This window comes from Pseudophryne corroboree, chromosome 2 (assembly GCF_028390025.1).
Source record: "Pseudophryne corroboree isolate aPseCor3 chromosome 2, aPseCor3.hap2, whole genome shotgun sequence".
Classification (NCBI taxonomy): Eukaryota; Metazoa; Chordata; class Amphibia; order Anura; family Myobatrachidae; genus Pseudophryne; species Pseudophryne corroboree.
The window spans coordinates 257,484,335-257,556,423 of record NC_086445.1 but is presented as its reverse complement, the minus strand read 5'-3'; the positions used below and the strand labels follow the sequence as shown (position 1 = coordinate 257,556,423).

General features: G+C 47.9%; 1 protein-coding gene across 2 annotated transcripts; it reads right to left on the bottom strand.

The window, feature by feature from the left end:
• Positions 1 to 36,438: 36,438 nt before the first annotated feature.
• Positions 36,439 to 65,402, bottom strand: RHEBL1 (RHEB like 1). 2 transcript variants are annotated; one of them, XM_063952695.1, is made up of 8 exons: positions 65,225 to 65,402; positions 52,675 to 52,746; positions 52,460 to 52,527; positions 52,267 to 52,349; positions 51,910 to 51,966; positions 39,053 to 39,100; positions 38,893 to 38,977; positions 36,439 to 37,686 (listed from the first exon to the last, which is right to left on the bottom strand). In XM_063952695.1, exons 1-8 carry the CDS (start codon positions 65,274 to 65,276, stop codon positions 37,597 to 37,599), a joined length of 555 nt encoding a protein of 184 aa, XP_063808765.1. In that variant the 5' UTR covers positions 65,277 to 65,402; the 3' UTR covers positions 36,439 to 37,596. The 2 variants fall into 2 exon arrangements, with proteins under 2 accessions (XP_063808765.1, XP_063808764.1); XM_063952694.1 differs by lacking the exon at positions 65,225 to 65,402 and adding an exon at positions 63,938 to 64,058.
• Positions 65,403 to 72,089: the final 6,687 nt, after the last annotated feature.

The window sequence follows — 72,089 nt, the reverse complement described above, 5'->3', positions numbered from 1 at the left end:
TAGAGCAAATAAAGGATGCATTTCTTTATATGCGTGATGCACAGAGGGATATCTGCACACTGGCATCACGGGTAAGTGCTATGTCCATTTCGGCCAGAAGAAGTTTATGGACGCGACAGTGGTCAGGCGATGCGGACTCAAAACGGCATATGGAAGTTTTGCCGTATAAAGGGGAGGAGTTATTTGGAGTCGGTCTATCAGATTTGGTGGCCACGGCTACAGCCGGGAAATCCACCTTTTTACCTCAAGTTACTCCCCAACAGAAAAAGACACCGACTTTTCAACCGCAGCCCTTTCGTTCCTTTAAAAACAAGAGAGCAAAGGGATATTCATATCTGCCACGAGGCAGAGGAAGGGGGAAGAGACAGCAACAGGCAGCTCCTTCCCAGGAACAGAAGCCCTCCCCCGCTTCTACAAAAGCCTCAGCATGACGCTGGGGCTTCTCAAGCGGACTCGGGGGCGGTGGGCGGTCGTCTCAAGAATTTCAGCGCGCAGTGGGCTCACTCGCAGGTAGATCCCTGGATCCTGCAGATAATATCTCAGGGATACAGGTTGGAACTAGAGACAGATCCACCTCGCCGTTTCCTGAAGTCTGCTTTACCAACGTCCCCCTCCGAAAGGGAGACGGTCTTGGAAGCCATTCACAAGCTGTACTCTCAGCAGGTGATAGTCAAGGTACCTCTTCTACAACAAGGAAAGGGGTATTATTCCACTCTATTTGTGGTACCGAAGCCGGATGGCTCGGTAAGACCTATTCTAAATCTGAAGTCCTTGAACCTGTACATAAAGAAGTTCAAGTTCAAGATGGAGTCACTCAGAGCAGTGATAGCGAACCTGGAAGAAGGGGACTTTATGGTATCCTTGGACATCAAGGATGCGTACCTCCACGTTCCAATTTACCCCTCACACCAGGGGTACCTCAGGTTCGTCGTACAAAACTGTCACTATCAGTTTCAGACGCTGCCGTTCGGATTGTCCACGGCACCTCGGGTCTTTACAAAGGTAATGGCCGAGATGATGATTCTTCTTCGAAGAAAAGGCGTATTAATTATCCCATACTTGGACGATCTCCTGATAAGGGCAAGGTCCAGAGAACAGCTAGAGATGGGATTAGCACTGTCTCAAGAAGTGCTAAAACAGCACGGGTGGATTCTGAATATTCCAAAATCCCAGTTAATGCCAACAACTCGTCTGCTGTTCCTAGGGATGATTCTGGACACGGTTCAGAAAAAGGTTTTTCTCCCGGAGGAAAAAGCCAAGGAGTTATCCGAGCTTGTCAGGAACCTCCTAAAACCAGGAAAGGTGTCTGTACATCAATGCACAAGAGTCCTGGGAAAAATGGTGGCTTCTTACGAAGCAATTCCATTCGGCAGATTACACGCAAGAATTTTCCAGAGGGATCTGTTGGACAAATGGTCAGGGTCGCATCTTCAGATGCACCAGCGGATAACCCTGTCTCCAAGGACAAGGGTATCTCTTCTGTGGTGGTTGCAGAGTGCTCATCTATTGGAGGGCCGCAGATTCGGCATACAGGATTGGATCCTGGTGACCACGGACGCCAGCCTGAGAGGCTGGGGAGCAGTCACACAAGGAAGAAACTTCCAGGGAGTGTGGACGAGCCTGGAAACGTCTCTTCACATAAACATTCTGGAACTAAGAGCAATCTACAATGCTCTAAGCCAGGCAGAACCTCTGCTTCAGGGAAAACCGGTGTTGATCCAGTCGGACAACATCACGGCAGTCGCCCATGTGAACAGACAGGGCGGCACAAGAAGCAGGAGTGCAATGGCAGAAGCTGCAAGGATTCTTCGCTGGGCAGAGAATCATGTGATAGCACTGTCAGCAGTGTTCATCCCGGGAGTGGACAACTGGGAAGCAGACTTCCTCAGCAGACACGACCTTCACCCGGGAGAGTGGGGACTTCATCCAGAAGTCTTCCACATGCTGGTAACCCGTTGGGAAAGACCAATGGTGGACATGATGGCGTCTCGCCTCAACAAAAAACTGGACAGGTATTGCGCCAGGTCAAGAGATCCGCAGGCAATAGCTGTGGACGCGCTGGTAACGCCTTGGGTGTACCAGTCGGTGTATGTGTTTCCTCCTCTGCCTCTCATACCAAAAGTATTGAGAATTATACGGCAAAGAGGCGTAAGAACGATACTAGTGGTTCCGGATTGGCCAAGAAGGACTTGGTACCCGGAACTTCAAGAGATGATCACGGAAGATCCGTGGCCTCTACCTCTAAGGAGGGACTTGCTTCAGCGGGGTCCCTGTCTGTTTCAAGACTTACCGCGGCTGCGTTTGACGGCATGGCGGTTGAACGCCGGATCCTAAAGGAAAAAGGCATGCCGGAAGAAGTCATTCCTACTTTGATTAAAGCAAGGAAGGAAGTAACCGTGCAACATTATCACCGCATTTGGCGAAAATATGTTGCGTGGTGCGAGGATCGGAGTGCTCCGACGGAGGAATTTCAACTGGGTCGATTCCTACATTTCCTGCAATCAGGATTGTCTATGGGTCTCAAATTGGGATCTATTAAGGTTCAAATTTCGGCCCTGTCGATTTTCTTCCAGAAAGAATTGGCTTCAGTCCCTGAAGTCCAGACTTTTGTTAAGGGAGTGCTGCATATACAGCCTCCTGTGGTGCCTCCAGTGGCACCGTGGGATCTCAATGTGGTTTTGGACTTTCTAAAATCTCATTGGTTTGAACCACTAAAAAATGTGGATTTGAAATATCTCACATGGAAAGTGACCATGCTACTAGCCCTGGCTTCGGCCAGGAGAGTGTCAGAACTGGCAGCTTTATCTTACAAAAGCCCATATCTGATTTTCCATTCGGACAGGGCGGAACTGCAGACTCGTCCGCATTTTCTCCCTAAGGTGGTGTCAGCATTTCATCTGAACCAGCCTATTGTAGTGCCTGCGGCTACAAGTGACTTGGAGGACTCCAAGTTACTGGACGTTGTCAGAGCATTGAAAATATATATTGCAAGGACAGCTGGAGTCAGAAAATCTGACTCGTTGTTTATATTGTATGCACCCAACAAGATGGGTGCTCCTGCGTCTAAGCAGACGATTGCTCGTTGGATCTGTAGCACAATCCAACTTGCACATTCTGTGGCAGGCCTGCCACAGCCTAAATCTGTAAGGGCCCACTCCACAAGGAAGGTGGGCTCATCTTGGGCGGCTGCCCGAGGGGTCTCGGCATTACAACTTTGCCGAGCAGCTACGTGGTCAGGGGAGAACACGTTTGTAAAATTTTACAAATTTGATACTCTGGCTAAGGAGGACCTGGAGTTCTCTCATTCGGTGCTGCAGAGTCATCCGCACTCTCCCGCCCGTTTGGGAGCTTTGGTATAATCCCCATGGTCCTTTCAGGAACCCCAGCATCCACTAGGACGATAGAGAAAATAAGAATTTACTTACCGATAATTCTATTTCTCGGAGTCCGTAGTGGATGCTGGGCGCCCATCCCAAGTGCGGATTATCTGCAATAATTGTACATAGTTATTGTTAACTAATTCGGGTTATTGTTGTAGGGAGCCATCTTTCAGAGGCTCCTCTGTTATCATACTGTTAACTGGGTTTAGATCACAAGTTGTACGGTGTGATTGGTGTGGCTGGTATGAGTCTTACCCGGGATTCAAAATTCCTCCCTTATTGTGTACGCTCGTCCGGGCACAGTACCTAACTGAGGCTTGGAGGAGGGTCATAGGGGGAGGAGCCAGTGCACACCACCTGATCGGAAAGCTTTACTTTTTGTGCCCTGTCTCCTGCGGAGCCGCTATTCCCCATGGTCCTTTCAGGAACCCCAGCATCCACTACGGACTCAGAGAAATAGAATTATCGGTAAGTAAATTCTTATTATTTCACTGCACTCAACGCGGATTTCTGTTTGCATCCTCCGCAATAAGTAGAGCTTTGGGGATGGCCATGGCTGCTCGCGGTTAACTTTCAGTATAAAACCAGTGCAGCTAAGCAGATATATATAGTGCAACGGAATATGCTGCGCTATATAAAAAATAAGGTTTTAAACCTACCGGTAAATCTTTTTCTCCTAGTCCGTAGAGGATGCTGGGGACTCCGTAAGGACCATGGGGTATAGACGGGCTCCGCAGGAGACATGGGCACTATAAAGAACTTTAGAATGGGTGTGCACTGGCTCCTCCCTCTATGCCTCTCCTCCAGACCTCAGTTATAGAACTGTGCCCAGAGGAGACGGACAGTACGAGGAAAGGATTTTTGTTAATCTAAGGGCGAGATACACACCAGCCCACACCACACACACCGTACAACATGGTATATACTAAACCAGTTAACAGCATGAACAAAACAGTATGTAAGCAACAACTATATACAAGCCTTGCAAAAATAAGCTGCACTGGGACGGGCGCCCAGCATCCTCTACGGCAGGGCTGGCCACACCGTCCTCGAGATCTACCAACAGTTCACATTTTCCACACCACCTAGCTGGTGCACAGGTGTAGTCATTACTAATTAAGATGTGCTGCATTCATTCCTAACTGACAATTCTACAGATCTCCAGGAGGTCTGGAAAACATGAACTGTTGGTAGATCTCGAGGACCGGTTTGGCCAGCCCTGCTCTACGGACTAGGAGAAAAAGATTTACCGGCAGGTTTAAAATCTTATTTTCTCTTACGTCCTAGAGGATGCTGGGGACTCCGTAAGGACCATGGGGATTATACCAAAGCTCCCAAACGGGCGGGAGAGTGCGGATGACTCTGCAGCACCGATTGAGCAAACATGAGGTCCTCATCAGCCAGGGTATCAAACTTGTAGAATTTTGCAAAAGTGTTTGAACCCGACCAAGTAGCTGCTCGGCAAAGCTGTAATGCCGAGACGCCTCGGGCAGCCGCCCAAGAAGAGCCCACCTTCCTAGTGGAATGGGCCTTAACTGATTTTGGCAGCGGCAATCCAGCCGCAGAATGAGTCTGCTGAATCGTGTTACAGATCCAGCGAGCAATAGTTTGCTTTGAAGCAGGAGCACCAAGCTTGTTGGAAGCATACAGGATAACCAAAGATTCTGTTTTCCTGACCCTAGCCATTCTGGCTACATAAACCTTCAAAGCCCTGACCACATCAAGTAACTCGGAATCCTCCAAGTCAGTAGTAGCCACAGGCACCACAATAGGTTGGTTTATATGAAAGGATGAAACCACTTTTGGCAGAAATTGTGGACGGGTCCACAACTCTGCTCTATCCATATGGAAAACCAGATAGGGGCTTTTATGTGACAAAGCCGCTAATTCTGACACGCCTAGCCAAAGCCAATGCTAGTAGCATGACCACCTTCCTGTTATGAGCCACGGCTGTGGCTCATTCCTGTTTTGCATTTTGGTTATGTATTTTATGTTGTACTACTGCTCGGCAAAGCTGTAATGCCGAGACGCCTCGGGCAGCCGCCCAAGAAGAGCCCACCTTCCTAGTGGAATAGGCCTTTACCGAATTTGGTAACGGCAATCCAGCCATAGAATGAGCCTGCTGAATCGTGTTACAGATCCAGCGAGCAATAGTCTGCTTAGAAGCAGGAGCGCCAACCTTGTTGGCTGCATACAGGACAAACAGTGCCTCTGTTTTCCTAACCCGAACCGTCCTGGCTACATAAATTTTTAAGGCCCTGACTACATCCAGGGACTTGCAATCCTCCCAGTCACCCATAGCCACAGGCACCACAATAGGTTGGTTCATATGAAACCACTTTAGGCAGAAACTGAGGACGAGTCCTCAACTCTGCTCGATCCACATGGAAAATCAGATAGGGGCTCTTGTGAGACAAAGCCGCCAATTCGGACACCCGCCTCGCAGATGCCATGGCCAACAACATGACCACCTTCCAAGTGAGAAATTTTAATTCAACTGTTTGAGGAGGTTTAAACCAGTGTGATTTAAGGAACTGTAACACCACGTTAAGGTCCCACGGTGCCACTGGGGGCACAAAAGGAGGTTGGATGTGCAGCACTCCCTTTACAAAAGTCTGGACTTCTGGGAGAGAAGCCAATTCCTTTTGAAAGAATATAGATAAGGCCGAAATCTGCACCTTAATGGAGCCTTACTTTAGGCCCATATCCACTCCTGTCTGTAGAAATTGGAGCAAACGACCCAGTTGAAAATCTTCCGTAGGAGCATTCTTGGCTTCACACCAAGACACATATTTCCTCCAGATACGGTGATAATGCTTCGCCGTTACCTCCTTCCTAGCTTTGATTAGAGTAGGGATGACTTCCCCCGGAATACCCTTCCTAGCTAGGATTTGGTGTTCAACCGCCATGCCGTCAAACGTAACCGCGGTAAGTCTTGGAACACACAGGGCCTCTGTTGTAACAGGTCCTCCCTGAGAGGGAGAGGTCACGGATCTTCTGTGATCATTTCCTGAAGATCTGAATACCAGGCCCTTCGAGGCCAATCTGGAACAATGAGTATTGTCAGCCCTCTTTTTCGTCTTATGATTTTCAGTATTTTTGAGATAAGCGGAAGTGGAGGGAACACATAGACCGACTGAAACACCCACGGTGTCACCAGGGCGTCCATCGCCACTGCCTGAGGGTCCCTCGACCTGGAACAATACGTCCGAAGCTTTCTGTTGAGGCGTGACGCCATCATGTCTATTTGAGAAAGTCCCCAACAACTTGTTACTTCTGCAAAGACCTCTTGATGAAGTCCCCACTCTCCTGGATGGAGATCGTGTCTGCTGAGGAAGTCTGCTTCCCAGTTGTCTACTCCTAGAATGAAGACCGCTGACAGAGCGCTTACGTGATTTTCCGCCCAGCGAAGAATCCTGGTGGCTTCTGCCATTGCTGCTCTGCTCCTTGACCCGCCCTGGTGGTTTACATGCGCCACGGCTGTGACGTTGTCTGATTGGATCAGAATGGGTAGGTTGCGAAGAAGACTCTCCGCCTGTTGCAGGCCGTTGTATATGGCCCTTAATTCCAGCACATTGATGTGTAGACAAGCCTCCTGGCTTGACCGTATTCCCTGAAAATTTCTCCCTTGTGTGACTGCTCCCCATCCTCGGAGGCTCGCGTCCGTGGTCACAAGAACCCAATCTTGAATGCCAAACCTGCGACCCTCTAGAAGGTGAGAACTCTGGAGCCACCACAGGAGAGAGACTCTGGCCCTGGGGGACAGGCTTATCCTCCGATGCATCTGTAGATGGGACCCTGACCACTTGTCCAGAAGGTCCCACTGAAAAGTTCTCGCATGGAACCTGCCGAACGGAATGGCCTCGTAGGCTGCCTCCATCTTTCCCAATACTCGAGTGCATTGATGAACTGACACTCTTTTTGGTTTCAGCAGGTCCTTGACCATGCTCTGGAGTTCCTGGGCTTTTTCCATTGGGAGAAAAACCCTCTTCTTTTCCGTGTCCAGAACCATGCCCAAAAATGACAGCCGAGTTGTCGGAACCAACTGCGACTTTGGTAGATTTAGAATCCAGCCGTGTTGTTGGAGTACTCTCAGGGAGAGAGACACGCTTTATAGTAACTGATCTCTCGAACTTGCCTTTATCAGGAGATCGTCCAAGTATGGGATAATTGTGACCCCCTGCTTGCGCAGGAGCACCATCATTTCCGCCATTACCTTGGTAAAATTGTCGGGGCCGTGGAAAGCCCAAACGGCAACGTCTGAAACTGGTAATGACAATCCTGTACAGCGAATCTCAGGTACGCCTGATGAGGAGGATATATGGGGACATGAAGGTATGCATCCTTTATGTCTAGTGACACCATAAAATCCCCCCCTTCCAGGCTGGAGATCACTGCCCGGAGAGATTCCATCTTGAACTTGAACCTTTTCAAATATAAGCAAGAAAAAGAAAAGTACTGGCACCGGCTGTGATTCAAAACACAATATAAAAATATAAAATATATCTTTTAATACACATTCATCTACAAGAGAATAATCTATCCCTCACGGGTAAAACAACACTGATAGAATATATTAAATGAATTCTGTAGGATACCACAAAGGTTAACCCTTTTGTACAAAATGTCCACAGTTCCTGGCTAGGACACTAATCCACATTTGCCCACAAGTTTAGTTGGTGTAAGAGCATTTTACCAGACTTGCTTCCGGATATAAGTCCCCTAGGAGTCCCATGCAAATAGGGTCCAGATGGCAGATGGGGATGAGTCCGGGTCTGTGAAGAACTTGTGCTGGAATTTGATCCAGTGGATGCCAGTAGGTCCAAATGAGGCCAGGAGGTGGATATGGGTGCTGGTGCTTGTGGTCCTACAGAGAAGAGTCCAACGCGTTTCGCTGGTCTAATGGGTGCCAGCTTCCTCAGGAGCATAAGTCCAATGTCCAACTTATGGACTATATATATATCCTTAGTAATTAGGGATTAGTTGGAAACATCTGCTAGACCTACTAACACTTAATAAAATCTATTTCACAAATTTAATATTTCGTTACAACAGAAGGCAATCAGTAGTATAGAATATATTATACGTCTATAGTCATAGAAACGAGTGTTGTAAATATCATAAAAACATAAGAATGAGATATAAAGTTTGTATCATGTGATCGCAGCCGGTCACATGGCCTGTACTAGCCAGTAGAACCAGTGCTGCTGATTTCGTATGATCCCGCCCGGAACCACATGACCAGCGCCGATCACGTGATCACGCCGGCGCGTCATGCGGTTCACAAACCCGGAAGTGATCAGGCCGCTCCGTGGAGCGCAAGCATAGGAGCCAGGAAGTGAGAGCTGCGTTCCAAGATCTATGGGACGCAGCGCTCGTTACTATTTGAAAATGATAGATAGTTATTCAGTGCAATGGAAATGGAAACATATATTTTCATATATGGAATGGGAAAATAAGCCCCAGAGTCATTAGTTTGGATATATTCAATATTAAAACGACACACATATATGGACAGAGAATCTAACTATATTAATATAGAGGTACTGGGGAAACCACAATCAATGAATAAAACATCTATGACTTCTAGTCAGTCAGACCACATATAGCATATATTATTATCAACCATGCTGATAAGAGGATGGTACATACATTAAGTTTGAAGCGCATTTTATGTTTCATGGCATATCCAGCTATTCATTACATATGCTCTAAAAGGCCACACATGTGCAGCATAATTGTCTAGAGCAGGCTTTTTCAACCAGTGTGCCGTGGCACACTAGTGTGCCGCGACCAGTTGCAAGGTGTGCCGCGGAGTCAGAGCAGCTTCCTGCACCTTCAGAGTGAACTGTTGGCCCGGGCTCTTCTTAGAGGCACAGTCGTGCTCCGATCGAGACCTATGCCTTGAAAACGGTGTGATATCATAGGTCACAGCCACCGCTTCTCACCACCCAGCCAGCCCACCCGCCTGCATACACATCTTACACTTCCCGCCTGCATCCACAGCTTTCCTTGCCCACCCACATCCACACCTGCCCGACCGCCCACTGCTCAGTATTCGCAGCACTCCACTATGAACAACCCCCGCCACTGAGGGACACGGAGGAGGACAGCTGATAATACAATTTGTTATGTTATTTCTCCTGTGGGGAACAATAGGATTTCAATAGGATTTATGTGGGTAGAATAAGAATTTATGGGGAGAACAATGTGAATAATTCATGTGGGAAGCAATAGGATTTTATGTGGGGAGAAATGTGATTGATTTATGTGTGGAGCAATATGATTTATGTAGGGAGCAATGTGATTGTTTTTTCTGTATAGGCCAATGTATGTGTGGATTATTTAATTTTTTTACTCTGAGGGCCAATGTGTGTGTTTTGTTTTTTTCTGTGGGGAACTGATGGTGTGCCTTGGCAATTTTAAAATATTGTTCGGTGTGCCGCGAGTAAAAAAAGGTTGAAAATCACTGGTCTAGAGGTTATAGATAATTGGGATAAGGATAAGTAAATTATTATTATATATTGTATTGTATCAGAAATATTATATTATTCTCCAGAGATCTACTATTTTATTTCTATCCTACTTAGATTTATACGTCAGAGGGGGGGAAAAAGGGGGGGGGGGGGGGGAGAAGTGGAAGAATAAAAGTAAGGATGAGAGCTAGATATCGCACATAGCCCCCAATCCATATTAACGTGTTGTGTTTAATTCAATTGTCTTGTTTAGCCCATCTGGGTGCAAGGAACCGAATTTTAATATCCAATAAACTTCTCTACAACAAAGCTTATTAAACCTGTCGTCCCCCCCCCCCGTCCCCCCTAGCTGTGGGGGCGACATGTTCCAGGCAGATTAGAGACAAACTTTTCGGATCTCCCATATGCACCTGCGAAAAGTGTCTTGATACACAATGTTTTTCATATCTCCTAATAATATTCCTGCGGTGCTCCATAAATCTTACATGTATGGGTCTTGTGGTTCTCCCCACATAATTAAGACCGCACCCGCAGGTTAGGAGATAGATTACATAGTTGGTATCACAATTCATAAATGTTTTCAATTGGTATTGTTCATTATTCCCAGGTATGGATAGGGAGCTAGTTTTTTTTCGGCATATATGTGCACGTGGTGCATCTGGTTTTCCCACAATTGAAACACCCATTAGGTTTCGTTGACAGCCACTTACAGCCTTTAGATATCTCCTTTTTTTGCCCTATAGGATCCAGATACGTAGGGGCTAGTATGGTTTTTAAGGACCGATTCTTCTTAAAGACCACTGAGGGTTTAGACGGAAGAATTTGGTTAAGAGTACGGTCCTGTCGTAAGACTCTATAGTTTTTAGAGATAATAGACCAAATCTCTTGAGCTGAATTGTTATATTTACAGACAAAGGCTAGTTGTCTTTCGTCCTTCATAGTATTTTTATTTTCATCCCCAATAGTTTTATCTTTAGTTTTGGAGGTGAGGAGTTTGTTCCTATCCATGGAATATACTTCACTAAAAGCCTGTTGAAGGAGCTTTTCCGGGTATTTCCTCTGTCTTAAGGAGTCCATGAGTTCTTTAGCCTGCCTCGAAAAAATATCAATATTGGAACAGTTACGTCTAAGTCGCATCATCTGCCCCTTAGGAATGTTACGTTTCCATGGAGCAAACTGAGCACTCTCATAGTGTAGATATGAAAATGTGCTAACTGATTTAGCATAGTTTGAGGTGACAATTTGATTGTCTACAATCTCAAGGGTCACATCCAGGAAGTTCATGCTCTCCCTACTGTGTGCAGAAGTGAAAGATAAATTATAGGTGTTATTATTAAGATGTGAAACAAAAGAAATGCTAGATAGATCCCCCTCCCAAATAATGAAAAGATTGTCAATATAACGGCCATAGAAGACCAGGTTCTCCTCCCAGCCGCTCCCCCACACAATTGAATCCTCAAGGTCACCCATGTAGAGGTTGGCGTAACTGGGGGCGAACCTGGTCCCCATGGCCGTGCCCATCACCTGTAGATAATAAGTGGACAAGAATAGAAAATAATTGTGAGATAGTATAAAAGAAATGGACTGAAGTAGAAAGATTTGATGTTCAGCACTGAGGTCCCCATCCGAGGACAATTTCCTGCAGATGACATCAAGTCCTGCTGAGTGGGGAATATGTGTATACAGTGCTTGCACATCAAGTGTTAGAAAATAATACGTTTCTTTCCATTGTATATTATTAATTTTGTTGAGAAAATCAGTGGTGTCCCTAAGATAGGACCTCAGTGCTGAAACTCGTGACTGAAGAAAAGAATCCACATAAAAAGAGAGATTAGAAGTGATAGAATCTATACCCGAAATGATAGGTCTCCCAGGTGGTGAGGTGAGGGACTTGTGAATCTTGGGTAAAAAATAAAAAGTGGGAGAAACAGGAAAACGAGGTAGTAGGAAGCCATATTCCTCCCTGGATATGACCCTCGACAGAAGGGCTGAATCTGTTAGGTTCCTGGTGCTCAGAACAAGGGAGATGTTCATGAAGTGAGTCCAGAGCACCAGGACGTAACGCTGGGAAAGGGGAATGGAAAGGGAATAGCCCCTGGCGCCCTAACTCTGTTGTCTCACCCGTGCTGTCAGAAATCCCTTGCGAGACTATGGTTTCTTGAGCCCTTGGCAGCCGCGTTTGAAGGGCGGATTATGTCTGCCCAACTCCGATGCCCCCCGGTCTTAGTGAGAGACAAAGGGAAATCCGAGACAGGATGATAACAAGAGGCCCTCTAACTAAGCAAACAGGCCAGGGGCTACAAGCTAACTAAAAACCTAAAGTATGTGCGGAGAAACCGCCAAAGGAAAATAACAACAAAGGAAATGCTGATCACACGCCGACACAATACCTTTGTGTACCGGCGGTGACAGCATAAGCAGAACCCTCTGCAAAACACCAGGGACAGAAACAATAATGAAATACAGCGGCCTAGGCCAACGGACGCGGCAGAGCCGCTACTCACGGAACCGGTACGAATACTGGCAAACGGACAGGAACCCTCAATGATGCCGACACACACTCTCAGAACTGGAGGACAGGCAAAATCCCAAACGACAGACCGGTGGACACCAGGAACTTGACCAGGGATAGGCAAAGCCACTGGACCTCAGGGCAGGAACGCCTCACAGCAGGACACGGGATCAGACACAGGAATCGACACAGGGACTGACACAGGAATCAACACAGGAAGCAGCTAGTCAGACACTGCTATACAGGAGCTCAGGGACTGGCAGGAACCAGGTCAGACTTCAAGCAGACTGAAAACCAAGAAATATCACCAGCATCTGTGAATTGCAAACAGCCAGCATATAACAGAGAGGCCTAATTAATAATCCCATGCAGCTGCCCTGTTGCATGACTCTAAACTGACAAGATGCAATTAGCAGCCAGGTGAGGCTGAACACATGGGAACAAGCTGCAATTACACAGACTCACCAGCGGCAGCAGACAAGAGTATTCTAAAACAGAGCAACGGGAAATCCTGGCATGCAAGACAACTTTATAAACATAAAATAGGAATGAACCACTACCTGTGGTTCATAACAGTATCCCCTCCTTAAGGGTGAGCTCCGAGCACCCCATGACACCCACGGGGAACATAAACAGAAGTATAACATAAAATACAGAACAAAAATGCAAAACAGGAATGAGCCACAGCCGTGGCTCATAACATTACCCCCCCCCCCTTGAGGAGGGGTCAAAAGACCCCAAAATTCAGACTATCCAGAACAAGGGATACAAAAAAAAAAAAAAACTGACACACTGGTCTAACAGACAAGAAAACAAAAAACAAGCTGTAGCAACAACTTGTAACAGTGCCCTCCCCTTGATGGTGGCCACTGGACACAAGACAAGGGAAAAAAAAATCTTTCTTTTTTTTTTTTATCAAGGCAAGAGTCAAAAATTATTTCTTTTTCTTCTTCTTCTTTTTACAAAGCTCTTTAGGTCTGACCAAGGTAATTCCCCAAACATTGTCTGAACTGATGGTACCACCCAGCAAGGCTGCGTTCAAATCAGAGACAGGTCTCTTACCCTTGGGAGCTGAACTTTCTGGTAAAGTACTATTATTAGAAGAAGTCAGAAAAGCACATCCTGCAGTCAAAACAACGGGCTGGGACTCTTGTGCCGAGTTTACAGTATTTGGTGGACTCTCAGCAGACAAGACGGATGACTTAGAGGAATCTGAACCAATTTCTTTGGAACCATATCTTTTAATAATTTCATCACAGAATGCTAGGGGATCCTGAAGAATGGGATCTTCAGCTTTCATTAGGCTGGTCGCCCACTCAAAAGGCTCTCCTCTAAAAGAATAAATCAGATAGAGCCCAAGGTTTTCTGAAGTGATGCCCAGAAATGGTCTAGACAACATAATAGTGTAATAGTGTTTGAAAAGCGCCAGAAATTGGGCTAAGTCCCCATCAAAGGTTATGGATGTTGAGATATCAGAGTCAGGATCTGTTTCCTTCTCATCTGACTGACTGGAGTGCTTTGCTAGGACCTGGTCACTATTGACCTTACTCGAGGCTGAGACTCTCTGAACCCCACCCGGGGCAGTGACTTTCTGAACCCCACCCGGGGCAGTGACTTTCTGAACCCCACCCGGGGCAGTGACTTTCTGAACCCCAACCGGGGCAGTGACTTTCTGAACCCCAACCGGGGCAGTGACTTTCTGAACCCCAACCGGGGCAGTGACTTCCGGGAACCCCGCTGGGGCAGTGGCCTCCGGGAACCCCGCTGGGGCAGTAACCTCCGGGAACCCCGCTGGGGTCAGCACCTCGGATTCTTTTACTGGGACCGGGCCGTTGGCCTCCCTGACTGGGATCGGGCCATCGGCCTCCCTCTCTGAGTCGATAATTATCGAAAGTTCTCCCGGGACTATGACTTCCGGGACTTTTGCTGAAGCAATAACGTTCAGATCCTCCACTAATGCTATGCTTCTTAAGTTCTTTCCTGGGGAAGCGACTTCTAGACCCTTCTTTGGGGCTGCGTCTCTCGAGACCCCACTTGGGGATATTACTTCAAAGATCCCTTCTGAGGTTTTGCTTCTCGAGTTCCCTTCAAGAACTATGGTTTTAGAGACCCTTTCTAGGGTTGCGCTCTTCAAGTCCCTACCTGGGGTAACAGCTTCTGAGACCCCTTCTGGTATGGACACCTGAACTACAATATTTGATGTCCCTCCATAAGCTTGGGCATCGGGTACCGCACCAGCACTCTGGGCATCGGGTACCGCACCAGCACTCTGGGCATCGGGTACCGCACCAGCACTCTGGGCATCGGGTACCGCACTAGCACTCTGGGCATCGGGTACCGCACCAAGATCCTGAGCTACGGGCACCACTCCAGGACCCTGGGCTACGGGCACCACTCCAGGACCCTGGGCTACGGGCACCACTCCAGGACCCTGGGCTACGGGCACCACTCCAGGACCCTGGGCTACGGGCACCACTCCAGGAACCTGGGCATCGGGCACCACTCCAGGAACCTGGGCATCGGGCACCACTCCAGGAACCTGGGCATCGGGCACCACTCCAGGAACCTGGGCATCGGGCACCACTCCAGGGGCTTGCAACTCCGCTTCCACAGGAACCTCAAGAGAGGAGAGAAACATTCTCTTTTGATTCCTGAATCTATAATGGGGTTCCCTTGCCCAAGGACCCCAATTATAGGACAGAGAGCTTTTTAGTGTGGGTTGTGTGACAAGTACCTCTGCCACAGTAGAGACAGGAGTAGGTCTTGTATCCTGACTCAACTTGGCCATAGGGCAAGACTCGTCACCACACTTTGGCTTGCGCAACTCACAGGTCTGCAGATAGTGGCCTAAACCCCCACAATATAGGCACAAGTTTAAGTTTCTGCGACGCAGACGCTCCTCTTCTGAGAGCCTGGGCCGCAGAAAACTTTTAAACCTTTTCTCTTCAATTAAACCAGAGGATTCTCTTGTCACCATACTGTGAACAAGAGTCTCTTTAGAGATAGATGTACTCTCAACGACTTCTGGCAAGATGAGCAAGATTTAAGTCAGAAGGTTTTGCAGTTGCTTTAGGGATTGCTGCAAAACTTCTAGTCGCTCTGGTCTCAAAGCACTGAAAACAGAGTTCAGGGCTGCGAGAGATGCCTGCAGGGCTTGCATAGTAGACATAGGAGGATTTAAAACTAGACAAGGCAAGGCAAGACTAAATTTTTGCTAAACAAAACAAGACTTTTTTTTTTTTTATTAAAAACCGGACTGGATTCTAAACACCGGACTGGATTCTAAACACCGGACTGGATTCTAAACACTGGACTGGATTCTGCACACTGAATTCTAGACAGGACTGGATTCTCAACACCGGATTGGATTCTGCACACTGAATTCTAGACAAGACTGGATTCTAAACACCGGATTGGATTCTGCACACTGAATTCTAGACAGGACTGGATTCTATTGAAAATGGGTGGGTGAGGTAGGTTCCTGCGCACTCTCTATGCTGCCTAGCGTAAGGTCCTATCCTGATGTGTCACCACACACCTATACCAGATTAAATACACAAAAAGAAGAATTGGATAGAACCTGCTGTGGGCGCAACGTGTGGATGATGATGGTGTTACACCGTGGGGTCAAAGTACAAAGTTTTTTGGGGGAGAGAATCCTTCGCTGTTCTTGAAAAAAGTCCCTCGTCCGGTAAGTTCTTCTCTCTCAAACGATGTTATATGCGGAGAAAACACAAATTGTGCACAAGAGTTCAAAAAGGGAATTTCTCCCAATGCAGATAGTTCAGAGTGATGGTGACTTCTCCCCGGACTCTATGGACTATGGTGTGGTGGAAAGATGTGAAGATATCCGTATGGGTTCACCCTGGTGTTTCAAAATAGACGTGGCCTCTCACATGTGTGCTTACTTTCATGCAAATGGAAAAAGCCTATAAAGGTTTCTTTATAGCCCCCTAAGGGTATTCTTGGTACCGAAAGTGGGTACGCTCTAAACATTCACATGCAAACACTTCTGAAAGGATGCTCACATCCAGGCTTACTTCAGAAGGCGCCGTACTTTCATGTAAAGGTATCTTTATCCCAGCAGGCTGGATGGTCGTCCTCATTCACCCCCTTTGTTTCGTATTTAGGCTCGATGTAAAGCACAGAAACGGAGGGATGTATGAGGTTTCAATACATTTATTGTATAAAAATCAACGTGGATCAATAAAAACAAACTCTAAATGGTATACCACAACAAGCAATCCCATAGATGTTTTATCAGCAAGGTCAAAAGGTGGGGAAAAAAGATGTTAACCCGGGGTGTCTCACCGTATTCCTGCTGATGGGGATGATTGGAGTGGTACCTCAAATCCTCACATGCTCCAACGCGTTTCGACTAATAAGTCTTTTTCAAGGTGGATTCTAGACTAGACACTGGACTGGGCCAAAAAAGAAAAAAAGTTGTATTTCTTTTTTGTGGTATGGCTGGTGATAATGTTAGGTTCCTGGTGTTCCTGGTGCTCAGAACAAGGGAGATGTTCATGAAGTGAGTCCAGAGCACCAGGACGTAACGCTGGGAAAGGGGAATGGAAAGGGAATAGCCCCTGGCGCCCTAACTCTGTTGTCTCACCCGTGCTGTCAGAAATCCCTTGTGAGACTATGGTTTCTTGAGCCCTTGGCAGCCGCGTTTGAAGGGCGGATTATGTCTGCCCAACTCCGATGCCCCCCGGTCTTAGTGAGAGACAAAGGGAAATCCGAGACAGGATGATAACAAGAGGCCCTCTAACTAAGCAAACAGGCCAGGGGCTACAAGCTAACTAAAAACCTAAAGTATGTGCGGAGAAACCGCCAAAGGAAAATAACAACAAAGGAAATGCTGATCACACGCCGACACAATACCTTTGTGTACCGGCGGTGACAGCATAAGCAGAACCCTCTGCAAAACACCAGGGACAGAAACAATAATGAAATACAGCGGCCTAGGCCAACGGACGCGGCAGAGCCGCTACTCACGGAACCGGTACGAATACTGGCAAACGGACAGGAACCCTCAATGATGCCGACACACACTCTCAGAACTGGAGGACAGGCAGAATCCCAAACGACAGACCGGTGGACACCAGGAAACCAGGAACTTGACCAGGGATAGGCAAAGCCACTGGACCTCAGGGCAGGAACGCCTCACAGCAGGACACGGGATCAGACACAGGAATCGACACAGGGACTGACACAGGAATCAACACAGGAAGCAGCTAGTCAGACACTGCTATACAGGAGCTCAGGGACTGGCAGGAACCAGGTCAGACTTCAAGCAGACTGAAAACCAAGAAATATCACCAGCATCTGTGAATTGCAAACAGCCAGCACATAACAGAGAGGCCTAATTAATAATCCCATGCAGCTGCCCTGTTGCATGACTCTAAACTGACAAGATGCAATTAGCAGCCAGGTGAGGCTGAACACATGGGAACAAGCTGCAATTACACAGACTCACCAGCGGCAGCAGACAAGAGTATTCTAAAACAGAGCAACGGGAAATCCTGGCATGCAAGACAACTTTATAAACATAAAATAGGAATGAACCACTACCTGTGGTTCATAACAGAATCCAGCAGGATTTTGAGTTCTTTAAGGAAGGCCTCGGTGGGGGTTTTCTCCAGAATGCGATAGAAATTTTTATCGCTCAGTTGTCGATTGGCCTCACTTATATAATTAGTTTTGTTCATGACCACAAGGCCCCCACCTTTATCAGCTTCCTTTATAACAAGAGTGCTATCCTGTGTAAGGTTCTTAAGTGCCCTTCTTTCCTCTCTGGATAGATTCGATGATGCTTTTGTATTTCCCTGTTTACGTCCTACCAATTCTTTAAAATCCTCAAGTGTTATCTTATAAAATGATTCTATCGAGCTGCTTTTGGCATGAATTGGAAAGAACTCAGATCTTTTCTTAAAGATAGTGGGTTCTTTACCAGTATCATATATCTTTAATTGTTGATGATCTCCCTCTACATGATTTTGTTACCATAACTCTTCTAGTGAGGACAATATGATGTCATCATTACTACCTAATACTATTGGAACAGAGGTATCAATATCCTTCAATAATTTTTTATTAGCAAAATATTTTTTCCTACACATGGTCCGGACATACCGGTTGAGCTCTACAAAGAGATCAAACATGTTGGGTTCATTTATCGGTGCGAATTTGAGACCTCTTTCCAACAGCAAAATTTCTGAGCTATCTAAGTCTCTAGAAGAAAGATTGAATACACATTGTCTCTTATTGGGGATTTCTTGAACTAATTCTACATCCTCCTGGGATTTTTCCTTTCTTTTCCTACCTCTGCCTGCTCTTCTTCCTCTTGGTTTGAATCTCGTCTCCTTTTTGGGGTCCCCCATGTGTTGTTCTCTGTTGCATCCCAAAACTTGGTCTTGGGGCGAGCTCCTAAAAAACGTTCCCCTGACGAGTTCCTCTCTCTGTTTCTTGAACTGTCCCTATCTCCATTAGTATGGTGATACAGTTTTTTGGCCTGATAATCAACCTTCTTTCCTCTAGCCCACCTAGTTTCCCCCCATTCCTGTTGTTTAGGTTGTTGTCTATTGGGGTGATGGTCAGAATTACCCCAATTGCCCCATCTATTGTCTTTTCCCAATTTCTCCTCCCTACATCATCTTGTGCCTCTCGATTGTCCTCAATTTCTCTATTAGTAGGTCTCCCTTTCTCTCTAAATGTTCTCACTCTATTATTCTCATAGTCTTCAAATATAGGTTTAGGGATTTAAGATTCAGAATTGGTCTGACCGAGCCATCCGGCTTCGGGACCACTAATAGGGTTGAATAAAACCCTTTCCCCTGTTGCTCTAGGGCAGGGGAGGCCAGACTTTTGGAGTCGGTGATCTACTGTGAAAGCTAAAAAGCTTTTGTGATCTACCTAGGAGGAATAATAGCGTGTGCGCGCGCGCGCGCAAAAAAAGGGGTGTGGCATAACAAAAAGTGGGCGTGGTATAACTAAAAAAAGGGACGTAGCCTTGCTGCACAGAGTGTAATGACTGCCTCACACGAAATAACACATTGGCCCACACAGGTAAAAACCTCAAACACATATGCCCCCACAGTGCCAGATACACATGCCCCCACAGTGCCATGTGCCCACAGTGCCAGATATGCCCCCACAGTGCCAGATACAGATATGCCCCCACAGTGCCAGATACACATGCCCCCACAGTGCCAGATATGCCCCCACAGTGCCAGATATGCCCCCACAGTGCCATGTGCCCACAGTGCCAGATATGCCCCCACAGCGCCAGATTACAGATATGTCCCCACAGTGCCAGATATGCCCCCACAGTGCCATGTGCCCGCAGAGCGATATGCCCCCAGTGCCACATATGACCCCACAGTGCCAGATATGCCCCACATTGCCAGATATGCCCCCACTGAGCCATGTGCCCACAATGCCAGATATGCCCCCACTGAGCCATGTGCCCACAATGCCAGATATGCCCCCATAGAAGAGCTCACCGTTGCTGTGTGGAGAGCGCAGCGCGCGCTTCTCCTGTCTGCCACCCTGCTTCTCAGTCTAATCTCCGGCGGTGACGGCAGCGTGTATAGCTCAAATCAGGCGCCGGTCCGCGAGCTCTCATTGGCTAACGAACCGGCACCTGATTTGAGCTATACACTCGGCCGTCACTGCCGCAGACCAGACTGAGGAGGCAGAGCGGCAGGCAGGAGAGGCGCAGCTTCGGGTGGCTGGGCGGCGGATCGCGATCGACTGGTCGCATGTCCGCGATTGACCAGTCGATCGCGATCGACTGTTTGGCCACCCCTGCTCTAGGGGAACCTTGATAATCACCTGCTGTTGACAGCTTTTGTATGGCAGCTGAAACTATTTCCCTCTCTGGGGGAGAAACTGGCAAGGCTGATTTGAATAATCGGTGTGGAGACACATCTTCGAACTCCAGTTTGTAGCCTTGGGATACAATTACGACCACCCAAGGATCCAAATCCGACTGAACCCAGACCTGGCTGAAGAGACGAAGACGTGCCCCCACCGGTGCGGACTCTCGCAGCGGAGCCCCAGCGTCATGCGGTGGATTTTGTAGAGGCCGGGAAGGATTTTTGTTCCTGGGAACTAGCTGTAGCTGGTGTTCTTTTCCCTCTACCTCTGGCGACGAAGGAAGAGACCCGACCCTTCCTGAACTTATGCGACCGAAAGGACTGCATTTGGTATTGAGGTGTTTTCTTTTGCTGTGGGGGAACATAAGGCAAAAAAGAAGACTTACCCGCGGTAGCTGTGGAAACCAGGTCCGCGAGGCCCTCCCCAAATAAAACTTCACCCTTGTAAGGCAAAGCCTCCATATGTCTCTTTGAATCAGCATCACCTGTCCATTGACGGGGCCACAGGGACCTTCTAGCAGAAACTGCGATGGAATTGGCTCTTGAACCCAACAGCCCAATATCTCTCGCAGCCTCTCTCATATATAACGCTGCGTCCTTAATGTGGCCCAAGGTCAACAAAATACTATCCTTATCTAAGGTGTCAATGTCAGATGACAAGTTATCTACCCACGCTGCAATTGCGCTACCCACCCATGCCGACGCTACTGCAGGTCTGAGCAGGGTTCCCGTATGCGCATAAATTGATTTTAAGGTAGTTTCCTGTCTGCGATCCGCAGGATCCTTTAGGGCCGCCGTGTCCGGGGACGGTAGCGCCACCTTTTTGGACAAGCGCATCAAGGCCTTGTCCACCGTGGGCGAGGATTCCCACCATAACCTGTCCTTTGAGGGGAAAGGATACACCATAATAATTCTCTTGGGAACCTGCAGTCTCTTGTCTGGAGTTTCCCAATCCTTTTCAAATAAAGCGTTCAGCTCATGAGATGGGGGAAACGTTACCTCAGGTTTCTTTCCCTTAAACATGCAGACCCTCGTGTCAGGGACAGAGGGGTCCTCTGTGATATGTAATACATCTTTTATTGCAATAATCGTATATTGAATACTCTTGGCCACTCTTGGGTGCAACCTCGCATCATCATAGTCGACACTGGAGTCAGAATCTGTGTCGGTATCAGTGTCTGCTATCTGGGAGAAGGGACGTTTATGGGACCCTGAGGGGTCTTGTGACACAGCCAAAGCCATGGATTGACTCCCTGCGCTGTCCCTGGACTCTGCTTTGTCCAATCTCTTATGTAAAAAGGTCACATTAGCATTTAAAACATTCCACATGTCCAACCAATCAGGTGTCGGCTGTGCCGACGGAGACACCAACACCATCTGCTCTGCATCCTCCCTAGACAAGCCTTCCGCTTCAGACATGTCGACACACACGTACTGACACCCCCACACACACTGGGATATCTGAATATGGGGACAGACCCACAATAAGGCCCTTTGGAGAGACAGAGAGAGAGTATGCCAGCACACACCCAGCGCCACCAGATACTGAAACAAAGTCCCAGCCTGTAAAGCGCTATATCTACACAATTTAGCACCAAATAAATGTGGCCCCCCCTCGTTTTTGCCCCGTTACTTGTTCAGCAGGGGAGAGTCCGGGAGCAGTTTTCTGCAGCTTGCTGTGGAGAAAATGGCGCTGGTTAGTGCTGGAGGATCAAGCTCCGCCCCCTCGACTGCGGGCTTCGGTCCCGCCCTTTTCCTTTAAACTGGCAGGGGATTTATTATATACTGCCTCTTCAGTATCTATATAACTGTGCCAGACTATTTTGAGGTGAAAATTGCTGCCCAGGGCGCCCCCCCCATGCCCTGCAACTGTGCTGTGCCTGTGTGTGTTGTGGGAGCAATGGCGCGCAGCGCGACCGCTGCGCGGTACCTCATGAAGATCTGAAGTCTTCTGCCGCTTTTGAAGTCTTCTTTCTTCTTACACTTACCCGGCTTCTATCTTCCGGCTCTGTGAGGAGGACGGCGGCGCGGCTCTGGGACGAACAGCAAGGACGACACCTGTGTTCCGACCCTCTGGAGCTAATGGTGTCCAGTAGCCTAAGAAGCAGAGCCCATCAGTCCAGGACAGTGGGCTGCTTCTCTCCCCTCAGTCCCACGATGCAGGGAGCCTGTTGCCAGCAGTGCTCCCTGAACATAAAAAAACTAACAAAAGTCTTTTCCTAGAAACTCAGTAGAGCTCCCCTGTAGTGCACCCAGTCTCCTCTGGGCACAGGATCTAACTGAGGTCTGGAGGAGGGGCATAGAGGGAGGAGCCAGTTCACACCCATCTAAAGTCTTGGAGTGCCCATGTCTCCTGCGGAGCCCGTCTATACCCCATGGTCCTTACGGAGTCCCCAGCATCCTCTAGGACGTAAGAGAAAACTTAATAAATAAATAAATACAATAATAAATACATAAATAAATATAGTGTGTGGCTGCAGGTGATCGGATGTGTGGATACCCCATAGATTGGCTTAACTGTAATATTTTTTTAATGACCATAACTATATATAACTACAAATCCTGATCCAGGAGCAAATGTCGACAGTCATATCAACAGTCATCATGTTAGAATGTTGACATATCGTATCTGGTGGCCCAGCGGTCCCAGCAGACATGTGACTGTCACTTCCAGGTCAGACCTCCAATCCTTCGGTGTTCTGGTATTATTAACAAATCTCTAACCCTCCCTCTAATGCCTGACACTATCCTCCCCTCTCCCACTGCAGCCTTACCCTTCCCCCTCACACCTAACCCTAATGTTAACATTAAGAGAATTCCAACATATTACTTGTTAACATTGCATTAGCACCATTAACATCTATCTGTTATAAAGACTACATGTCCAAGTAGAACGTACCCCCTATATCCGGAGTACTATATTACCTATTACCTTTCACACTGTGCATGCTCAGATCATGAGCACACGCAAATACAGGAGCACAGTGAAACATATTGACTGTATTTACACTACAAATAAAAGGAAGAAATGTGGGGGTAAGTCAGACTGTATAGTTGCAGCGGCAATGGAGAACAGACAACGGAGGCGTGTCCGGACCATTGGGTGGGCAGGCCGCAGCGGCTGTGTGATGTCATACGCAGCCGCTGTGACCCGGAACACGTTGGAAAGCTCCCTGCCGGAGCGCAGGTAGGGAGCTACTCACCAGGTACAAAAGCATCGCTGCCATGCGATGCTTTTGTACCTGTGCAGGTGGGTAGGGCCTGACATGCGGGGCAGACTAGCCCTGTGCTGGGCATCCCTCCGCATGTCAAAGTAACTGATCGTAGATGTGCTAAATTTAGCACATCTACGATCAACTCTGAATTACCCCCCGTGTTTAGAAGTGGTGGCGTTCTCACTCATTCAGTATACACAGCCTAATTCAGACCTGATCGCAGCAACAAATTTGTTAGCTAATGAGCAAAACCATGTGCACTGCAGGTGGGGCAGATATAACATCTGCAAAGAGAGTTAGACTTGGGTGGGTTATATTTTGTTTCTGTGCAGGGTAAATACTGACTGCTTTGTTTTTACACTGCAATTTAGATTTCAGTTTGAACACATCCCACCCAAATATAACTCTCTCTGGGTATCCGTTCACATGGTCAACCATGTTATGGTCGACAGTCATTAGGTCGACCACTATTGGTCGACATTGACATGGTCAACACATGAAAATGGTCGACACATGAAAAGGTCGACATTAGTTTTTTAACTTTTTTTTCTTTTGGGGAACTTTTCCATACTTTACGATCCACGTGGACTACGATTGGAACTGTAATCTGCGCCAAGCGAAGCGGTAGCGGAGCGAAGGCACCATGCCCGAAGCATGGCGATCGAAGCGAGCCATGCGAGGGGACGCGGTGCACTAATTGGGGTTCCCAGTCACTTTACGCAAAAAACGACACCAAAAAAAGTTAAAAAACTCATGTCGACCATTTCACGTGTCGACCATTTTCATGTGTCGACCATGTCCATGTCGACCAATAGTGGTCGACCTAATGACTGTCGACCATAACATGGTCGACCATTCATACCGGAACCCTCTCTCTGCACGTTATATCTGCCCTCCCTGCAATGCACATAGGGGGTCATTCCGACCTGATCGCACGCTGCCGTTTTTCACAGTGCAGCGATCAGGTCACTGCTGCGCAGGGGCGTTGTACGGGTACAAAGCGGATCGTTGCTGTGCAATGGATTTAACGAAGAATCCATTCACACAGCCGATCGCAAGGAGATTGACAGGAAGAAGGCGTTTGTGGGTGGCAACTGACCATTCCCTGAGAGTGTTTGGAGAAACGCAGGCGTGTCCAAGCATTTGCAGGGCTGGTGTCTGACGTCAATTCTGGGACCGGACAGGCTGAAGTGATCGCAAGGGCTGAGTAAGTTCTGAGCTACTCAGAAACTGCACAAACTATTTTTGTACCGCTCTGCTGCACATGATCGCACCCTTGCACAGCAAATATACACTCCCCAGTAGGCGGCGACTATGCATTTGCACGGCTGCAAAAAGCAGCTAGCGAGCGATCAACTCAGAATGACCCCCATGGTTATGCCCATTCGCTAACAAATTTGCTGCTGCGATCAGGTCTGAATTAGGCCCACAGTACAGGAGTGTACTACAAATGCAGCGCGATGCAGTCCTGAATAAACTCCCTGATATGCCTGCCAGTAGGTTTATCAGTGCTGATAATAATAATAATCAGTATAGATATTTGCAGTTGCTTCTTCTATGCAGTAGCACTCCCAGCCTAGGCAAAGCAAAATTGGGAGGACAAAAAAATGGAAAAGCCGCTACCAACATTAGGCTTTAACAGGCTGGACCAGGTACACTATAGAAGGAAAACTTGCATGAGATACCCATGCCATAATGTCTACCAGCTCTAGCTTGTTAAGCACAGGGCTCAGGTCTCTAATACCCATTTTCCACTGCGACCCTGGAAATTGCTGGGTCTATCAACATGGCTAATTCATTGGTTTGAGCTCCGTGACCCTGGATGAGAGCAGGGTCGGGGGCCTGGGACTTAGTCCCGGGTCGTTTGCATTTACACTGACCAAAATCCCGGGTTTTGGGGCTAATTCAGCATCACACGCTAAAGTGCTAAAAACGCTATTTGCTGATTTTAGCACTTCAGAGCATGGTGCGCACATGTGCAAGGTCTTAAACTGTGTTCTTTTCAGAACACAGTCTAAGTCCTGGCAGGGGCAGTGATGGGGCGTCAACAACACGTTTTGTGGGCATTGATGCACCATATGGGGCACCGTCCAGAAAACGGAGGTGTGTCTGTACCGTTTGTGTGGTGGCGGCTGTGTGACGCCAAGAGAGGACGGCCTTCACAGCTAGGCTGAGTGGCCAGTAGGCAACCCTAATCATGCGAGCCAAGAGCTCGCATGACAGGGGGGGGGGGGGGGCAGGACATGACATGCGGGTGGACTTGTCCTGTGCTGGGTGTCACCCCCCGCATGTCAGTTAAAGGTTGTGGTTGTGCAACTTTTTGCACAACTACAACCCATGCTGAATCGGGCTGTGTGTGCGTTCTTGTGCAAAAACCCTGGATTTTGAAGTTAGTGAAAAAAGGGTATAAGGCAGTGTTTCTCAAACCTGCTCTTTATAGAGCCCTAACAGGTCATCTAACTGAAGCACAGGTGTGCTAACTGACTAAAACAATAGATCTACAGGTGGTACTAATTATTCCTGGGGATACCACGCAGCCGCTGCGTCCCGTCCCCCCAACGGTCCGGGGACGCCTCCGTTGTCCGGACAGTGCCCCGCCAATGGCATTCTAACACCATTGGCACGTCCCCTCCCGCCTCTGCCTGGTAATCAGGCAGAGGCGATCACAGCCCTGAGATGCTTTTAGCATCTCACTGGGCTCCCGGGCTGCACTCCACATAAAAATTCAGACTACGATCGCTGCCACTGCAGCAATGCAGTCTGAATTACCCCCCATGTTTGGAAGGAATTGCAAAGCTGCAAGGACTTGGTTGTGCAAATCCATGTTATTAACATTCAAATGCAACAGAGGCAGCTGCAAGGGATAGATGTTTCCTGGATCTAGCATCTGCAGGGGATAGATGTCTTACTCGGATCTAGCTTTTGCAAGATCCAAGTAATGCGTCTGAGGGCGGTGGTCGTGGTTCGTGATTGTTTCACGCACTGGCTAGTCTGTGTAAGCTGAAGCTTACTCAGGCTGGGCGCAGGATCCAGAAACCAGAGTCCAGGATGTCTGTTTCTGGGTTTGTGTACAAATATGAATTAGGCCCTATAACCAGTGCTCTGCTCCTTGGGGGTCATTCCGACCTGATCGCACGCTAGCTATTTTTTGCAGCTGTGCGCTCAGGTCAGAACTCTGCAAAACTGCGCATGCACCGCAATGCGCAGGTGCATCGTACGGGTACAAAGCGGATCGGTGCTGGGCGATGGATTAAACGAAGAATCCATTTGCACAGCCGATCACAAGAAGATTGACAGGAAGAAGCGTTTATGGGTGTCAACTGACCGTTTTCAGGGAGTGGTTGGAAAAACGCAGGTGTGTCCAAGCGTTTGCAGGGTGGGTGTCTGACGTCAATTCTGTGACCGGACAAGCTGAAGTGATCGCAGTGGCTGAGTAAGTTCAGAACTACTCAGAAACTGCAGAAAACTTTTTTGTACCGCTCAGCTGCACAAGCGTTCGCACACTTGCAAAGAAAAAATACTCTCCCTCTTAGGTGGCGACTATCTGATCGCAGCGCTGCAAAAATTTGCTAGCGAGCGATAAACTCGGAATGACCCCCCTTGTCTCCTGAGTCCCATCTGTCTCTCTAGTTTCACTTTCTGAAGCCCAACCTCTGCCCTAATTATCTACCCTACCCAGTCTGATGACATACAAATGTTTAATATTCTTGCTATGCCATTCTGTTGAGCTTGTATTTAAGATTGAATACCCTGTAAATATGAAATGGTTTTAGATACTTACTCTGTTTCTAATTAATTACTCACCTAGATACAGGGGAGTCCCTCTTTTTTTCTTTCAGGCTTATAAGTCACTTGGCAACAACAATAAAAAAAAACACCACCTAAGTGACGCAACATTGCCCCTTGAAGGGACCCGGTTGCATCATGACTTTGCAGGGGAAATAATTTTCTGTTTGCTTAGATCAGCGGTTCTCAAACTGTGTACCATGGCACCCTGGGGTGCCTGAGGACACTAGCAGGGGTGCCCTGGGTTGGTGGTCCAGGACCAATTAAAATTATTTATGGTCAATATAATAGGCAAAACCAGTGCTTATGGCTGCCAGTCATAAAATATGTGGACAAACAGAAGCAAATCTTGTCCCTCACCACACAATTAAACATAAGGATGACCTCTAAACATAATTTACTTATTTTAATATTTCTTTCTAAATTTGTCAATAAACTTTTGGCCTAGGGCAGAGGTTCCCAAACTGTGTGCCGTGGCTCCCTGGTGTGCCTCGGGACACGACACTTGCAGGGGTGCCCTGGGTTGGTGGTCCAGGACCAATTCAAATTATTCATGGTCAATATAATGGGCAAAACCAGTGCTGGTGGCTGCCAGTCATAAAATATGTGGCCAAACAGAAGCAAATCTTGTCCCTCACCACACAACTGACCCTAAGGATGACATATAAACGCGATATACTTAATGTAATATTTCTTTCTAAATTTCTCAAAAAGAAATTTTTGGCCTAGGTGTGCCGTGAAAAAAATTCTGATATTCTAGGGCGCCGTGATTCAAAGCAGTTTGGAAACCACTGGCCTAGGGGGTGCAGAGAAAAAAAATTCTGATACTCTAGGGCACTGTGAGTCAAAAAAATTTGAGAGCCACTAGCTTAGATCCTTTCCACACCCCAGTCTACTCCCCTCTTGTATCTCATTCCTTGTACTTTCTATATTTCCTTGGTAGGGTTTTGTATGTTATGTTTATGGCTATGACCCCTAGCTAGCTACATAGCCAGCATTAATGCTTATTCCTTACTGAAAAGTACTCATTTACTGCCATAAGCTGAAACTTTCTGATACGTGCAACTCTGCATGTTTGTGTATGCACACGATTTGCATTTTCTGGTCGATGTGCTGTTATCCTTGTGGGGGAGTGTACACACACACACACACATATAGATATATAGATATATATATATCAGTGGCGTGCGGTGAGATCAGTGGCTGGTGAGGCATGCCCGCTAAAGCCGCCCCTATGGCTGCCGCCAGCGGATTTAGCCTTCATGGGGCCCTAAGCAAGACACCAATTTAGGGCCCCCTTCCTCATAGAATCCATAGCACACTGTCATCCGCCCCTGGCTGTGCTTTTGTCTCCTTGTCTCCTACAGCAGTAGGGGGCAAATTCCGGAGCCTCCTCTCAAGCAGCATGGGGACAGACTCTGCTCGACTCCATCCTCCGCCAGCAGCAGCAGGTCTCCCAGCAGCCTAGTGACACACTCCCTGTACTCAACGTGGGGGTACCACTACAAAGGAAAAGAATTACCACTTCTGAGGGGGGATGGTGTGCTGCCCAGGCAATGCATACCTCCTAACTGTCCCGATTTCAGCGGGACAGTCCCGCTATTCGGACACTGTCCCGCTGTCCCTCCCGCGGGTCGCAATGTCCCGCGTGTGGGGGGGGGGGGGCCTGTTTGGGGAACCAGTGATCACCGCTGCTCTGCTTTGCAAAGCAGCCGGTGATCACTGAATAGATGCCATGCGCATGACAGTGCGGGGAGGAGAGGAAGGGGCTGCCCAAGAAGCGCTGGGCACGCCCCCGAAACAGTAAAAAAAAACGGGGATCGTAGTGAGATGCCCCGCCCCCTAACCCGAGGCCCCACCCCTTTTTCGGCAAGTTGGAAGGTATGGGCAATGTACAGAATTCTAGTTGGCCCTGAGCACTGTGAGGAATTAGCTCAGTTTAGTATACACTGTCATACAGCTAAATCCACACACTGCAAAATAAACACACACACACACACATATATTCTCTATCTCTCGTATTTACAGTTTTTTTGTAAAACCCCCCTTCCCTCCCCAACATACTTGGCCCTCCTGGCTGGCAATGCTCTTCTGTGCAGCTGCTGATGGCTCCATCCGCAATCCACAGTGACCGGCTGCTCCCGAGGATCGAGGCTCTCCCTCCTCCCTCCCTCTTCTCGCAGCATGTTGCAGTGGTGGGCCCGGCCAGCAGGGAGACACAGAGCTGGCCAGAGAGGAGTGCTCACTGTGTGACGGCCCGCAGCAGCACGGATGCGGTGCACAACTCAAAGAAGGGTGATGAATGATCTCATCACCCTTCTCTCTTCCTGGCGCCGGGGACCGCATTCAGGCTACCTCCTTGGTTAGGGTTGAGGGTCAGCGGAGGGTCTGCCCAGACAAATGGAATCAGTAAAGCTGCTGCAGGCCGGTTATCGCGACACCATAAGTAGGCTGGACCCTGGGGAGAGATTAGAATCTGCTGCCCAATGATATTTGCCACAGTGACAGGGGCGTGCTTTCATATGGGATGAAAGCACGCCCCTGTCCTTGAGGCACTTATACCAGTGCCGCTTGTGCTGCTTTTTTGAATGGGCTTTTACAGCCCTCTGCATGGCCCCGCCCCCCGCACTTTATCATTAGCCGCAGGAGGCACCGCTCTTGGTGCCTCCAATACACATTTAAACCTGTTCTACAGTGTCAAAATTATTACAATAATATAAAGCAGATACTTATAACACAGAGTATGTGTCATAAGTATCTACTTTATATTGTTGTAATCATTAATGACAGGGAAGGCACTGCCTCCCCTGCCTGCACGTCCCTGATAGATATATATAGATATATATATATATATACACACATACACACATACACACACACACACACACACACACACACACACACACTTCAAAACATCTTGCATAAAAGATAGGTGAGAGCAGTTGAATTTATTGCAGCTGCATATTGGATTGTGCAATCAGCATGGAAGTTGAGAAGAGAACTGTGTTCACCCAGGTGGTGCTAGGATGCTGGATACATAAAATATAACTGAAAATAACTGACGCTTATTTAACAAACTTCAATTAAAGGTATTCCAATAATAAAGTTAAAGTTTAAGATTTGTGACCAATCTTGCTATCTATAGTTTTCCCAAACAGCCAATATGTTGGTAGACTATAAATAAATGGCCAGAATTATTGCCATCTAGAATGGGAAATAGTATATATTTGTACAAGTGATGTAGTTACCTTAACTAATTGCAACTCCACAGGGTACCTATAAAAAAAAAAAACTTTATTGTATTGAAAAAAAAAATTTTTTCCAAAAGGATTCTACTTACCAGGTGAATTGCCGTAGTTTCTGTTAAGAACCGGCAACTGGGTCAACAATTGAATTCATGCCCTATCCTTCCAGCTACTAATTAACCAGAGCTATTAATATAAGCACATACAGATGTGTCCTTATAGACCTAAAATCTATACACCGTACTGTATGAGATGCGGTGCAAATTACAACTTTTTCCACATCACAGTCTATTAGAGACAACATTAAACAGCACAAGAATTATGGGCCCTACACACTGGGCGATAATACTCAACGATATGAACGATCTCGTTCATTAATAAATGAGATACCGTTCATATCTTTGAGTGTGGAGGCATCAGCGATGAACGATGCGCGACCCCACACTTGTTCATCGCTGGTGCCCCGTCGCTTGTGCATGCAGGCCAATAATAGGATTTTGGTTACCGATCGGTAAATCCTTTTCTCGTAGTCCATAGAGGATGCTGGGGTCCACATTAGTACCATGGGGTATAGACGGGCCCACCAGGAGCCATTGGCACTTTAAGAGTTTGAGAGTGTGGGCTGGCTCCTCCCTCTGTGCCCCTTCTCCCAGACTCAGTCTAGAAACTGTGCCCGAGGAGGGTTGTGGTATAAAAGATAGTGTCTAGTTAGACAGTCAATATATAGACACCATATGTTAGACAGACATTAGGTCGACAGGGTCAAAAGGTAGACACCATGTTTTTTGCATTTTTGTGGTTTGTGTGGATAGTTTTGTCATGTGGGACCCCCAATTGTAGAAAGGCATGCGCTCGCCAGAAGGTTTATAACCAACTCTATGCCGACATGGATAGAGAAGGTATGAAATAGTCCAAAAACATGTAAAAAAAAAAAAAAAAAAAAACATTTGTCTATTTTTTTATGTCGACATTTTGACCCTGTCGACCTAATGTCTGTCTAACATATGGTGTCTCTCTGTTGACTGTCTATCTATCAACCGGATACCCCCGAGGAAATGGACATCTTCGAGAGAAGGATTTAACACAGATAGTGGCGAGATTCATACCAGCTCACACATACAAGGCACATCAGGCTAACCTAGCTTGAAAACTCAGCAAACACTGAAATATTACTTACCAAGTAACAATGCAGTTCCCAACTAAAACAAATATTCGTGGAAGATCAAGTATGGGCTTCCCCAACTCTGACACACGTCTAGCAGAAGCTAAGGCCAACAACGTGACAGCCTTCCATGTAAGAAATTTGACCTCAACCTCCTGAAGAGGCTCGAACCAGTCCGATTGGAGGAACTGCAACACCACATTAAGGTCCGAAGGCGGCACAAAGGGAGGTTGGATATGCAGAACTCCCTTCAAAAAGGTCTGAACCTCAGGGAGGGCAGCCAATTGTTTCTGGAAGAAAATAAATAGGGCCGAAATTTGGACCTTCACAGATCCCAACCTCAGGCCTATATCCACACCGGCTTGTAGGAAGAGGAGAAACCGTCCCAGTTGAAACTCCACCGCAGGAAATTTCTTGGACTCACAACAAGACACATTTTTTCCAAATTCGATGGTAATGTTTAGACGTTGCTTCTTTCCTAGCCTGTATCAGGGTAGGAATAACCTTGTTCGGAATGCACTTTCGAGCTAGTATCAGGCGTTCAACCGCCATGCCGTCAAACGTAGCCGTGGTAAGTCTTGATAGGCTGCAGCAGGTCCTCCCGAAGAGGAAGAGGCCTCGGCTCTCCTTGCAGTAGATCCAGAAGAGCCATGTACCAAGCCCTTCTTGGCCGGTCTGGAGCAATGAGGATAGCTTGAACCATTGTTCTCCTTATGAGCTTTAGAACTCTTGGGATAAGTGGAAGTGGAAGAAACACGTACACCGACTGGAACACCCACGGAGTCACTAGGGCGTCCACCGCCACTGCTTGCGGGTCCCTCGACCTGGAACAATACCGCCGAAGCTTCTTGTTGAGACGAGAGGGCATCATGTCGATATGGGGTACGCCCCAAAGATCTGTTACCTCTTTGAACCCCTCTGGATGGAGACTCCACTCCCCTGGATGGAGATAGTGTCTGCTGAGGAAGTCTGCTTCCCAGTTGTCTACTCCTGGAATGAAGATTGCCGACAGCACCAACGCGTGCTTTTCTGCCCAGAGGATGTTTCTTGTTACCTCTGACATTGCAGCTCTGCTCTTCGTTCTGCCCTGTCGGTATATGTAAGTCACTGTGGTCACACTGTCCGACTGCACTTGAACGGCCCGATTTCTCAGAAGATGGGCCGCTTGGAGAAGACCGTTGTAGACGGCTCTTAGTTCTAGAATATTTATCGGCAGGCCAGCTTCCAGACTTGACCACCTTCCTTGGAAGGTTTCCCCTTGAGTGACTGCACCCCAGCCCTGGAGACTTGCATCCGTGGTTAGAAGGATCCAGTCCTGAATACCGAACCTGCGGCCCTCCAGAAGGTGAGGCAGATGCAGCCATCAGAGGAGTGAAATCCTGGCCCTTGGTGACAGACGTATTCTCTGGTGCATGTGTAGATGGGATCCCGACCACTTGTCCAGGAGATCCAGTTGGAAGGACCAAGCGTGAAACCTCCCGTACTGCAGGGCCTCATAGGAGGCCACCACTGTTCCCAAAAGGCGAATGCACTGATGAACAGACACCTGGGTTGGCTTCAGGATATCCCAGACCATTGTTTGTATCACCAACGCTTTTTCCTCTGGAAGAAACACCTTCTTCACTTCCGTGTCGAGGTTCAGTCCCAGACAGGACAACCTCCTGGTTGGTTCCAAATGTGATTTTGGAAGATTCAGGATCCAACCATGTTCCCTGAGAAGCTGGGTCGTGAGAGGTATGGACCGTAACAGCGTCTCCTTGGACGATGCTTTTATCAGCAGATCGTCCAGATATGGAATTATGTTCACCCCCGTCTGCGGAGAATAATCATTTCCGCCATCACCTTGGTGAATACCCTCGGTGCTGTGGAGAGGCCGAATGGCAGGGCCTGGAACTGAAAACGACAGTCCAACAGTGCGAATCGAAGATAAGCCTGATGCGGCAGCCAAATCGGAATGTGGAGGTACGCATCCTTGATATCCAGGGATACCAGGAATTCCCCCTCCTCTAGACCTGATATCACTGCCCTTAGAGACTGCATTTTGAACTTGAACTCCCTCAGAAAGGGGTTTAGTGATTTTAAGTTCAGAATGGGCCTGACCGAATCATCCGGTTTCAGTACCACGAAAAGGTTTGAATAGTAACCTTTGTTTTGCATATGAGGTGGTACTGGCACAATGACCTGTGCCTCCACCAACTTCTGGACGGCTTTTTGCAGGACAGTCCTTTCCGCCAGCAGAGCTGGCAAGCCTGATTTGAAAAATCGGTGAGGAGGGAGATTTTGAAATTCCAGCTTGTACCGCTGAGACACAATATCTTGTACCTAGGGGTCTAGGCCGGATAACACCCTGACATAACTGAAATGCCTGAGTCTCGCTCCCACCGGCCCCACCTCCGGGGCGTGCAGTCCACAGTCATGCGGAGGACTTCGGTGTACCTGAAGCAGGTTTCTGTTCCTGGGAACCTGCAGCCGCAGGTTTCTTGGACTTGGCCTGACCTCCCCGAAAGAAGGTGTTTAAACGGCTTGACCTTTCTGGGCTTGGTAGACCGAAAGGGCTGTGATGTAGCTGAAGAAAAGGGTTTCTCCGGAGCAGGTGTAGCCGAGGGAAGAAAAGGGGACTTACCAGCCGTAGCCGTCTAGATCCACGCAAAGAGAGAATGAGCTGTGTAGGGTAGGGTCTCCACACTTCTCCTGGATTCCGTGTCGGCAGACCACTGGCGCAACCACAGTCCTCGACGAGCTGATACAGACATGGAAGAAATTCCCGCAGCCATGGAACCCAGGTCTTTCGTGGATTCTACCAGAAATCCTGCCGAATCCTGAATGTTACGTAAAAACAATTCAACATCACATTTCTCCATAGTATCCAAGTCTTCAAGTAACGTGCCTGACCACTTTACTATAAATTTGCAATCCAGGCACTGGCAATAGTGGGACATAGTATTGCCCCAGAAGCCGTGTACATGAATTTGAGCGTATTATCAATTTTATGATCAGCCGGCTCTTTCAAGGTGGTAGATCTTGTAACCGGTAAAACCACCTTTTTTGAGAGTCTGGATACTGACACGGCAACAATAGGTGGGTTTTCCCACTTTTTCCTATCCTCTACCGGGAAAGGAAATGCCACCAGAACCCTTTTAGGGATCAGGAATTTTTGATCCGGGTTTTCCCAAGCCTTTTCAAAAATAGCATTTAATTCCTTTGATGCATGGAAGGTTAGCGCACACACACACACACGGGAGTACAGACAGTCCTCCCCCCCCCCCCCCAAAGAATGGCAAGAGATTGGAGCCAACCCACACACAGCGCTTTTAATATAAAGGGAGACCCCCCTATCAGCGCTGACTGTGCACCTTAATACGTTACACAGTCGTTTTGTAGCCTCCCCCCCATTCTACAACCCCCTGGTACCGTGATAGATAGCTGGAGTTGCTGTGGAGGGACTTGCTGTCAGCGCTGTGCAGGCAGGAAAATGGCGCTGAAACGCTGCTGGGTCCACTCTGAGAAGCTCCGCCCCCAAAATGGCGCTGTCTTCCCGCTCTTCACAGGATTATACTGGTCTGAGGATTGACGCTGGCTGAGATCCGGGGACCCCGACAGTCTGCTTGACCAGTGTAGGGCATTGGCGCTGGCCCTGGGTGCCCCTCACAGCGCCGCACTATGTACCGCTGAGCCTCCGGAGCGCAGTTAATACTGCGCTCCTACCCTGATACCGCCATCTTCACACCAGCCCCCCGCTTGCTAGGGGGAGTCGCTGACTCACTCGCCATAATCTTCATCTCTGCAAGGGGCTGGCGACATGCTGCTGGGGTGAGCAATCCCCTGCGGCGGGGAACAAGCTATCCCCTCTGGAGCTCAGTGTCCAGTCAGCGGAGACAGTGGCTCAGACCCCGCAGGGCGGACATAGCTTCCTCCCCTCCCACCCCCCACCCCCTCAGTCCCTCGCTGCAGGGAGGCGGTTGCCAGCAGCCTCCCTGTAAAATAATAAATTCTAAAACTAAACTTTACTAAGGAAATCCTTGAGAGCGCCCCTAGCTGTGACCGGCTCTTACGAGCACATTTTCTAAACGGAGTCTGGTAGGAGGGGCATAGAGGGAGGAGGCAGCCCACACTCTCAAACTCCTAAAGTGCCAATGGCTCCTGGTGGACCAGTCTATACCCCATGGTACTAATGTGGACCCCAGCATCCTGTAGGAATTAAGAGAAATAAGGGCTTTTCTAACAAATACATATGCAGATGTATAATCTATTGCTTTCTATGTACAGATGGTTTGAATTTGATATCTATACACCTAAAATAGATGGCCCACACAGCAAAGCCAACTATTGCTTAAAAAAAAAAAAAAAAAAACAGCTTCTGGCCAGCGAGAATATATTTCTGTTTTTGCTTATTGTTAAATAGATTTCATTTGGACAAGTTTATTGTTTTCTACAGTACATTTTGAATTAGTAGTCCAAAGCCATGTATAGAAGCATACAGTAACCCAAGAGGATTATGGTACTGTACTGGATTATCAATGCCATCTGTTACTTGTATTCTTGTTGGAAGGACCACAGAGATCAGATTTTATTTCTTCCAATCCAAGTCTCAGTTTACAGTCAGACAGGAAAAAACAAAAACAATTAAATACTTGAAATTAGACAGAAATGGTCTGAAATCAATTACCTTGCTTTCACTGCATAAATAAGTCATTTGCCGCTTGACTTATGTGTCATTTTTACATACAAGACAGAGTGTTTCGAAATTGGCAGTTTCCGGAACATTTTTCAGAGGAAAGTGAGAAATTATATATTTTATATATTTATTACACACGCTGAATTTTAATTTGTGTACAAGCCAGCGGTCAGTGCCAGCTCTGACCATTCAAAGCAGAAAGTGTAAATCTGCCACAATTTCTGTTATAGAGTACAACCCAGCTCATCTGAATAGAAAACCAAGCGTGTTCCAGTTATATCTTTATGCAACAGAACAAACATAAAACTGTAAAACTGAAATAGGCTACAGCAATAATTGATTTCAGCAGGGGAAAAAAAAAAAAAAAAAAAAAAACCAAAAAGCTTTATTTAATCTTCTAGTGAGGCACAACTTACAAAAAACAACTCATAAATATGGATGTGCCAAAATAATAATAGTAAAAAAAAAAAATAAAGTTACATAATTACATTAGACCCTATTTGAATTGGGCTCACTGACCATACAATCACTGGCCACAATAATCATAAAAAGGCACACCAACATGTAATCAAGTATAGTCCAAGACTTTGCATTTATATAAAACAATTCAGCACTGAGAGACCTGAATCCAAGTGCTGTAAATGTAAACAATTTATGTTCAACCATTGCCCCCTTATTAAAGGGTTAGAGAAACTGCAGCATTTCCAGGGTCAATACAAAATTGAAACATTACCACAAACGAGGAGGAACTTGTCCCACCCCATTCACATTTAAGAGTTATACTACAATATTACAGTTCTTATTATGAAAGAAGGCATAAGTGAAAATATATACATAAATAGTTATGTTAGCTGCCCATGCCCACACTTACACATTAACATAAATAGAAATCATTAACAGATTATGTAATACAGAAAAATATAAAAATAAACACAATACACACAAAGAAACCAGTACATACAGCAACAACGTTGCTGTAAGTTTGTGCAAACTGATTAACAGGTACATATTCAAGCCATACAGTATCAGTCTGTGCCAGTTTAGGGCAGCGCAAGACCGCAAAGTGGCATGAAGCAGACCAGCTTATAAAATACAGGGAAAGGGACTGGACAGGCAGTGGAAACACTTTGCATGTGTGAACCCCTGCCAACTCCAGAGGGACTGCATTGATAGGTGCATTGCTCCCCGCACAGAATGTGGCAAAGTTAAATGCAAGACAGCCAGTAGCTCTTATCCTGAGACAGAGGCTGTGGTGCTGCAGCAGAATTTCACATCAGCCTGCATTTCTTCTCCTCAGTGAAGGAGTTCTCCACACGGTCAATTTCCTCAATAATTTTGGTGAAAATCTGTTTGCTGATCTGTAATAAACAAGACACAGTTACTGGACACACATTTCCCTGCACATTGGAGTTGCCAAAAGAAAAGTAAGGTTCTAGAGAACGCACAATTTACTTCCATAAACTCCATCTACTGCTTCACCAACTAGGGGCCTGATCCAGTACCAATACTGTACCAATGCTCAGTACATTGCGCACGTGCCAAACACATACTGCGCTGGACGTAGTAAGGCTGCAGACGTCCGCTGGTTCACAGTCTGCAGCCATTTGGAGACTGCAGTGGCCTCTGTTTCACAAGAGGCATGTCACCTCCATTTTGTGGGAAAGCAGAGGCCAGGGTCTCCATCTTCAGACAAATTTCCTGGCCTCAGCAATGGAACAGTGGCACCTCATGGGTTGCTCATTCAGCCAACTGTGTCGCAGGTGATCAGATGCAGTATCCTTAGACACCGCAGAGGATCATACATGCAGGAGGAGTCTACTTACACCAGACAGCTCCTGCTGCATTACTATATGTTAGTATCACTGCTGCTCCCAAGTAAGCAGCAGCGATGCTCTGTCCATATCTGTATCACCTTCTATGGGCAGAAGTTCACATTTCTGAGATAACCTGGCACAGAAAAAATTAACGCAAATTTACACAGACTTGCTCCTTTTAAGTTCTTGCACATGAACAGGCTTTGACCTGGGCTCTCAGTGAAAAATGCCCCCCCCCCCCCCGCCCCGAAAAAAACAAAAACCTGATCACTAGACTCAAGCCTGGGTTGTGACCAGGGTTGGACCCTGGAAGGACCTGGGTAAGGCTGCACTGTAAATGGGTAACCCGGGCCATCCAACCCAGGTCCCGTTTACAGCATGAGGCGATGCCCTAGCTCCCAACCGCAGTGTCCCACAGGCAGTCGGGAGGTAGAGAGACACTCAGTCTGCAATTCTGTGCAGACTGAGCAGCAGTGAAGGTGAACAGATGCAGAGTGCATTCAGTGCACAGAGGAGGCTTGGAGCACCCCAGCAGCTGGCTGAGTGCTGGTCTCACCCCCAGCGTGATGTGAAAACTGCATCAAGGGTCCTAATTTGAGATGGGAGAGATGTCATCTCCAAGTACCGGCAGTATATAGACTGTGCCAGTGTCCAGTGTAAACGGCAGAGCCGCAGTGGGAACAGGGTCTTGTCCCAGGTCTGACCCAGGATTTGGGTGGAAAAGGGGTATAAACAGGGATAAATATTTACCTCTGGATCTTTAGCAGAAGCTTCCATAAAAGCAGCTCCCCAGGAGTCTGCTAGCTTCTTACCATCTTCTGTTTTCACTTGACGACTGAAAGGATTGAGACATTTTCAAATAATGGTTAGAAATAAAAAAAATCAAAAATAAAGTATGACTGATACATACCTGTGGGCGGGAAGGTCATTTTTATTCCCCACAAGGACAATAGGCATGCTGTAATACAGAACACCAGTTACTCATTTAACCAAACGGCCCAATATTTACTGTAGAATATAAAGTGATCATGGGGCCTATTTAGCAATTATTTTTTTTCAATAAAATAATGTAAGAAGTGCATCATTTTAGAAATTGGAGCTATGTACTAATAGCCTAATGCAGAAGATTTCACATAAATCTCCTGCAAAAAGCTAATTAGCCCCGCAGGTCACAGTCCCCATTATCAATGGGGATTACAATCTGACCCCTATGTACCAAACTCTGAAAAGCAAAGTTTGGTCCCGTTATTTGACACCATCTTCTGATGATGTAATGAACTTTAAGCCTATGGAAGTATGCTAGCAGGAGAGAGCTCTTCCAATCCTCCGTCCAATTTCCCCAGAGTCTTTCGCAAACCTGTAAAGTAATTTGCAGAGACATCGGTTATCTCTACTGCCATCCCTGCGAATTACACTTACATAGCGAGGATGTTTTCGTTTAACATGAAAATATCAGCCAAAAAACAGATCATTAATTATCCCAGTAGTGTCATTATTAATATACAGACCCCTTATTCTAAAGGCCCCCATACACTACAGCGATATGTCTGAGGCTGAAGTCGGAGGCGATTTTCCTTGAACTCTCCCAGGAGCGGTTCCATACGATTTGGTACATTTTGCATGCGATATATCTTATGCGATCCCAGCCATGCCTGCGGGAACAGACATACGACGAGTACAGCACTAACGATCTAGGGGAGCCGATCCGACCCTCACGGGAACGCACATCGGATCGGAAACGCATCCAAAATGCCCGATTTCACCCGATATATCGGCCCGAATGCACGAAATTGGATGAAATCGGGCATTATCGTTTTAGTGTATGGGGCCTTTATCAATTGTGACAAGAAAGCCATTCCTACTAGGATACAGGCTCAAATTATAAATATAGCCATGTTTTTCATCCGATAACATTGTTGTTTTTTCATAGTTTAGGGCAGTGGTTCTCAAACATTTTTGAATCACGGCACCCTAGAGTATCAGAATTTTTTTCACGGCACCCCTAGTCCAAATTTTCTGATTGAGAAATTTAGAAAGAAATATTAAAATAAGAATTTACTTACCGATAATTCTATTTCTCGTAGTCCGTAGTGGATGCTGGGGACTCCGTCAGGACCATGGGGAATAGCGGCTCCGCAGGAGACAGGGCACAAAAATAAAGCTTTAGGATTAGGTGGTGTGTACTGGCTCCTCCCCCTATGACCCTCCTCCAAGCCTCAGTTAGGATACTGTGCCCGGACGAGCGTACACAATAAGGAAGGATATTGAATCCCGGGTAAGACTCATACCAGCCACACCGTATAACTTGTGATCTGAACCCAGTTAACAGTATGACAAACGTAGGAGCCTCTGAACAGACGGCTCACAACAATAACAACCCGAATTTGTTTGTAACAATAACTATGTACAAGTATTGCAGACAATCCGCACTTGGGATGGGCGCCCAGCATCCACTACGGACTACGAGAAATAGAATTATCGGTAAGTAAATTCTTATTTTCTCTAACGTCCTAAGTGGATGCTGGGGACTCCGTCAGGACCATGGGGATTATACCAAAGCTCCCAAACGGGCGGGAGAGTGCGGATGACTCTGCAGCACCGAATGAGAGAACTCAAGGTCCTCCTCAGCCAGGGTATCAAATTTGTAGAATTTTGCAAACGTGTTTGCCCCTGACCAAGTAGCAGCTCGGCAGAGTTGTAATGCCGAGACCCCCCGGGCAGCCGCCCAGGATGAGCCCACTTTCCTTGTGGAATGGGCCTTGACAGATTTAGGTTGTGGCAAGCCTGCCACAGAATGTGCAAGTTGAATTGTGCTACAAATCCAACGAGCAATCGTCTGCTTAGAAGCAGGAGCACCCATCTTGTTGGGTGCATACAATATAAACAGTGAGTCAGACTTTCTGACTCCCGCCGTTCTTGAAATATATATTTTCAATGCCCGGACCACGTCCAACAACTTGGAATCCTCCAAATCGTTAGTAGCCGCAGGCACCACAATAGGCTGGTTCAGGTGAAAAGCCGACACCACCTTAGGCAGAAAATGAGGACGCGTCCGCAGTTCTGCCCTGTCCGTATGGAAAATCAGATATGGGCTCTTATATGATAAAGCCGCCAATTCTGATACTCTCCTGGCTGAAGCCAGGGCCAGTAGCATGGTTACTTTCCATGTAAGATACTTCAACTCCACCGATTTGAGCGGCTCAAACCAATGGGATTTGAGAAAATCCAAGACTACATTAAGATCCCACGGTGCCACTGGGGGCACAACCGGGGGCTGTATATGTAGTACTCCTTTTACAAAAGTCTGGACTTCAGGAACTGAAGCCAATTCTTTTTGGAAGAAAATCGACAGGGCTGAAATTTGAACCTTAATGGACCCCAATTTGAGGCCCATAGACAATCCTGTTTGCAGGAAATGTAGGAATCGACCCAGTTGAAATTCCTCCGTGGGGGCCTTCCTGGCCTCACACCACGCAACATATTTTCTCCAAATGCGGTGATAATGTTGTGCAGTCACCTCCTTCCTGGCTTTTACCAGTGTAGGAATGACCTCTTCCGGAATGCCTTTTTCCCTTAGAATTCGGCGTTCAACCGCCATGCCGTCAAACGCAGCTGCGGTAAGTCTTGGAATAGACACGGTCCCTGCTGAAGCAGATCCCGTCTTAGAGGTAGAGGCCACGGATCCTCCGTGAGCATCTCTTGAAGTTCCGGGTACCAAGTTCTTCTTGGCCAATCTGGAGCCACTAGTATCGTTCTTACTCCCTTTTGCCGTATAATTCTCAGTACTTTTGGTATGAGAGGCAGAGGAGGGAACACATACACCGACTGGAACACCCACGGTGTTACCAGAGCGTCCACAGCTATTGCCTGAGGGTCTCTTGACCTGGTGCAATACCTGTCCAGTTTTTTGTTGAGGCGGGACGCCATCATATCCACCATTGGTTTTTCCCAACGGTTCACAATCATGTGGAAGACTTCTGGATGAAGTCCCCACTCTCCCGGGTGTAGATCGTGTCTGCTGAGGAAGTCTGCTTCCCAGTTGTCCACTCCCGGAATGAATACTGCTGACAGTGCTATCACATGATCTTCCGCCCAGCGAAGAATCCTTGCAGCTTCTGCCATTGCTGTCCTGCTTCTTGTGCCGCCCTGTCTGTTTACGTGGGCGACTGCCGTGATGTTGTCCGACTGGATCAACACCGGCTGACCCTGAAGCAGGGGTTTTGCCAGGCTTAGAGCATTGTAAATCGCTCTTAGCTCCAGTATATTTATGTGAAGAGACATCTCCAGGCTTGACCATACTCCCTGGAAGTTTCTTCCCTGTGTGACCGCTCCCCAGCCTCTCAGACTGGCATCCGTGGTCACCAGGACCCAGTCCTGTATGCCGAATCTGCGGCCCTCTAACAGATGAGCACTCTGCAACCACCACAGAAGAGACACCCTTGTCCGTGGCGATAAGGTTATCCGCTGATGCATCTGCAGATGTGATCCGGACCATTTGTCCAGCAGATCCCACTGAAAAGTTCGTGCGTGGAATCTGCAGAATGGAATCGCTTCGTAAGAAGCCACCATCTTTCCCAGGACTCTTGTGCATTGATGCACAGACACTTTCCCTGGTTTTAGGAGGTTCCTGACAAGTTCGGATAACTCCCTGGCTTTCTCCTCCGGAAGAAACACCTTTTTCTGAACCGTGTCCAGAATCATTCCCAGGAACAGCAGACGTGTCGTCGGGGTCAACTGAGATTTTGGAAAATTTAGAATCCACCCGTGTTGTTGCAGCACTAGTTGGGTTAGTGCTACTCCGTCCTCCAGCTGTTCTCTGGACCTTGCCCTTATCAGGAGATCGTCCAAGTAAGGGATAATTAATACGCCTCTTCTTCGCAGAAGAATCATCATTTCGGCCATTACCTTGGTAAAGACCCGAGGTGCCGTGGACAATCCAAACGGCAGCGTCTGAAACTGATAATGACAGTTTTGCATCATGAACCTGAGGTACCCTTGATGTGAAGGGCAAATTGGGACATGCAGGTAAGCATCCTTTATGTCCAGGGACACCATAAAGTCCCCTTCTTCCAGATTCGCTATCACTGCTCTGAGTGACTCCATCTTGAACTTGAATTTTTGTATGTACAGGTTCAAAGATTTCAGATTTAGAATAGGTCTTACCGAGCCGTCCGGCTTCGGTACCACAAATAGCGTGGAGTAATACCCCTTTCCCTGTTGTAGGAGGGGTACCTTGACTATCACCTGCTGAGAAAACAGCTTGTGAATGGCTTCCAATACCGTCGCCCTGTCTGAGGGAGACGTTGGCAAAGCAGACTTTAGGAACCGGCGAGGGGGAGACTTCTCGAATTCCAACCTGTAACCCTGAGATACTACCTGCAGAATCCAGGGGTCCACCTGTGAGCAAGCCCACTGTGCGCTGAAATTCTTGAGTCGACCCCCCACCGCTCCTGAGTCAGCTTGTAAGGCCCCAGCGTCATGCTGAGGGCTTTGCAGAACCCTGGGAGGGCTTCTGTTCCTGGGCAGGGGCTGCTTGCTGCCCTCTCTTACCCCTTCCTCTGCCCCGAGGCAGATATGACTGTCCTTTTGTCCGCTTGTTCTTATAGGACCGAAAGGACTGCGGCTGAAAAGACGGTGTCTTTTTCTGTTGGGAGGGGGTCTGAGGTAAAAAGGTGGATTTTCCGGCAGTTGCCGTGGCCACCAGATCCGATAGACCGACGCCAAATAATTCCTCCCCTTTATACGGCAATACTTCCATATGTCGTTTGGAATCCGCATCACCTGACCACTGTCGCGTCCATAAACTCCTTCTGGCAGATATGGACATCGCATTTACTCTCGATGCCAGAGTGCAAATATCTCTCTGAGCATCTCGCATATAAAGGAAAGCATCCTTTAATTGCTCTATAGTCAATAAAATACTGTCCCTATCCAGGGTATCAATATTTTCAGTCAGGGAATCCAACCAGACGACCCCAGCACTGCACATCCAGGCTGAGGCGATGGCTGGTCGCAGTATAACACCAGTATGTGTGTATATACTTTTTAGGGTAGTTTCCAGTCTCCTATCAGCTGGATCCCTGAAGGCGGCCGTATCAGGAGACGGTAACGCCACTTGTTTTGATAAGCGTGTGAGCGCCTTATCCACCCTAGTGGGTGTTTCCCAGCGCGCCCTAACCTCTGGCGGGAAAGGCTATAATGCTAATAACTTTTTTGAAATTAGCATTTTTCTATCTGGGTTAACCCACGCTTCATCACATACATCATTTAATTCCTCTGATTCAGGAAAAAATAAGATTTTACTTACCGATAAATCTATTTCTCGGAGTCCGTAGTGGATGCTGGGGTTCCTGAAAGGACCATGGGGAATAGCGGCTCCGCAGGAGACAGGGCACAAAAAGTAAAGCTTTTCCGATCAGGTGGTGTGCACTGGCTCCTCCCCCTATGACCCTCCTCCAGACTCCAGTTAGGTACTGTGCCCGGACGAGCGTACACAATAAGGGAGGATTTTGAATCCCGGGTAAGACTCATACCAGCCACACCAATCACACCGTACAACTTGTGATCTAAACCCAGTTAACAGTATGATAACAGCGGAGCCTCTGAAAGATGGCTTCCTTTAACAATAACCCGAATTAGTTAACAATAACTATGTACAACTTATGCAGATAATCCGCACTTGGGATGGGCGCCCAGCATCCACTACGGACTCCGAGAAATAGATTTATCGGTAAGTAAAATCTTATTTTCTCTATCGTCCTAGTGGATGCTGGGGTTCCTGAAAGGACCATGGGGATTATACCAAAGCTCCCAAACGGGCGGGAGAGTGCGGATGACTCTGCAGCACCGAATGAGAGAACTCCAGGTCCTCCTTAGCCAGAGTATCAAATTTGTAAAATTTTACAAACGTGTTCTCCCCTGACCACGTAGCTGCTCGGCAAAGTTGTAATGCCGAGACCCCTCGGGCAGCCGCCCAAGAGGAGCCCACCTTCCTTGTGGAGTGGGCCTTTACAGATTTAGGCTGTGGCAAGCCTGCCACAGAATGTGCAAGTTGGATTGTGCTACAGATCCAACGAGCAATCGTCTGCTTAGACGCAGGAGCACCCATCTTGTTGGGTGCATACAATATAAACAACGAGTCAGATTTTCTGACTCCAGCTGTCCTTGCAATATATATTTTTAATGCTCTGACAACGTCCAGTAACTTGGAGTCCTCCAAGTCACTTGTAGCCGCAGGCACTACAATAGGCTGGTTCAGATGAAATGCTGACACCACCTTAGGGAGAAAATGCGGACGAGTCCGCAGTTCTGCCCTGTCCGAATGGAAAATCAGATATGGGCTTTTGTAAGATAAAGCTGCCAATTCTGACACTCTCCTGGCAGAAGCCAGGGCTAGAAGCATGGTCACTTTCCATGTGAGATATTTCAAATCCACCTTTTTTAGTGGTTCAAACCAATGAGATTTTAGGAAGTCCAAAACCACATTTAGATCCCACGGTGCCACTGGAGGCACCACAGGAGGCTGAATATGCAGCACTCCCTTAACAAAGGTCTGGACTTCAGGGACTGAAGCCAATTCTTTTTGAAAGAAAATTGACAGGGCCGAAATTTGAACCTTAATAGATCCCAATTTGAGACCCATTGACAATCCTGATTGCAGGAAATGTAGGAATCGACCCAGTTGAAATTCCTCCGTCGGAGCACTCCGATCTTCGCACCACGCAACATATTTTCGCCAAATTCGGTGATAATGTTGCACGGTTACTTCCTTCCTTGCTTTAATCAAAGTAGGAATGACTTCTTCCGGCATGCCTCTTTCCTTTAGGATCCGGCGTTCAACCGCCATGCCGTCAAACGCAGCCGCGGTAAGTCTTGAAACAGACAGGGACCCTGCTGAAGCAAGTCCCTCCTTAGAGGTAGAGGCCACGGATCTTCCGTGATCATCTCTTGAAGTTCCGGGTACCAAGTCCTCCTTGGCCAATCCGGAACCACTAGTATCGTTCTTACGCCTCTTTGCCGTATAATTCTCAATACTTTTGGTATGAGAGGCAGAGGAGGAAACACATACACCGACTGGTACACCCAAGGCGTTACCAGCGCGTCCACAGCTATTGCCTGCGGATCTCTTGACCTGGCGCAATACCTGTCCAGTTTTTTGTTGAGGCGAGACGCCATCATGTCCACCATTGGTCTTTCCCAACGGGTTACCAGCATGTGGAAGACTTCTGGATGAAGTCCCCACTCTCCCGGGTGAAGATCGTGTCTGCTGAGGAAGTCTGCTTCCCAGTTGTCCACTCCCGGGATGAACACTGCTGACAGTGCTATCACATGATTCTCTGCCCAGCGAAGAATCCTTGCAGCTTCTGCCATTGCCCTCCTGCTTCTTGTGCCGCCCTGTCTGTTCACATGGGCGACTGCCGTGATGTTGTCCGACTGGATCAATACCGGTTTTCCCTGAAGCAGAGGTTCTGCCTGGTTTAGAGCATTGTATATTGCTCTTAGTTCCAGAATGTTTATGTGAAGAGACGTTTCCAGGCTCGTCCATACTCCCTGGAAGTTTCTTCCTTGTGTGACTGCTCCCCAGCCTCTCAGGCTGGCGTCCGTGGTCACCAGGATCCAATCCTGTATTCCGAATCTGCGGCCCTCCAATAGATGAGCACTCTGCAACCACCACAGAAGAGACACCCTTGTCCTTGGAGACAGGGTTATCCGTAGGTGCATCTGAAGATGCGACCCTGACCATTTGTCCAACAGATCCCTTTGGAAAATTCTTGCGTGGAATCTGCCGAATGGAATCGCTTCGTAAGAAGCCACCATTTTTCCCAGGACTCTTGTGCATTGATGTACAGACACCTTTCCTGGTTTTAGGAGGTTCCTGACAAGCTCGGATAACTCCTTGGCTTTTTCCTCCGGGAGAAAAACCTTTTTCTGAACCGTGTCCAGAATCATCCCTAGGAACAGCAGACGAGTTGTCGGCATTAACTGGGATTTTGGAATATTCAGAATCCACCCGTGCTGTTTTAGCACTTCTTGAGACAGTGCTAATCCCATCTCTAGCTGTTCTCTGGACCTCGCCCTTATTAGGAGATCGTCCAAGTATGGGATAATTAATACGCCTTTTCTTCGAAGAAGAATCATCATCTCGGCCATTACCTTTGTAAAGATCCGAGGTGCCGTGGACAATCCGAACGGCAGCGTCTGAAACTGATAGTGACAGTTTTGTACAACGAACCTGAGGTACCCCTGGTGTGAGGGGTAAATTGGAACGTGGAGATACGCATCCTTGATGTCCAAGGATACCATAAAGTCCCCCTCTTCCAGGTTCGCTATCACTGCTCTGAGTGACTCCATTTTGAACTTGAACTTCTTTATGTACAGGTTCAAGGACTTCAGATTTAGAATAGGCCTTACCGAGCCATCCGGCTTCGGTACCACAAAAAGAGTGGAATAATACCCCTTCCCTTGTTGCAGAAGAGGTACCTTGACTATCACCTGCTGAGAGTACAGCTTGTGAATGGCTTCCAACACCGTCTCCCTTTCGGAGGGGGACGTTGGTAAAGCAGACCTCAGGAAACGGCGAGGTGGATCTGTCTCTAATTCCAACCTGTATCCCTGAGATATTATCTGCAGGATCCAGGGATCTACTTGCGAGTGAGCCCACTGCGCGCTGTAATTTTTGAGACGACCGCCCACCGTCCCCGAGTCCGCTTGAGAAGCCCCAGCGTCATGCTGAGGCTTTTGTAGAAGCCGGGGAGGGCTTCTGATCCTGGGAAGGAGCTGCGTGTTGCTGTCTCTTCCCTCGACCTTTGCCTCGTGGCAAATATGAATAGCCCTTTGCTCTCTTATTTTTAAAGGAACGAAAGGGCTGCGGTTGAAAAGTCGGTGCCTTTTTCTGTTGGGGAGTGACTTGAGGTAGAAAGGTGGATTTCCCGGCTGTAGCCGTGGCCACCAAATCTGATAGACCGACTCCAAATAACTCCTCCCCCTTATACGGCAAAACTTCCATATGCCGTTTTGAATCCGCATCGCCTGTCCACTGTCGCGTCCATAAAGCTCTTCTGGCCGAAATGGACATAGCACTTACCCGTGATGCCAGTGTGCATATATCCCTCTGTGCATCACGCATATAAAGAAATGCATCCTTTATTTGTTCTAACGACAGTAAAATATTGTCCCTGTCCAGGGTATCAATATTTTCAATCAGGGATTCTGACCAAACTACCCCCGCACTGCCCATCCAGGCAGTTGCTACAGCTGGTCGTAGTATAACACCTGCATGTGTGTATATACTTTTTTGGATATTTTCCATCCTCCTATCTGATGGATCTTTAAGTGCGGCCGTCTCAGGAGAGGGTAACGCCACTTGTTTAGATAAGCGTGTTAGCGCCTTGTCCACCCTAGGAGGTGTTTCCCAGCGCTCCCTAACCTCTGGCGGGAAAGGGTATAATGCCAATAATTTCTTTGAAATTATCAGCTTTTTATCAGGGGCAACCCACGCTTCATTACACACGTCATTTAGTTCTTCTGATTCAGGAAAAACTATAGGTAGTTTTTTCATACCCCACATAATACCCTGTTTAGTGGTACCTGTAGTATCAGCTAAATGTAACGCCTCCTTCATTGCCAAAATCATATAACGTGTGGCCCTACTGGAAAATACGGTTGATTCGTCACCGTCACCACTGGAGTCATCGCCTGTGTCTGGGTCTGTGTCGACCGACTGAGGCAAAGGGCGTTTCACAGCCCCTGACGGTGTTTGAGTCGCCTGGACAGGCACTAATTGATTGTCCGGCCGTCTCATGTCGTCAAACGACTGCTTTAGCGTGTTGACACTATCCCGTAGTTCCATAAATAAAGGCATCCATTCTGGTGTCGACCCCCTAGGAGGTGACATCCCCATATTTGGCAATTGCTCCGCCTCCACACCAATATCGTCCTCATACATGTCGACACACACGTACCGACACACAGCAGACACACAGGGAATGCTCCTAATGAAGACAGGACCCACTAGCCCTTTGGGGAGACAGAGGGAGAGTTTGCCAGCACACACCAAAAGCGCTATATATATATCAGGGATAGCCTTATAATAAGTGCTCCCCTATAGCTGCTTTGTTATATAAAAATATCGCCATAAATTTGCCCCCCCTCTCTGTTTTACCCTGTTTCTGTAGTGCAGTGCAGGGGAGAGACCTGGGAGCCGTCCTGACCAGCGGAGCTGTGAGAGGAAATGGCGCCGTGTGCTGAGGAGATAGGCCCCGCCCCTTTTCCGGCGGGCTCGTCTCCCGCTATTTTGAGAAATCAGGCAGGGGTTAAATATCTCCATATAGCCTCTAGGGCTATATGTGAGGTATTTTTAGCCTTTATAGGTACTATTTTGCCTCCCAGGGCGCCCCCCTCCCAGCGCCCTGCACCCTCAGTGACTGCCGTGTGAAGTGTGCTGAGAGGAAAATGGCGCACAGCTGCAGTGCTGTGCGCTACCTTTAGAAGACTGCAGGAGTCTTCAGCCGCCGATTCTGGACCTCTTCTGTCTTCAGCATCTGCAAGGGGGCCGGCGGCGCGGCTCCGGTGACCATCCAGGCTGTACCTGTGATCGTCCCTCTGGAGCTTGATGTCCAGTAGCCAAGAAGCCAATCCATCCTGCACGCAGGTGAGTTGACTCCTTCTCCCCTCAGTCCCTCGCTGCAGTGATCCTGTTGCCAGCAGGAATCACTGTAACATAAAAAACCTAGCTAAACTTTCTCTAAGCAGCTCTTTAGGAGAGCCACCTAGATTGCACCCTTCTCGGCCGGGCACAAAAATCTAACTGGAGTCTGGAGGAGGGTCATAGGGGGAGGAGCCAGTGCACACCACCTGATCGGAAAAGCTTTACTTTTTGTGCCCTGTCTCCTGCGGAGCCGCTATTCCCCATGGTCCTTTCAGGAACCCCAGCATCCACTAGGACGATAGAGAAACTACAGGTAGTTTTTTCACCCCCCACATAATACCCCTTTTTGTGGTACTTGCAGTATCAGAGATATGCAAAGCCTCCTTCATTGCCGTGATCATATAACGTGTGGCCCTACTTGAAAATACGTTTGTTTCATCACCGTCGACACTAGATTCAGTGTCTGTGTCTGGGTCTGTGTCGACCGACTGAGGTAAAGGGCGCTTTACAGCCCCTGACGGTGTCTGAGACGCCTGGGCAGGTACTAACTGGTTTGCCGGCCGTCTCATGTCGTCAACTGATTTTTGTAATGTGCTGACATTATCACGTAATTCCATAAACAAAGCCATCCATTCCGGTGTCGACTCCCTGGGGGGTGACATCACCATTATCGGCAATTGCTCTGCCTCCACACCAACATCGTCCTCATACATGTCGACACACACGTACCGACACACAGCAGACACACAGGGAATGCTCTTATCGAAGACAGGACCCCACTAGCCCTTTGGGGAGACAGAGGGAGAGTTTGCCAGCACACACCCAAGCGCTATAATGTATATGGGAACAACCTTATATAAGTGTTGTTCCTTATAGCAGCTTAAATATATCAAAATATCGCCAAAAAATGCCCCCCCTCTCTGTTTTACCCTGTTTCTGTAGTGCAGTGCAGGGGAGAGTCCTGGGAGCCTTCCTCACAGCGGAGCTGAGCAGGAAAATGGCGCTGTGTGCTGAGGAGAATAAGCCCCGCCCCCTATTTCGGCGGGCTTTTCTCCCGGAGTTTTAGATATCTGGCATGGGTTAAATACATACATATAGCCTCAATGGCTATATGTGATGTATTCTTTTGCCATAAAGGTATTAAATATTGCTGCCCAGGGCGCCCCCAGCAGCGCCCTGCACCCTCCGTGACCGCTTGGTGTGAAGTGTGTGACAACAATGGCGCACAGCTGCAGTGCTGTGCGCTACCTTTATGAAGACTGAAGAGCCTTCTGCCGCCTGTTTCCGGACCTTCAATCTTCAGCATCTGTAAGGGGGGTCGGCGGCGCGGCTCCGGGACGAACCCCAGGGTGAGACCTGTGTTCCGACTCCCTCTGGAGCTAATGGTGTCCAGTAGCCTAAGAATCCAATCCATCCTGCACGCAGGTGAGTTGAAATTCTCTCCCCTAAGTCCCTCGATGCAGTGAGCCTGTTGCCAGCAGGACTCACTGAAAATAAAAAACCTAAAAACTTTTTCTAAGCAGCTCTTTAGGAGAGCAACCTAGATTGCACCCTGCTCGGACGGGCACAAAAACCTAACTGAGGCTTGGAGGAGGGTCATAGGGGGAGGAGCCAGTATTCCCCATGGTCCTGACGGAGTCCCCAGCATCCACTTAGGACGTTAGAGAAATTAAGTAAATTGTGTTTATACATCATACTTAGGGTCAGTTATGTGGTTAGAGACAGGATATGCTTGTGTTTGTCCACATATTCTACGATGGACAGCCACCAGCACTGGTTTTGCCTATTACATTAATCATAAATAAATTTGAATTGGTTTTGGACCACCAATCCAAGGCACCCCTGCAAGTGTCCTAAGGCACCCCAGGGTGCCTAGGCACACAGTTTGGGAACCACTGGTTTAGGGTGATGTTCAGGGGCACACAAGCTAATTTGCACACAAAAAAACACCCAAAGTCACCAATTCTGGCTGAATTAAGACCTGAAGTCATTATGATCAAACGTCATTTGTTCAGCTACTAATATCCAAGTGTCCCATATGCGGTCATTGTGAAGTCATCCTACATAATGTGCACGTTCTAAAAGGTATTCTTTGAAATCAAGAATGAAGTTAAACTTACAGGCACTTCCCTCTTCTATCTGTAAGTACTCTGTGTAATCCACTGGCAATCTGAAAGCTGTAAAGCAAAATTGTACAATATTACTATAATAGCCAAAAGGAAGGACCAGATTCAATTACAGCCTTCACTGAATGCCCGAGGGAACCCCCAACAGAAATCCGCGGCAAGTACGCTCATCACAGGTGCCACGAATGCGTTAACATAAGCCCCAAGCCTAACTGAATCCAGTCCCAATACTAACAAATAGTAGCCCTACAATACAACTCCGATATTGTGTTTCAACAAAAAGGTCAGTAGGGGGAGCTGCAGCACTAGATAACAGTAGTGCTTTACATTCCCAGAGGAAACTGAACTCACCTTCTTGTACAAGCCACAGAATAGACAACAATGTATCCATGTATGCCAAAAATAAAGGACTGAGGAAGCAGAGAATATTCATCCTAAATTATGGGGGGGGGGGGGGGGGGATAAAAAAAAACAAAAAAAGTTGATCAATGGAAGTATTTTCTCAAAAGTAGCACAACAGAGTGGCTAAAGACGAACGCCTTACTTGTCCTGATGTGTCCACCACATCCAACTCAAATTCATCATTGCCCAGTACAAAGGTTTTGCTCCAAGCTATAGACAACAGGAAAATAACGGTCCATTTATAAAATAAAAAATGCTCAAAACAGATCTAATGTTAAATAAAACTAGTTAAGTTAAAACTAACTGTACAGGGGTTCAAAAGAGGACAGACGGTAACATCATAATCAATAGACTTACTGTTTTCAATGGTTGGTTCATATTGTGCAGTGAAGTCTCCTGTGACAAACTGACGAGCCAAAGAAGATTTACCTGTCCGAGTACAGAAAAATATACAATCAGATAAAATGTGAAATTTGAAAAGAACATAGAAATGTATGTATGTATGTATGTATGTATGTATGTATGTATGTATGTATGTATATATAGATATACATACACATACATACATACATACATACATACACACACACTGCTCAAAAAAATAAAGGGAACATTAAAATAACACATCCTAGATCTGAATGAATGAAATATTCTTATTAAATACTTTGTTCTTTACATAGTTGAATGTGCCGACAACAAAATCACACAAAAATTATCAATGGAAATCAAATTTATTAACCCATGGAGGTCTGGATTTGGAGTCACACTCAAAATTAAAGTGGAAAAACACACTACAGGCTGATCCAACTTTGATGTAATGTCCTTAAAATAAGTCAAAATGAGGCTCAGTAGTGTGTGTGGCCTCCACGTGCCTGTATGACCTCCCTACAATGCCTGGGCATGCTCCTGATGAGGTGGCGGATGGTCTCCTGAGGGATCTCCTCCCAGACCTGGACTAAAGCATTCGCCAACTCCTGGACAGTCTGTGGTGCAACGTGGCGGTGGTGGATGGAGGGAGACATGATGTCCCAGATGTGCTCAATTGGATTCAGGTCTGGGGAACGGGCAGGCCAGTCCATAGCATCAATGCCTTCGTCTTGCAGGAACTGCTAACTCTCCAGCCACATGAGGTCTAGCATTGTCTTGCATTAGGAGGAACCCAGGGCCAACCGCACCAGCATATGGTCTCACTAGGGGTCTGAGGATCTCATCTCGGTACCTAATGGCAGTCAGGCTACCTCTGGCGAGCACATGGAGGGCTGTGCGGCTCCCCAAAGAAATGCCACCCCACACCATTAATGACCCACTGCCAAACCGGTCATGCTGGAGGATGTTGCAGGCAGCAGAACGTTCTCCTTGTCGTCTCCAGACTCTGTCACGTCTGTCACATGTGCTCAGTGAGAACCTTTCATCTGTGAAGAGCACAGGGTGCCAGTGGCGAATTTGCCAATCTTGGTGTTCTCTGGCAAATGCCAAATGTCCTGCACGGTGTTGGGCTGTAAGCACAACCCCCACCTGTGGACGTTGGGCCCTCATACCACCCTCATGGAGTCTGTTTCTGATCATCGGAGTAGACACATGCACATTTGTGGCTTGCTGGAGGTCATTTTGCAGTGCTCTGGCAGTGCTCCTCCTGTTCCTCCTTGCACAAAGGCGGAGGTAGCGGTCTTGCTGCTGGGTTGTTACCCTCCTACGGCCTCCTCCACGTCTCCTGATGTACTGGCCTGTCTCCTGGTAGCGCCTCCATGCTCTGGACACTACGCTGACAGACACAGCAAACCTTCTTGCCACAGCTCGCATTGATGTGCCATCCTGGATGAGCTGCACTACCTGAGCCACTTGTGTGGGTTGTAGGGAGGTCATACAGGCACGTGGAGGCCACACACACTACCGAGCCTCATTTTGACTTGTTTTAAGGACATTACATCAAAGTTGGATCAGCCAATAGTGTGTTTTTCCACTTTAATTTTGAGTGTGACTCCAAATCCAGACCTCCATAGGTTAATGAATTTGATTTCCATTGATAATTTGTGTGATTTTGTGGTCAGCACATTCAACTATGTAAAGAACAAAGGCCCTCATTCTGAGTTGATCGCAGCAGCAAGAAAGTTAGCAATTGGGCAAAACCATGAGCACTGCAGGAGGGGTAGATATAACATGTGCAGAGAGTGTTAGATTTGGGTGGGGTGTGTTCAATCAGCAATCTAATTTGCAGTGTAAAAATAAAGCAGCCAGTATTTACCCTGCACAGAAACAAAATAACCCACCCAAATCTAACTCTCTCTGCACATGATATATCTGCTTCCCCTGCAGTGCACATGGTTTTGCCCAATTGCTATCAAAAATCCTGCTGCGATCAACTTGGAATTACCCCCAAAGTATTTAATAAGAATATTTCATTCATTCAGATCTAGGATGTGTTATTTTAGTGTTCCCTTTATTTTTTTGAGCAGAGAGATAGAGATATATACACACACACACTAAAATGTAATGGATGATTCATAAGTGTTAAGCCACACATGAGAAATAAGAATTTACTCACCGGTAATTCTATTTCTCGTAGTCCGTAGTGGATGCTGGGAACTCCGTAAGGACCATGGGGAATAGACGGGCTCCGCAGGAGACTGGGCACTCTAAAAGAAAGATTAGGTACTATCTGGTGTGCACTGGCTCCTCCCTCTATGCCCCTCCTCCAGACCTCAGTTAAGGAAACAGTGCCCGGACGAGCTGACACAACAAGGAAAGGATTTGGAATCCAGGGTAAGACTCATACCAGCCACACCAATCACACTGTACAACTTGTGATAACCATATCCAGTAACCCCTTCCCTGTTGAAGGAGGGGGACCTTGATTATCACCTGCTGGAGGTACAGCTTGTGAATTGCCGCCAGTACTATCTCCCTTTCCCTGGGAGGAGCTGGCAAGGCTGATTTGAGGTAACGGCGAGGGGGAGTCGCCTCGAACTCCAGCTTGTATCCCTGAGATACAATTTGTACAGCCCAGAGATCCACTTGTGAGCGAACCCACTGGTTGTTGAAGTTTCGGAGACGCGCCCCCACCGCACCTGGCTCCGCCAGTGGAGCCCCAACGTCATGCGGTGGACTTAGTGGAAGCAGGGGAGGATTTTTGTTCCTGGGAACTGGCTGCCTGGTGCAGCTTCTTTCCTCTACCCCTGCCTTTGGCCAGAAAGGATGCGCCTCTGACCCGCTTGCCTTTGAGGCCGAAAGGACTGCATTTGAAAATACGGTGCTTTCTTAGGCTGTGAGGGAACCTGAGGTAAAAAAAGTCGACTTCCCAGCTGTTGCTGTGGATACGAGGTCCGAGAGACCGTCCCCAAACAATTCCTCACCCTTATAAGGCAAAACCTCCATGTGTTTTTTAGAATCAGCATCACCTGTCCACTGCCGAGTCCATAATACTCTCCTGGCAGAAACGGACATTGCATTAATTCTAGATGCCAGCAGGCAAATGTCCCTCTGGGCATCCCGCATATATAAGACGACGTCTTTTATATGTTCCATGGTTAGCAAAATAGTATCCCTGTCGAGGGAATCAATGTTGTCTGACAGGGTATCAGTCCATGCTGCTGCAGCACTACACATCCAGGCTGAAGCAATAGCAGGTCTCAGTAGAGTACCAGAGTGTGTATACACAGGCTTCAGGATAGCTTACTGCTTTCTATACGCAGGCTCCTTTAGGGCGGCCGTATCCTGAGACGGCAGTGCCACCCTTTTAGATAAGCGTGTGAGCGCCTTGTCCACCCTAGGGGATGTTTCCCAACGTAACCTATCCGTTGGCGGGAAAGGGTACGCCATCAGTAACCTCTTAGAAATCACTAGTTTCTTATTAGGGGAACTCCACGCTTCTTCACACAAATCATTTAATTCATCAGATGGGGGAAAAGTCACTGGCTGCTTTTTCTCCCCAAACATAATACCCCTCTTGGTGGTAACCGGGTTAACGTCAGAAATGTGCAATACATCTTTCATTGCAGTAATCATGCATCGGATGGCCTTTGTAGACTGTACATTTGTCTCATCCTCATCTACACTGGAGTCAGACTCTGTGTCGACATCTGTGTCTACCATCTGAGCCAGAGGGCGTTTATGAGCCCCTGACGGCCTCTGAGTCGCCTGGGCAGGCGCGGGCTGAGACCCCGGCTGACCCAAGGCTGCTGCGTCATCTAACCTTTTATGTAAGGAGTTGACACTGTCGGTTAAGACCTTCCACATATCCATCCCAATCAGGTGTCGGCCCCGTCGGGGGCGACACCACACTAATCTGCCCCTGCTCCGCCTCCACGTAACCCTCCTCATCAAACATGTCGACACAGCCGTACCGACACACCGCACACACACAGGGAATGCTCTGACTGAGGACAGGACCCCACAAAGTCCTTTGGGGAGACAGAGAGAGAGTATGCCAGCACACACCACAGCGCTATATAACACAGGGATGTACACTATAATAAGTGATTTTTCCCAATAGCTGCTTACTTATCTTATTTGCGCCTAAATTTAAGTGCCCCCCCCCCTCTCTTTTTTACCCTTCTTGTATCCAGATACTGCAGGGGAGAGCCTGGGGAGCTGCTTCCAGCGGAGCTGTGAAGGGAAAATGGCGCTGGTATGCTGAGGAAGAAGGCCCCGCCCCCTCAGCGGCGGGCTTCTGTCCCGCATTGTGTGACTTAATGGCGGGGGTTTGCACACATATACAGTGCCAGACTGTATTATGTGTATAATTTGTGCCAAAAGGTATTATAATTGCTGCCCAGGGAGCCCCCCCCCCCCCAGCGCCCTGCACCCTACAGTGACCGGAGTGTGTGGTGTGCTGTGGGAGCAATGGCGCACAGCTGCAGTGCTGTGCGCTACCTTAATAAAGACAGGAGTCTTCAGCCGCCGTTTTCGTCGTTCTCTTCTGTCTTCTGGCTCTGCAAGGGGGGCGGCGGCGCGGCTCCGGGAACGGACGATCGAGGTCAGGCCCTGTGTTCGAACCCTCTGGAGCTAATGGTGTCCAGTAGCCTGAGAAGCACAAGCTAGCTGCAAGCAGGTATGTTTGCTTCTCTCCCCTCAGTCCCACGTAGCAGTGAGTCTGTTGCCAGCAGATCTCACTGAAAATAAAAAAACCTAACAAATACTTTCTTTTCTAGCAAGCTCAGGAGAGCCCACTAGGTGCATCCAGCTCTGGCCGGGCACAGATTCTAACTGAGGTCTGGAGGAGGGGCATAGAGGGAGGAGCCAGTGCACACCAGATAGTACCTAATCTTTCTTTTAGAGTGCCCAGTCTCCTGCGGAGCCAGTCTATTCCCCCATGGTCCTTACGGAGTTCCCAGCATCCACTAGGACGTCAGAGAAATAGAAGTAACTGAGCCAAGAAGCCCAGCAACAATAACATAGGACACACATACCAGCATTTTATGTTTTTTGCTCATAAATGCACATCACCATACTCACCACACAACAGTTATAGAAGAGGCAAACTCTGAATGCTTTCATTTTAGAGGAAGATAAATGCTAATGAAGACATTGAACTATAGAAATGTAAATCTAATAGGCCCTACACACTACGCGATAACACTGAAAGATATATCTTTCAGTGTGTATGCACCAACGATGAATGATGCGCGGCCCTGGACTCATTCATCGTTGGTGCGCGGTCGCTTATACATGCATGCTAATATGGACAATCTCATCCATATTAGCATGCATGGCTATGGGGTCGGGTGATATGGGGAGTGAAGAAACGCAACTCCCCCCTGCTATAGGGCACCTCAGTGGCCAATCGCCAGGCGTGTAGGGACCTTAAGAAGAGACAATAATGGAAAATAATGAGCCCTTAAATATTTTAAATTTCTTAATAAGGCTGGACATAGTTACAGGAATCATTGACTAGGTCAACAATAATAAGAATTTACTTACCGATAATTCTATTTCTCGTAGTCCGTAGTGGATGCTGGGAACTCCGTAAGGACCATGGGGAATAGCGGCTCCGCAGGAGACAGGGCACATCTAAAGAAAGCTTTAGGATCACCTGGTGTGCACTGGCTCCTCCCCCTATGACCCTCCTCCAAGCCTCAGTTAGGATACTGTGCCCGGACGAGCGTACACAATAAGGAAGGATTTTGAATCCCGGGCAAGACTCATACCAGCCACACCAATCACACTGTACAACTTGTGATCTGAACCCAGTTAACAGCATGATAATAGAGAAGCCTCTCGAAAAGATGGCTCACTACAACAATAACCCGAATTTTTTGGTAACAATAATTATGTACCAGTATTGCAGACAATCCGCACTTGGGATGGGCGCCCAGCATCCACTACGGACTACGAGAAATAGAATTATCGGTAAGTAAATTCTTATTTTCTCTGACGTCCTAGTGGATGCTGGGAACTCCGTAAGGACCATGGGGATTATACCAAAGCTCCCAAACGGGCGGGAGAGTGCGGATGACTCTGCAGCCCCCAATGAGAGAACTCCCGGTCCTCCTCAGCCAGGGTATCAAATTTGTAGAATTTTACAAACTTATTTGCTCCTGACCAAGTAACTGCTCGGCAAAGTTGTAAAGCCGAGACCCCTCGGGCAGCTGCCCAAGATGAGCCCACCTTCCTTGTGGAGTGGGCATTTACAGATTTTTGGCTGTGGCAGGCCTGCCACAGAATGTGCAAGCTGAATTGTACTACATATCCAACGAGCAATAGTCTTCTTAGAAGCAGGAGCACCCAGCTAGTTGGGTGCATAGAGGATAAACAGCGAGTCAGATTTCCTGACTCCAGCCGTCCTGGAAACATATATTTTCCGGGTCCTGACAACGTCTAGCAACTTGGAGTCCTCCAAGTCCCTAGTAGCCGCAGGCACCACAATAGGTTTGGTTCAGGTGAACGCTGAAACCACCTTAGGGAGAAACTGAGGACGAGTCCTCAATTCCGCCCTGTCCGAATGGAAAATCAGATAAGGGCTTTTACAGGATAAAGCCACCAATTCTGACACGCGCCTGGCCCAGGCCAGAGCCAACAGCATGACCACTTTTTCTGTGAGATATTTTAACTCCACAGATTTAAGTGTGTCAAACCAATGTGACTTTTGGAACCCAAAAACCACCTGGAGATCCCAAAAGTGCCACTAAAAGGCACAAAAGGAGGCTGTATATGCAGTACCCCTTTAACAAATGTCTGAACTTCAGGGACTGAAGCTAGTTCTTTTTTGGAAGAAAATTGACAGAGCCGAAATTTGAACCTTAATGGACCCCAATTTCAGGCCCATAGATACTCCTGTTTGCAGGAAATGCAGGAATCGACCCAGTTGAATTTCCTCCGTCGAGCCTTACTGGCCTCGCACCACGCAACATATTTTCGCCAAATGCGGTGATAATGTTTTGCGGTTACATCCTTCCTGGCTTTGATCAGGATAGGGATGACTTCATCCGGAATGCCTTTTTCCTTCAGGATCCGGCGTTCAACCGCCATGCCGTCAACGCAGCCGCGGTAAGTCTTGGAACAGACAAGGTCCTTGCTGGAGCAGGTCCCTTCTTAGAGGTAGAGGCTACGGATCCTCCGTGAGCATCTCTTGAAGTTCCGGTTACCAATTCCTTCTTGGCCAATCCGGAGCCACTAATATAGTGCTTACTCCTCTCCATCTTATCAATCTCAGTACCTTGGGTATGAGAGGCAGAGGAGGGAACCCATACACTGATTGGTACACCCACGGTGTTACCAGAGCATCTACAGCTATTGCCTGAGGGTCCCTTGACGTGGCGCAATACCTGTCGAGTTTTTCCCAACGGTTTTTAATCATGTGGAAGACTTCTGGGTGAAGTCCTTACTCTCCCGGGTGGAGGTCGTGCTGAGGAAAACTGCTTCCCAGTTGTCCACTCCCGGAATGAAAACTGCTGACAGTGCTATCACATGGTTTTTCGCCCCGCGAAGAATCCTTGCAGCTTCTGCCATTGCCCTCCTGCTTCTTGTGGCACCCTGTCTGTTTACGTGGGTGACTGCCGTAATGTTGTCCGACTGGATCAACACCGGCTGACCTTGAAGCAGAGGTCTTGCTAAGCTTAGAGCATTGTAAATGGCCCTTAGCTTCAGGACATTTATGTGAAGTGATGTCTCCAGGCTTGACCATAAGCCCTGGATATTCCTTCCCTGTGTGACTGCTCCCCAGCCTCGCAGGCTGGCATCCGTGGCCACCAGGACCCAGTCCCGCATGCCGAATCTTCGGCCCTCTAGAAGATGAGCACTCTGCAACCACCACAGGAGGGATACCCTTGTCCCTGGTGACAGGGTTATCCGCTGAAGCATCTGAAGATGCGACCCGGACCATTTGTCCAGTAGGTTCCACTGGAAAGTCTTGCGTGGAATCTGCCGAATGGGATTGCTTCGTAGGAAGCCACCATTTTTACCCAGAACCCTTGTGCATTGATGCACTGAGACTTGGTTCGGTTTTAGGAGGTTCCTGACTAGCTCGGATAACTCCCTGGCTTTCTCCTCCGGGAGAAACACCTTCTTTTTGGACTGTGTCCAGGATCATCCCTAGGAACAGAAGACAAGTCGTCGGAACCAGCTGCGATTTTGGAATATTGAGAATCCAATCGTGCTGCCGCAACACTACCTGAGGTAGTGCTACACCGATCTCCAACTGTTCCCTGGATCTCACCCTTATCAGGGAATCGTCCAAGTAAAGGATAACTAAAATTCCCTTCCTTCGAAGGAATATCATCATTACGGTCATTACTTCAGTAAAGACCCGGGGTGCCGTGGACCATCCCTACGGCAGCGTCTGAACTGATAGTGACAGTTCTGTACCATAACCTGAGATACCCTTGGTGAGAAGGGTAAATTTTGACATGAAGGTAAGCATCCTTGATGTCCCGAGACATCATGTAGTCCCCTTCTTCCAGGTTTGCAATCACTGCTCTGAGTGACTCAATTTTGAATTTGAACCTCTGTATGTAAGTGTTCAAAGATTTTAGATCTTAAAATCGGTCTCACCGAGCCGTCTGGCTTCGGTACCACAATAGTGTGGAATAATACCCCGTTCCCTGTTGCAGGAGGGGTACCTTAATTATCACCTGCTGGGAATACAGCTTGTGAATGGCTTCCAAAACTGCCTCCCTGTCAGCGGGAGACGTCGGTAAAACAGACTTTTGGAAACGGCGAGGGGAATACGTCTCGAATTCCAATTTGTACCCCTGAAATATTACCTGAAGGATCCAGGGGTCTACTTGCGAGTGAGCCCACTGCGCACTGAAATTCATTGAGAACGGGCCCCCACCGTGCCTGAACTTGTAAAGCCCTAGCGTCATACTGAGAGCTTGGCAGAGGCGGAAAAGGGTTTCTGTTCCTGGGAACTGGCTGATCTCTGCAGCCATTTTCCTCTCCCTCTGTCACGAGCAGAAAAGAGGAACCCTTTTGTCCGCTTGCCAACCAGGACTGCGCCTGATAATACGGCGTCTTATTTTGAGAGGCGACCTGGGGTACATCCCCTTTTTTTTTTTTTAAGGCAATACTTCCAAATGCCGTTTGGAATCCGCATCACCTGACCACTTTACTGGTATAATTGGACAACGCACTTATACTTGATGCCAGTCGGCAAATATTCCACTGTGCATCATGCATATATAGAAATGCATCTTTTAATTGCTCTATAGGCAATAATATACTGTCCTTATCTAGGATATCAAATTTCCAGTCAGGGAATCCGACCACGCCAACCCAGCACTGCACATCCAGGCTGAGGCGATTGCTGGTCGCAGTATAACACCAGTATGTGTGTAAATACATTTTAGGATACCCTCCTGCTTTCTATCAGCAGGATCCCTAAGGGCGGCCATCTCCAGAGAGGGTAGAGCCCTTGTTCTTACAAGCGTGTGAGCGCCTTATCCCCCCTAGGGGGTGTTTCCCAACGCACCCTAACCTCTGGCGGGAAAAGGTATACTGCCAATAACTTTTTAGAAATTATCAATGGTTATCGGGGGGAAACCCACGCATCATCACACACCTCATTTTATTTCTCAGATTCAGGAAAACTACAGGAAGTTTTTCCTCACCAAACATAATACCCCTTTTTTTGGTGGTATTTATATTATCAGAAGAGTGTAAACTTTTTCCATTGCCTCAATCATGCAATGTGTGGCCCTATTGGAAATCACGGTTGTCTCTTCACCGTCGACACAGGAGTCAGTATCCGTGTCGGCGTCTGTATCTGAGGTAACGGGCGCTTTAGAGCCCCTGTATGAGACGTCTGGACATGCACAAGCTGAGTAGCCGGCTGTCTCATGTCAACCACTGTCTTTTATACAAAGCTGACACTGTCACGCAATTTCAACAGTACATCCACTCAGGTGTCGACCCCCCAGGGGGTGACAACACTATTACAGACACTCTACTCCGTCTCCTCATCATTTTTCTCCTCATACATGTCGACACAAACGTACCGACACACAGCACACACACAGGGAATGCTCTGATAGAGGACAGGACCCCACTAGCCCTTTGGGGAGACAGAGGGAGAGTTTGCCAGCACACACCAGAGCGCTATATATATACAGGGATAACCTTATATAAGTGTTTTTCCCTTTATAGCTGCTGTATTGTTTATACTGCGCCTAATTTGTGCCCCCCCTCTCTTTTTTAACCCCTTTCTGTAGTGTAGTGACTGCAGGGGAGAGCCAGGGAGCTTCCCTCCAACTGAGCTGTGAGGGAAAATGGCGCCAGTGTGCTGAGGAGATAGGCTCCGCCCCTTTCTCGGCGTCCTTATCATCCGTTTTCTTGTAGGTTTTGGCAGGGGTTAAATGCATCCATATAGCCCAGGAGTTATATGTGATGCATTTATTTTAGCCATAAAAGGTTTTCTATCGATTTATTGCGTCTCAGGGCGCTGCCCCCCCAGCGCCCTGCACCCTCAGTGACCGGAGTGTGAAGTGTGCTGAGAGCAATGGCGCACAGCTGCGGTGCTGTGCGCCTACCTTTATCTGAAGACAGGAAAGTCTTCTGCCGCCGATTTTTCCGGACCTCTTCGCTCTTCTGGCTCTGTAAGGGGGCCGGCGGCGCGGCTCCGGTGACCCATCCAGGCTGAACCTGTGATCGTCCCTCTGGAGCTAATGTCCAGTAGCCTAAGAAGCCCAATCCACTCTGCACGCAGGTGAGTTCGCTTCTTCTCCCCTTAGTCCCTCGATGCAGTGAGCCTGTTGCCAGCAGGTCTCACTGAAAATAATAAACCTAAACTAAAACTTTCACAAAGAGCTCAGGAGAGCCCCTAGTGTGCACCCTTCTCGTCGGGCACAGAAAATCTAACTGAGGCTTGGAGGAGGGTCATAGGGGGAGGAGCCAGTGCACACCAGGTGATCCTAAAGCTTTCTTTAGATGTGCCCTGTCTCCTGCGGAGCCGCTATTCCCCATGGTCCTTACGGAGTTCCCAGCATCCACTAGGACGTCAGAGAAATTGGAATATGAGCTTATGGACTGTTGCCATGCAAGACACTAAAGTGGTAAAAGAAAAATAGCATGTGACTTGTGTGTCAGTAAAGGTGGCCACACACTAGTGTGATTTGGGCCTTTTTTAATACGATTTTGACACATCAGGCCGATAAATTGCACGAAAAGTGTAAAATCGTATATAATTTACCTACGATTCCGATCCAATGCACGGTCACGCATGTTGTAGGTCGTATCCACAGATTGCCAGTGCTGCAATAAGCATTTATCGTAATCACATGCGGAACTTTGCACATTGTGAGTGTTTTTAGTACCTCCGATTTATCGCATAATAAATCTGAAGCGGAGTCACTTGACTGACATTTAAATTTATAAAGGAATCTTAAGATAAATAGGGGCAGATGTATTAACCTGGAGAAGGCATAAGGAAGGGATAAACCAGTGATATGTGCAAGGTGATAAAGGCACCAGCCAATCAGATCTTAACTGTTTATTTACATATTGGAGCTGATTGGATGGTGCGTGTATCACCTTGCACATATCACTGGTTTATCACTTCCTTCTGCCTTCTCCAGGTTAATACATCTGCCCCATAGTGACTTATGTGTGTGCTATAGATATAGCTTATGTGAGCTATGTCACCACTTGATAGATCGCATGCGATCTATATCGTGAGTAAATCATATGTGAAACTACAAAATCTTAAGTACAGGACTCCTGGGACGCTGCCAGGGAGTTCAAGGGAAATCACATGCAACATCATCTTAAGATATGTCATGGTAGTGTATGGCAGACACTACTGCCATGCACCCACCTCCCCCCTCATAACACACACACACACACACACACACAAACCGTAGGGCTTTTTTGTAGAATGCTCAACACCAACCCTCCCCCCCACAACACCATGAGCACACCATACACAGGACTAGACCTCCCACAACACAGGCCACTACTGCCCCCACCCCTTACACAATACCAAATTATCACAAGCCAGCACTTCCCGTGCAACACACGTTATAAATCACTACTGCACACAATCAGTCCATTTATCTCACAGGAAGGATGCATCCCTCACACGAGCTACAACTAAAATTATATATATCCACACACACACACACACACACACACACAAAGCCAGCAGTACAATAACCAAAGAGGAATTCCCAGCCCCAAAGCCATCACACCTTGCTGCAGCGACCTCCCCAGTACAGGAACACTAGACTACTGTAGGCTGCATATCACTGTCGCACCACCAGAGACGCAGCCGCACAGCAGGGAACAGAACGCGCATAGACGCAGCCACACAGCGGGGACTTCACACACACATAGCTCCGATTCACTCTATACAGAAGGGATGAGACGTATAAGTTACACAATAATAATAATAATAATAATAATAAATAACCCGTCCATACGCAGTGTATCTGCCCACAGCCAGCTTGTAGCAACGCTCCCACAGCCCGTTACCACTCACCGACAGAGGGGTATCCGAGCATCACTACTTTGCGGTGCTTGACCAGAGGCATACTGATCGACGGGGAATAAATCCGAGGAGCGCGAAAAGTGATAAGAAACGCAGCCGCTCGCCCGGTGACCAATTGACCCTGAGGGAGGAGGAACCAAAGGATTATACTATAGCCCGGACCACGGTCCTGGGGTCAAATATAGAAGTCGTATCCACCATCTCCGCCCGCCGGACTGCCCTATCCAATCAGGGATCACCTAAAATTAATAACAAGCGCACATTGGTCGTGGGCTCAGCAGGTATCCAATAAGAGGAGGGATAAACGCAGAGACTTTTTTTATTCATTGTTTGGGTTTGTGTAGATAATAAACAAACGCGGCTCTGTGATTGGCTGCTTCCCATGCGACTGGGCGGGGCCGAGGGAGGAAGGATGGCAACAAACCCATGTGCTCTTTCTCCCGGAGACACGGTGCCTGCTGCCAATGGCTGGAGGATGCCAGCGCCACTACAGCGTTATGTGGCCGCGATAGCCATGCCACACCCCCATGTGCGGTCCTGTTGCTTGTCCCGTAACTGGGGAATCCTTATAAGGGAGCGGAGGGGGTCACTCCACATACTGGGGGAGCCTGTGTAGATAAGGACTTTCTATCTGCAGTACTGGAGACCTGTGTATTATGGTGCATACAGACCGCTGTGATCACTGGATGCTGAGTCCCAGCACGCAAGGTTGTTTTTAGCAACAGGGCTATTTTTCCCAAAAAATAAACAAAAACTGCTTAGTAATGGGTGGGGGTGCGGTGGCGGTGTATGAGGGGCCAAATTATCCCAAAAAGTGACAGGACCCTGGTATATCTTGCAGCATTACAAAACACTAACACCCAGTGCATGCAAAATCAGGGCCCTATAGCTCAACTACACTTACTGCTGGCACCGTATTGTATTAATTATCAAAGTGATGCTAAGAAACATGCCGCTGATATTTAACATTACTTACCCCTCTGGTGAGATCCAGCGATGTTACTTAGCTGCGCCCTTTGCTCTGTTGCTGCTAGTGAAGGGCTGCTGTGTAATCCGTATGCATATCAGTGTCCGTCTGCACATTGTGATTTGACCGGTAATGGACTAAGCAAACTGTCTGCGATGGGGACGTAGTGCTACGTGGAACAGTCACAAATATTGGTAAGCTAATCTGACTGCGGTTTGTTAAATACTGAACGGAGCACATGGGGGCCGATCAGCGATCAGGTCTGAACTGCGTATGCACCGCAATGCGCAGGCGCTACGTTCCGCAACGACGGGATGGTGCGAAAAATCCCATTGCACTGGCAAACGCAAGGACATTGACAGGAAGAGGGCGTTTGTGGGTGGCAACTGACCGTTTTTTGAGGAGGAAAAACGCTGGAGGGACCTGGCGTTTGGAGGAAGGATTCCTGAAATATGGCAAAAAAGGGGCAGACTAGATGGGCCAAGTGGTTCTTATCTGCCGTCAAATTCTATGTTTCTATGGGCCTAATTCAGACCTGATCACAGCAGCAAAATTGTTCTCTAAGGGCAAAACCATGTTGCACTGCAGGTGAGGCAGATGTAACGTGCATAGAGATTAGATTTGGGTGGGGTATGTTCAAACTGGAATCTAAATTGCAGTGTAGAAATTAAGCAGCCAGTATTTACCCTACACAGAAACAATACAACCCACCCAAATCTAAAGTTCTCTGCACATGTTACATCTCCAGCATTTCACATGACCAAATGTGCCCTCAAAGAGAACATGTTTTGTTCATAAATATTTTTTTGTGTACTATCCCTTCAAAATATCTACACGAGTCTCTAATCTCTAAGTATGACGTTTAATACTTTACACGCTCTTTTCTCTTACGTCCTAGAGGATGCTGGGGACTCCGTAAGGACCATGGGGTATAGACGGGCTCCGCAGGAGATAGGGCACCTAAAAAGAACTTTGACTATGGGTGTGCACTGGCTCCTCCCTCTATGCCCCTCCTCCAGACCTCAGTTAGATTCTGTGCCCAGAGGAGAAAGGGTACAATGCAGAGAGCTCTCCAGAGTTTTCTGTTTTGAAGAATTTGTTAGGTTTTTTATTTTCAGGGAGTCCTGTTGGCAACAGGCTCCCTGCATCGTGGGACTGAGGAGAGAGAAGCAGAGCTGGCTTGTCAAGTTGGGCACTGTTTCTAAGGCTACTGGAAACCATTAGCTCCAGAGGGAGTCGGAACACAGGTCTCACCTGGGGTTCGTCCCGGAGCCGCGCCGCCGTCCTCCTCACAGATGCCGAAGATAGAAGCCAGGTGAGTATGAGAAGGCAAAGAAGACATCAGGCGGCAGAAGACATCAGATCTTCATGAGGTAAGCGCGCAGCGGTATGCTGCGCGCCATTGCTCCCAGTACACACACACAAGCAGGCACTGAAGGGTGCAGGATGCAGGGGGGGGGGGGGGGGCGCCCTGGGCAGCAAGTTTCCTCATTTTTTGGCAATATTAAGCAGGATTAGGCTGTGGGACAGTAAATCCTAAAATCCCCCGCCATTTTTTATATAGAATTACTGGGACCAAAGCCCGCCGTCGGGTGGGCGGGGCTTGATCCTCAGCACTAACCAGCGCCATTTTCTCCACAGAAACTGCATGAGATACGCTGGCTCCCTGATCTCTCCCCTGCTGAACTTCACAGGCTGGAAAAAAGAGGAGGGGGGCACTTTGGCGATGCAGTGAGTGGGAATTAAGGTTATATATATAAAAAGCGCTATCTGGTCATATATATTCCAGTGTTTTTAAGCGCTGGGTGTGTGCTGGCATACTCTCTCTCTGTCTCTCCTAAGGGCCTGGTTGGGGTTTTGTCCCCTTATAGGTTAATCCCTGTGTGTGTGGGGTGTCGGTACGTGTGTGTCGACATGTCTGAGGCGGAAGGCTTCTCCAAGGAGGAGGTGGAGCAAATGAGTGGTGTGTCCCCGTCGGTTGTGCCGACTCAGGATTGGATGGACATGTGGCATATGTTGAATGCAAGTGTGGCATCTTTACATAAAAGGCTTGATAAGGCTGAATTAGGCGGGACATCAGGGGGTCAATCCTCGGATTGGACCGACTCACAGGGCCCGTCGGGGTCTCAAAAGCGTCCCTTAACACAAGACACTACTACCGACACGGATTCTGATTCCAGTGTCGACTATGACGAAGTAAAATTGCACCCTAGGGTGACTAAAACCATTCAGTGTGTGATTGTGGCAATAAGGGATGTGTTGCATATTGAGGATGAACCCTCGGTCCCCGACACAAGGGTACACATGTTTAAGGGAAAGAAACAGATTATTAATTTTCCCACATCTCATGAATGAAATGATTTCTTTGGAAAAGCTTGGGAGACTCCGGAAAAGAGACCGCAGATCCCCAAAATAATTTATATGGCATACCCCTTCCCTAAACAGGACAGGGAGATTTGGGAATCACCCCCCACTGTGGACAAGGCCCTGACGTGCTTGTCCAAGAAAGTGGCGCTACCATCTGACACAGCGGCCCTTAAGGACCCTGCAGATCGCAGGCAAGAAACTACCTTAAAGTGTATTTATTCTCATACGGGTGCTGTGCTAAGACCGACAATTGCATCGGCATGGGTGTGTAGCGCAATTGCAGCTTGGACAGATGAGCTGACAGATCACTTTGATAATATGGATAAGGATACTATATTCTTAACTCTAGCCCATATAAAAGACGCAGTCTTATTTATGAGGGATGCTCAAAGGGACATTGGATTGCTAGCTTCTAGGGCCAATGCCATGTCTATATCGGCGAGAAAATCCTTATGGACTCGCCAATGGACGGGTGATGCGGATTCCAAAAAACATATGGAAGTACTACTATAAGGGAGATGTATTGTTTGGGGATGGGCTGACGGACCTGGTTTCCACAGCTACAGCAGGTAAATCAAATTTTTTACCATATATTCCCCAACAGCAAAAGAAAGTACCACCCTATCAGATGCAGTCCTTTCGGTCGCACAAGTCCAGAAGAGGTCGGGGATCCTCTTTCCTTGCCAGAGGTAAGGGCAGAGGCAAAAGAGCACCTGCTTCGGCAGGTGCTCAGGAACAAAAGTCCTTCCCGGCTGCTCCAAAACCCACAGCATGACGCTGGGGCTCCCCTGAGGGAGTCCACACCGGTGGGGGCATGTCTTCGACTTTTCAGTCAGGCCTGGGTCAGATCAGACCTGAATCCCTGGGTGTTGGAAATAGTTTCCCAGGGTTACAAACTGGAATTTGAGGAGGTGCCCCCGCGCCGATTTTTCAAATCGGCCCTACCAGCTTCCACATCGGAAAGGGATGTAGTGTTAGCTGCAATTCAAACGCTGTGTATACAGCAAGTGATAATCAAGGTTCACCAGCAGGGAAGAGGTTACTACTCAACCCTATTTGTAGTCCCGAAACCGGACGGTTCGGTCAGACCTATTTTGAATCTGAAATCCCTAAACCTGTACATAAAAAGATTCAAATTCAAAATGGAATCACTCAGAGCGATAATAGCCAACATGGAGGAGGGGGAGTTTATGGTGTCTCTGGACATAAAGGATGCGTACCTTCATGTCCCCATATATGCCCCCCATCAGGAATACCTGAGATTCGCTGTACAGGATTGTCATTACCAATTTCAGACGTTGCCGTTTGGACTTTCCACGGCCCCGAGGATTTTCACCAAGATAATGGCGGAAATTATGGTGGTCCTGCGCAAGCATGGAGTCACAATTATCCCATACTTGGACGATCTCCTGATAAAAGCGAGATCAAGAGAGAAATTGCTGAGCAGTGTGGCGCTCTCTCTGAGAGTGCTCCAGCAACACGGTTGGATTCTAAATCTACCGAAGTCACAGTTGATTCCGACAACTCGACTACCGTTCCTAGGTATGATACTGGATACGGAACAAATGAAGGTCTTCCTCCCAATAGAGAAAGCCCAGGACATCCAGAACATGGTCAGAGACCTGCTAAAACCGAAAAGGGTGTCAGTTCACCAATGCACTCGAGTTCTGGGGAAAATGGTGGCGGCCTACGAGGCCATTCCCTTCGGAAGGTTCCATGCAAGGACTTTTCAATGGGACCTTGTGGACAAGTGGTCCGGGTCCCATCTGCACTTACATCGGAAAATAACTCTGTCCCCAGGAGCCAGAGTGTCTCTCCTGTGGTGGTTCCAAAGTGCTCACCTGCTGGAGGGTCGCAGGTTCGGAATTCAGGATTGGATCCTGGTTACCACGGACGCGAGCCTCCGAGGATGGGAAGCGGGAAGCGGTCACACAAGGAAAAAAATTTCAGGGACTTTGGTCAGACCAGGAGTCCTGTCTACACATCAGTTGGAACTCAGGGCCATTTACAACGGCCTTCGACAAGCGGAGAGTCTTCTTCGAAACCTACCGGTTCTGATTCAATCAGACAATGTCACAGCAGTGGCTCATGTGAACCGCCAAGGCGGGACAAGAAGCAGAGTCGCGATGGCGGAAGCCACCAGGATTCTTTGCTGGGCGGAAAATCATGTAAGCGCTCTGTCGGCTGTCTTCATTCTGGGAGTGGACAACTGGGAAGCAGACTTCCTCAGCAGACACGATCTCCATCCAGGAGAGTGGGGACTTCATCAAGAAGTCTTTGCAGACATAACACGTCTTTGGGGAACTCCTCAAATAGACATGATGGCGTCACGCCTCAACAAAAAACTTCGGAGGTATTGTGCCAGGTCTCGGGACCCTCAGGCAGTGGCTGTAGACGCTCTAATAACACCGTGGGTGTTCAAATCGGTCTACGTGTTTCCTCCTCTTCCTCTCATCACAAAATGTTGAGGATCATAAGGCAAAGAAGAGTACAGACGATACTCGTTGTCCCAGACTGGCCTCGAAGGGCCTGGTACTCAGATCTACAAGAGATTCTCACAGGAGATTTCTGGCCTCTTCCTCTGAGGGAAGACCTGTTGCAACAGGGGCCCTGTGTATTTCAAGACTTACCACGGTTACGTTTGACGGCATGGCGGTTGAACGCCGAATCCTAGCGAAAAAGGGGATTCTGGAAGAGGTCATCCCTACTTTAATAACGGCTAGGAAGGAGGTGACGGTTAAGCATTATCACCGTATCTGGCGAAAGTATGTGTCTTGCTGTGAAACCAAGAATGCACCTACGGAAGATTTTCATCTGGGTCGTTTTCTCCACTTCCTACAGACAGGAGTGGATATGGGCCTGAAATTAGGCTCTGTTAAGGTACAGATTTCGGCCCTCTCGATTTTCTTTCAGAAGGAGTTGGCTTCTCTTCCAGAAGTCCAGACGTTTGTAAAGGGAGTGCTGCACATCCAGCCTCCTTTTGTGCCTCCAGTGGCACCGTGGGACCTCAACGTGGTGTTGCAGTTCCTAAAATCACACTAGTTTGAACCGCTTAACAATGTTGAGTTGAAATTTCTTACTTGGAAGGTGGTCATGGTGTTGGCCTTGGCATCAGCAAGGCGAGTGTCCGAATTGGCGGCTTTGTCACACAAAAGCCCCTACTTGGTTTTTCATGTGGATCGAGCTGAATTGAGGACACGTCCGCAATTTTTGCCTAAGGTGGTTTCTTCATTCCATGTGAATCAACCTATTGTGGTGCCTGTGGCTACAAGTGACCTGGAGGATTCCAGATCCCTGGACGTAGTCAGGGCCTTAAAGATTTATGTAGCCAGGACGGCTAGGATTAGGAAAACAGAGGCTCTGTTTGTCCTGTCTGCTGCCAATAAGATTGGCGCACCTGCTTCGAAGCAGACTATTGCTCGCTGGATCTGTAATACGATTCAGCAGGCTCATTCTACGGCTGGATTCCCGGTACCAAATTCGGTTAAGGCCCATTCCACTAGGAAGGTGGGCTCTTCTTGG

Excerpts from the sequence above, each read along its gene's own strand:
- RHEBL1 (XM_063952694.1), bottom strand. The coding sequence starts at position 64,043 with ATGTGCAAAGTTCCGCATGTGATTACGATAAATGCTTATTGCAGCACT. Across the intron at positions 52,350-52,459 it reads TGGTGGACACATCAGGACAA|GATGAATATTCTCTGCTTCC; the intron begins GTAAGGCGTTCG and ends CCCATAATTTAG. Across the intron at positions 37,687-38,892 it reads CTTCTGCTAAAGATCCAGAG|ATCAGCAAACAGATTTTCAC; the intron begins GTAAATATTTAT and ends TGTTTATTACAG.